General features: G+C 48.3%; 2 protein-coding genes across 6 annotated transcripts in view; both read right to left on the bottom strand.

The window, feature by feature from the left end:
- The window catches only part of LOXL2 (lysyl oxidase like 2), an 82,184-nt gene extending 60,486 nt beyond the window's left edge, over positions 1–21,698 (bottom strand). The window contains exons 1-2 of one of the 2 annotated variants that reach the window (XM_077191698.1): positions 21,567–21,698; positions 8,104–8,512 (exon numbers count right to left, since the gene is read on the bottom strand). In XM_077191698.1, the coding sequence (XP_077047813.1) occupies positions 8,104–8,458 (355 nt within the window). In that variant the 5' untranslated portion in view covers positions 8,459–8,512; positions 21,567–21,698. Of the gene's footprint in view, positions 1–7,581; positions 7,639–8,103; positions 8,513–21,566 lie in introns of those variants that run through there. The other variant, XM_077191699.1, reaches the window with a different exon arrangement.
- An 11,664-nt stretch (positions 21,699–33,362) lies between these two features.
- On the bottom strand, positions 33,363–71,129 carry ENTPD4 (ectonucleoside triphosphate diphosphohydrolase 4). Of its 4 annotated transcripts, none has more exons than XM_054650534.2 (13): positions 71,033–71,129; positions 69,870–69,975; positions 68,932–69,117; positions 65,238–65,443; positions 61,110–61,260; positions 57,971–58,074; positions 55,787–55,846; positions 52,497–52,621; positions 48,265–48,431; positions 44,506–44,818; positions 40,141–40,226; positions 37,092–37,253; positions 33,363–34,390 (listed from the first exon to the last, which is right to left on the bottom strand). In XM_054650534.2, exons 2-13 carry the CDS (start codon positions 69,941–69,943, stop codon positions 34,165–34,167), a joined length of 1,860 nt encoding a protein of 619 aa, XP_054506509.1. In that variant the 5' UTR covers positions 69,944–69,975; positions 71,033–71,129; the 3' UTR covers positions 33,363–34,164. The 4 variants fall into 4 exon arrangements, with proteins under 4 accessions (XP_054506509.1, XP_077047758.1, XP_054506512.1 ...); XM_077191643.1 differs by having other exon boundaries at positions 69,870–69,969; positions 71,033–71,083; XM_054650537.2 differs by lacking the exons at positions 69,870–69,975; positions 71,033–71,129 and having other exon boundaries at positions 68,840–68,954.
- Between the last annotated feature and the right edge of the window lie 325 nt (positions 71,130–71,454).

Here is a 71,454-nt window from a genome sequence, read left to right as displayed (position 1 = left end):
TGTGCTGCCTCAGGGATCAGTGATGAAAATTCTCAGTGCAAAAAATCAAGGTGAGTAAAGCAGCACCTCAAGCAGTGCAGTCTGTCCAGCCAGATTTCCCCTGGAAAAGGAGGAAAACACAGCTGAGATTCCAAAAGGAGGAATCTGGGCTGGATTCCCTGAACCTGGATTCCAGGGAATGTTCTCTGGAATGGGAAAAACCACAACTGAGATTCCAAGAGGAGGGATCTGGACTGGATTCCCTGAACCTGGACTCCAGGGAAGCAGCTGGGCCTTGCTCTGTGTTAAAAATTAGGGTGAATAAAGCAGCACCTCAAACAGTGCAGGTTGTCCAGCCAGATTTCTTCTGGAAAAGGAGGAAAACACAACTGAGATTCCAAAAGGAGGAATCTGGGCTGGATTCCCTGAACCTGGACTCCAGGGAAGCAGTTTGGTCTCACGCTCAGTTGAAAATCAAGGTGAATAAAGCAGCACCTCAAGGATTGATGGATTGGGAAAAGCTCTGGCCCATGGATTTTCCTGTCCTTTATCCACCTGGGAATAAAATTCCACCTCCAGCCTGTGCTGCCCTAGCACAGTGATCAGATCCATCACAGGGATCAGTGATGAAAATCCCCAGTGTGAAAAACCGAGGTGTGACAATCAAGGTGAGTAAAGCAGCACCTCAAGCAGTGCAGGCTGTCCAGCAAGATTTCCCCTGGAAAAGGAGGAAAACACAGCTGAGATTCCAAAAGGGGGAATCTGAGCTGGGTTCCCTGAACCTGGATTCCAGGGAATGTTCTCTGGAATGGGAAAAACCACAACTGAGATTCCAAGAGGAGGAATCTGGACTGGATTCCCTGAACCTGGACTCCAGGGAAGCAGCTGGGCCTTGCTCTGTGTTAAAAATTAGGGTGAATAAAGCAGCACCTCAAGCAGTGCAGGTTGTCCTGCAAGATTTCTTCTGGAAAAGGAGGAAAACACAGCTGAGATTCCAAGAGGAGGAATCTGGACTGGATTCCCTGAATCTGGATCCCAGGGAAGCAGCTGGGCCTCACGCTCAGTTGAAAATAAAGCGGCACCTCAAGGATTGATGGATTGGGGAAAGCTCTGGCCCATGGATTTTCCTGTCCTTTATCCACCTGGGAATAAAGCAGCACCTCAAGGATTGATGGATTGGGAAAAGCTCTGGCCCATGGATTTTCCTGTCTTTTATCTATTTAGGAATAAAAATCCACCTCCAGCCTGTGCTGCCTCAGGGATCAGTGATGAAAATTCTCAGTGCAAAAAATCAAGGTGAGTAAAGCAGCACCTCAAGCAGTGCAGGTTGTCCAGCCAGATTTCCCCTGGAAAAGGAGGAAAACACAGCTGAGATTCCAAAAGGAGGAATCTGGGCTGGATTCCCTGAACCTGGACTCCAGGGAAGTGCTTGGTTCTCACTCTGGCTGTGAAAATCAAGATGTGAAATCTCAGTGTGAAAATAAAGCAGCATCTCAAGGATTGATGGATTGGGAAAAGCTCTGGCCCATGGATTTTCCTGTCCTTTATCTATTTGGGAATGAAAATCCACCTCCAGCCTGTGCTGCCCCAGCACAGTGATCAGATCCATCACAGGGATCAGTGATGAAAATCCCCAGTGTGAAAAACCAAGGTGTGACAATCCAGGTGAATAAAGCAGCACCTCAAGCAGTGCAGGTTGTCCAGCCAGATTTCCCCTGGAAAAGGATGGAAACACAACTGAGATTCCAAAAGGAGGAATCTGAGCTGGGTTCCCTGAATCTGGACTCCAGGGAAGCAGCTGGGCCTTGCTCTGTGTTAAAAATTAGGGTGAATAAAGCAGCACCTCAAGCAGTGCAGGCTGTCCAGCAAGATTTCTTCTGGAAAAGGAGGAAAACACAGCTGAGATTCCAAAAAGGGGGAATTTAGGCTGGATTCCCTTCCAGGGATCCCAGGGAAGCAGCTGGGTCTCACACTCAGTTGAAAATCAAGGTGAGTAAAGCAGCACCTCAAGCAGTGCAGGTTATCCAGCCAGATTTTCCCTGGAAAAGGAGGAAAACACAACTGAGATTCCAAAAGGAGGAATCTGAGCTGGGTTCCCTGAATCTGGATTCCAGGGAATGTTCCCTGGAATGGGAAAAACCACAACTGAGATTCCAACAGGAGGGATCTGGACTGGATTCCCTGAATCTGGACTCCAGGGAAGCAGCTGGGTCTTGCTCTGTGTTAAAAATTAGGGTGAATAAAGCAGCACCTCAAGCAGTGCAGGTTGTCCTGCAAGATTTCTTCTGGAAAAAGAGGAAAACACAGCTGAGATTCCAAGAGGAGGAATCTGGACTGGGTTCCCTGAACCTGGATCCCAGGGAAGCAGCTGGGTCTCACGCCCAGTTGAAAATCAAGGTGAATAAAGCAGCATCTCAAGGATTGATGGATTGGGAAAAGTTCTGGCCCATGGATTTTCCTGTCCTTTATCCACCTGGGAATAAAGTGGCACCTCAAGCAGTGCAGGTTGTCCAGCAAGATTTCCCCTGGAAAAGGATGGAAACACAACTGAGATTCCAAGAGGAGGGATCTGGGTTGGATTCCCTGAACCTGGATTCCAGGGAATGTTCTCTGGAATGGGAAAAACCACAACTGAGATTCCAAGAGGAGCGATCTGGGCTGGATTCCCTGAACCTGGACTCCAGGGAAGCAGCTGGGCCTTGCTCTGTGTTAAAAATTAGGGTGAATAAAGCAGCACCTCAAGCAGTGCAGGTTGTCCAGCCAAATTTTCCCTGGAAAAGGATGGAAACACAACTGAGATTCCAAAAAGGGGGAATCTGGACTGGATTCCCTGAACCTGGATCCCAGGGAATCTTCCCTGGAAGGCAGGGATGTGCTGGGTCTCATTCTTGGTGTACAAATCAAGGTGAATAAAGCAGCACCTCAAGCAGTGCAGGTTGTCCAGCCAGATTTCCCCTGGTAAAGGAGGAAAACACAACTGGGATTCCAAAAGGAGGGATCTGGACTGGATTCCCTGAACCTGGACTCCAGGGAAGCAGCTGGGCCTTGCTCTGTGTTAAAAATTAGGGTGAATTAAGTGGCACCTCAAGCAGTGCAGGTTGTCCAGCAAGATTGTCCCTGAAAAAGGATGGAAACACAGCTGAGATTCCAAAAGGGGGAATCTGGGCTGGATTCCCTGAACCTGGATCCCAGGGAAGCAGTTTGGTCTCACGCTCAGTTGAAAATCAAGGTGAATAAAGCAGCCACCTCAAGGATTGATGGATTGGGAAAAGCTCTGGCCCATGGATTTTCCTGTCCTTTATCCACCTGGGAATAAAGTGGCACCTCAAGCAGTGCAGGTTGTCCAGCCAGATTTCTTCTGGAAAAGGAGGAAAACACAACTGAGATTCCAAAAAGGGGAATCTGGACTGGATTCCCTGAATCTGGATTCCAGGGAATGTTCCCTGGAAGGCAGGGAAGTGCTGGGTCTCATTCTTGGTGTGCAAATCAAGGTGAATAAAGCAGCACCTCAAGCAGTGCAGGTTGTCCAGCCAGATTTCTTCTGGAAAAGGATGGAAACACAACTGAGATTCCAAAAGGAGGAATCTGGGCTGGGTTCCCTGAACCTGGATTCCAGGGAATGTTCTCTGGAATGGGAAAAACCACAACTGAGATTCCAAGAGGAGGGATCTGGACTGGATTCCCTGAACCTGGACTCCAGGGAAGCAGCTGGGCCTTGCTCTGTGTTAAAAATTAGGGTGAATTAAGTGGCACCTCAAGCACTGCACGTTGTCCAGCCAGATTTCCCCTGGAAAAGGAGGAAACACAGCTGAGATTCCAAAAGGAGGAATCTGAGCTGGGTTCCCTGAATCTGGAAGCCAGGGAATCTTCCCTGGAAGGCAGGGAAGTGCTGGGTCTCATTCTTGGTGTGCAAATCAAGGTGAATAAAGCAGCACCTCAAGCAGTGCAGGTTGTCCAGCCAGATTTCCCCTGGAAAAGGAGGAAACACAGCTGAGATTCCAAAAGGAGGATCTGGACTGGGTTCCCTGAACCTGGATTCCAGGGAATGTTCTCTGGAATGGGAAAAACCACAATTGAGATTCCAAGAGGAGGAATCTGGGCTGGATTCCCTGAACCTGGACTCCAGGGAAGCAGCTGGGTCTCACGCTCAGGTGAAAATCAAGGTGAATAAAATGGCGCCTCAAGGATTGACGGATTGGGAAAAGCTCTGGCCCATGGATTTTCCTGTCCTTTATCCACCTGGGAATAAAAATCCACCTCCAGCCTGTGCTGCCCCAGCACAGTGATCAGATCCATCACAGGGATCAGGGATGAAAATCCCCAGTGTGAAAAACCGAGGTGTGACAATCAAGGTGAGTAAAGCAGCACCTCAAGGATTGATGAGTTTGATGCCATGATGATTTTTTTGCCTTTTCTTTTATGCTCCTTTTATGCATTCTCAGTGCTCTTAGCAAGCACATTTGTAATTCCTTCAGTCTGATAACCTCAAACCAAAACCCCAAACATCCTAAAAGCCTCTCAGCTAGAGGCAGACAAACCCTACCCTACCTTAAAAAACCAAAGTCCCCTCTAAAATACATCCTATAAACTAAGATTAAGCCCATCCAAGACAATAAAAATACGATAAAAATAAAATAAATTTTAAAAATGGAAATAAAATAATATCAGGGTACTCCTTCTAGTCTCTTAATAAGTCATTTTTGTTAAATATCTTAATTTGCAAAGTCTGTAAAATTCTGTCCATGATCTATTGTGAGTGTACATTTCAGTTTGCTCCTCCTTGGCAAAATGCTGCACCATAAGAATCCTCATTAAATACCAAAATAAAAAAGCATTATCCCTTAGCTGAATTAATTAAATTTTGACTTTTAAATGATTAATTTAATTAAATGTTAAGACTAAGGAATGTTGTCAAGTTGGGAAAACCTCTGACCCAACGGCATTTCCCATCCTTTATCCATATGGGAATATTAAATTAATAAATTTAATCAATATAAAATTAATAATATAATAAAATAAAATAAATTTAATTAATTAATATTATATTCAAATAACAATAAAATTATAATTTAATTATGTTAGAAATAATACATTAAATTAATGCATTTAAATTTATGTAAAATATTAAAATAATAAATTAATACAGAAATCAGGCCCCTCAGAACCAGAATGGGAAGAGCCCCCCAGCCCCTGGATTTGGGATTTCTGTGGGAATTCTCCCTCCCATGTGAGCCCGTGGCCAGCCTGGTTTGTTTTCCAATGTCACGGCCTCTTCCTCGCTTGGAAATCTCCTGCTCTGCTTCCAGAGCCAAAATCCACAACTTTGGGAGCACATTCCAGGTTTGCAATTTCCCTCAGGCCCCACTCGTTCTTTTATGGGACATTTATAGGTGTGAGCACTCAGAAACTGCTCAAATCCACCCAAACAGCACCTGTGGCCCTCCAGAGTGGAATTTTATCCCTGTGGGATCCACCAGGCTCCAGGGAGGGCAGGAAAAATCCTCAGCAGGACAAGATTCCATCCCAAATCCCAATAAATCCTGAGAAATCCCGTGGGGTGTCCGTTATTCCACAGATCTGTTGTTATTCCTGGATTATTCCTGAGTTTTCCCCTCTCAAACTTGGTGATTCCAGGAATTCCCAGCTGTCACATACAAACATTCTCCTTTCCAAGTAGTTGCCCAGCAGATATTTGGGATTCAGGTGGGCTTTTCCACATTTCCAGCAGGTGCAAGGTTCAGAGGGTGAGAAAGGACACGGCAAAGTGAAATCAGGGATTCTTGGGAGTTGGAGAGGCTCCCCCAATGCCCTGAAATCCCAATCCAAGGTCCTTCAGCTGCTCCAGGCCCTTCCCCATCCCTGTGTCCATCCTTTGGATGCTTTCCAATAATTTCTCACATTTTTTACCTCACAGAGCACAGCATGAGAAAGGAACATTCAAAACCACCACTTAAACTGAAATTAGGGATTATGGGAAACTGGAAAGGCCCTGAAATCCCAATCCAAGGTCCTTTAGCTTCTCCAGGCCTTTCTCCATCCCTGTGTCCATCCTTTGGATGCTTTCCAACACTTGAACACCTTTTTCACTTCATAAAGCAGAGCACAAGAAACCAACATCAATGAGCCTGATCATTGATGATCAATACCAAAATTCAGGGATTATTGGGAGCTGGGAACATTCCCCACAGTGCTCCAAGATCTCCTCACCTTCTCCTTTCCCATACTTGGAGCTGGGCAGCCAGGACACGGCCTGCACATAGCCCAGCTCCCGGCATGAGAGAGAAACACCCAAAACCCATAAATTAAACTGAAATCAGGGGCTGGAAAGGCCCTCCCAGTACCTTGGGATCCTAAACCAAGTGCCCTCTCAGCTGCTCCAGGCCGTTCCCCATCCCTGTGTCCATCCTTTGGATGCTTTCCGACAATTTAACACATTTTTTTACCTCACAGAGCAGAGGACAAGAAACCAACACTCAAAACCATTAATGAGACTGAAATCAGGAATTATTGGGAGGTGGAAAGACCCTCTCCCTTTTCCAAGATCTCCTCACCTTCTCCTTTCCCATACTTAGAGCTGGGCAGCCAGGACACGGCCTGCACGTAGCCCAGCTCCCGGCATGAGAGAGAAACACCCAAAACCCATAAATTAAACTGAAATCAGGGGCTGGAAAGGCCCTCCCAGTACCTTGGGATCCTAAACCAAGTGCCCTCTCAGCTGCTCCAGGCCCTTCCCCATCCCTGTGTCCATCCTTTGGATGCTTTCCAATAATTTCTCACATTTTTCACCTCACAGAGCACAGCATGAGAAAAGAACTTTCAAAACCACCAATTAAACTGAAATTAGGGATTATGGGGAACTGGAAAGGCCCTGAAATCCCAATCCAAGGTCCTTCAGCTGCTCCAGGCCGTTCCCCATCCCTGTGTCCATCCTTTGGATGCTTTCCAACACTTTAACACCTTTTTCACTTCATAAAGCAGAGCACAAGAAACCAACACTCAAAACCATCAATGAGCCTGATCATTGATGATAAATACCAAAATTCAGGGATTACTGGGAGTTGGAAACATTCCCCACAGTGCTCCAAGATCTCCTCACCTTCTCCTTTCCTGTACTTGGAGCTGGGCAGCCAGGACACGGCCTGCACGTAGCCCAGCTCCCAGCACGAGAGAGAAACACCCAAAACCCATAAATTAAATTGAAATTAGGGATTATTTGGAGCTGGAAACATTCCCCACAGTGCACCAAGACCTCCTCACCTTCTCCTTTCCTGTACTTGGAGCTGGGCAGCCAGGACACGGCCTGCACGTAGCCCAGCTCCCGGCATGAGAGAAAAACACCCAAAACCCATCAATGAGACTGAAATCAGGGATTATTGGGAGATGGAATGGCCCTCCCAATGCTCTGGGATCCCAATCCAAGGTCCTTCAGCTGCCCTTCCCCAAACCTGTGTCCATCCTTTGGATGCTTTCCAACACTTTAACACCTTTTTTACTTCACAGAGCAGAGCATGAGAAACCAACACCCAAAACCATCAATGAGATTGAAATCAGGGATTACTGGGAGCTGGGAACATTCCCCACAGTGCTCCAAGACCTCCTCACCTTCTCCTTTCCCGTACTTGGAGCTGGGCAGCCAGAACACGGCCTGCACGTAGCCCAGCTCCCAGCATGAGAGAGAAACACCCAAACCCATCAATGAGACTGAAATCAGGAATTACTGGGAGATGGAATGGCCCTCCCAATGCCCTGGGATCCCAATCCAAGGTCCTTCAGCTGCTCCAGGCCGTTCCCCATCCCTGTGTCCATCCTTTGGATGCTTTCCAACACTTTAACACCTTTTTTACTTCACAGAGCAGAGCATGAGAAACCAACACTCAAAACTATCAATGAGCCTGATAAATACCAAAATTCAGAGATTATTGGGAGGTGGAAAGACCCTTTCCCTGCTCCAAGATCTCCTCACCTTCTCCTTTCCCGTACTTGGAGCTGGGCAGCCAGGACACGGCCTGCACGTAGCCCAGCTCCCAGCACGAGAGAGAAACACCCAAACCCCATAAATTAAATTGAAATTAGGGATTATTGGGAACTGGAAACATTCCCCACAGTGCTCCAAGATCTCCTCACCTTCTCCTTTCCCGTACTTGGAGCTGGGCAGCCAGGACACGGCCTCCGTGTAGCCCAGCTCCCGGCACACCACGTGGGCGGCGTGGATGGAGAAGTCGTCGTCGCACACGGTGCCCCACTCCCCGCTGTAGAACACCTCCAGCCTGCCCTCGTTGTGCTTCCTCTTCTGCCCCGCCAGCCTCAGCTGGATCTTGGGCACGTTTGGGGCTCTCTGGGGCGGCTGGAACGCCGGCGGCGCTGGCTCGGGGTAGCCGGGCAGGTACGGCCAGGGCTCGTACTGGGCACAGCTCAGCCCCGCCAGCAGCAGCAGCAGCAGCAGGCAGTGGTTGGAGGGAAAAACTTGGGATCTTCCCATTTTCAGTGCTCACAGTGCTCAGAGGCAGAGCCAGGCAGTGCAGGCAGGGCTGTCCTGGAGGAAAAGCAGATTTTAGTTAATGTTTGTAATGATGCAAAATGGATATGATTTATATTATTGTAGTATTTATATTAATTCATTATTGTTTCTTTATTTCTGTGTGTTATTATTGATTTTATTGCTTATTATTCCTTTTTTATTTTAATTTATTCATTATTATATTAATCATTTAAATTATTAATAATTATTTGTATTATTAATACATTTAATTACATTTAATATGTATTTAATTATTATTAAATACATATTATTAAATATTATTATAGTATAAATAATTATTAATATTTCAATAATTCTTTATATTATAATTAATATAATAATAAATTCTATCAATAATTTAATTAAATTAATAATAGATTCTATTAGTAATTTAATTTTAAAATAATAAATTCTAATATTAATTATTATTTCTATTATTATCTTGGCAATTGGGATTACCTCCAATGCCACCTGTAAAAACCAAAGTCAGCTCAATTATTTCTTGTGGGGTGGACAAACAAACTGGAACCTCCCCCATTTATAAGTTTAGATCAACTTGCCACATCATTTCACCCCAAAAATACATTTTCCCCAGGTAAAATTCTCTATGTTGGGAGGTGTAGCAAATGATTTTCCTGTTTTCCTCCAGAAATCCAGCAGGAAAGCTCAGAACTGAACCCTTTTTTTCTCCCCATCGAGAACCCAAACCCATCAGGAGCAGTGGAAAACCAGGAGGGTGAGGAAATCTCGTGGCCAGCAGTGAGGGATTTATCCCACACTCGGGGTTCCCAGTGGGATAAAAGATTTATTTCTGTTCCTGCACGTCTGGTTCCGTCTGTAGAAACTCAAAACATCACCAGACACTTGGCAGAAGCCTTGGGTGACCTTGGAATAGTGGAAAATGTCTCCAGGTTTTGGTTGTAAGTCTGGATGGGGATTTATTGGCATCCAAGTGCTCCCCGAGCACAATTTAAGGTAGGAACAGACTTCCCGTGACTCATGAGAGGAATTTCATCCAGGAGTGGAATCCTGTGAAATCCTGTTCCTTTTCCTGCTCCCCACTGACGCCCAGGCACGTGGAGTGGTCAAGCAGGACACGTGGGGATGAGGATTCCATCATTCCCAAGTGAAGCAATGCCAGAGCTCAGTGGGAAAAACCTCCCCAGGCCTTTGGAGCTCCGTTGGTTCCCAGCAGCCACCGGAGGGGAGGGAGAAAGGGGGAGGATTTGGCTCCAAAGGAGATGTCTAGGAACTAAAATTCCCTGAAATTCCAGCTACATCTGGTCTATCCCTAAAAAAAATCCCAGAGAAATCACATCCTCACATAAAGATACAAAATTCATGAACTGCCTTTAAAGCTGAGGAGGACAGGGATCAGAATTCCAGGTCATTTCCAGGGCTGTGCCTCAGTTTCCCTGTGGGTTGAACAGGGATGGGGCGCAGGAGATTCCTGCTGGAATGAAAAGGATTTTGCCAAGGAAGGGAGAAATGAAACAGAAGCTCGGGGATTAGAGCCCAGGATTGGAGGGGAAACAGGAAAAGCCAGAGGAGGTTTTCCAACAGATCTCATAAAACAGGATGGGGCGGGAAAATGAGGGGGAAAAAATCTTGGAAAACAAACATTGGGTTTCCAGGAGCCAATTTTTTTGTAGGTCAGGAGGTGAGGCTGAGAGAGAGGAATAAAATCAGGTCCTGCCCCAGCCTGGGGAGTGCTGGAGGGGATGGGAGGAGGGAAATGCAGCTGCTGCTCCCTCTGGCAGCGAGGAGAGGGGATTTTCCAATGGGAGTGGGGCTGGCAGGGCAGGATCAGAGGGATCCTGGATCCAGGGGTTCCAGAGTGATCCAGGATCCCAGATCCAGGAGCTCCAGAGGGATCCAGGATCCCAGATCCAGGAACTCCAGAGGGATCCAGGATCCCAGATCCAGGAGCTCCAGAGGGATCCAGGATCCCAGATCCAGGAACTCCAGAGGGATCCAGGATCCCAGATCCAGGAACTCCAGAGGGATCCAGGATCCCAGATCCAGGAGCTCCAGAGGGATCCAGGATCCCAGATCCAGGAGGTCCAGAGGGATCCAGGATCCAGGAGCTCCAGAAGGATCCAGGATCCCAAATCCAGGAACTCCAGAGTGATCCTGGATCCAGGAGGTCCAGAAGGATCCAGGATCCCAGATCCAGGAGCTCCAGAGGGATCCAGGATCCCAGATCCAGGAGCTCCAGAGGGATTCAGGAGCTCCAGAGGCATCCAGAATTCTGGATCCAGGAGCTCCAGAGTGATCCTGGATCCAGGAGTTCCAGAGGGATCCAGGATCCCAGATCCAGGAGCTCCAGAGGCGTCCAGAATTCTGGATCCAGGAGCTCCAGAAGGATCCTGGATCCCAGATCCAGGAGCTCCAGAGGGATCCAGGATCCCAGATCCAGGAGCTCCAGAGGGATCCAGGATCCCAGATCCAGGAGGTCCAGAGGGATCCAGGATCCCAGATCCAGGAGCTCCAGAGGGATCCAGGAGCTCCAGAGGGATCCAGGATCCCAGATCCAGGAGCTCCAGAGGGATCCAGGAGCTCCAGAGGGATCCAGGATCCCAGCTCCAGGAGCTCCAGTACCTGACTGGTCCCAGCCGTCACCGCTGACCCCAAGCCCAGCAGCACCGGCTCTGAACAAACCTCTGGAGATGTTTGAGTGGGGACGGGGTGGGCTCAGCCCAGGGGACAAACAGGGGCTGGGAGGTGCTCCTGGAAGGAGAAGGAATTCCAGGGATCCCCTGTATCTTGGCAGGGAAGGATGGGTGGGAATTGTCATTCAAAGTCCTGGAGGAATTTCACCTCAGCAGAGCCTCGAGCTCTGCAGGAAAATCTGGGCAGCTTCGGGTTTCATTTTTAAACATCTGGTTTGATCTGCTCCATCCCTCAACAACATCTGTATTTATTGATCTGTTCCATCCACAAACATCTGGTTTGATCTGCTCCATCCCTCAACATCTGTCTTGATCTGTTCCATCCCTCAACAACATCCTATTGATCTGTGCCATCCCCAAACATGTGCACCGATCTGTTCCATCCCTCAACAACATCTGTACTGATCAGCTCCACCCCTAAACATCTGCCTGGATCTGCTCAGTCCTTAAATATCTGTATTTATCTCTTCCATCCCCAAGCATGTCTTGATTTGTTCCATCCCTCAGCAACAACTGTCTTGATCTGCTCCATCCCCAAACATCTGGTTTGATCTGCTCCACCCCTAAACAACATCTGTTTGATCTGCTCTGTCCCCAAACATCTGGCTTGATCAACTCCATCCTCAGTGGCTGCTGTTCCTTGCTTTTTAAAGCATTTTTAAAGCATTTTTAAAGCATTATTAAAGCATTATTAAAGCATTTTTAAACCCTCAGCAAACCCTCCTCAAAAACGAAATTGGGCTGCAGAAGTTCTCCCGAAAAATTCAGCTGAGGAGGCTGCTTTAGCCCCAAACTCCCAGCTGGGGCAAGAAAGAGTCATTATTTGGGTTTAGAAAGGGTCATGATTTGGGTTTAGAAAGGGTCATTATTTGGGTTTCTATAGGGTCATGATTTGGGTTTCTATAGGGTCGTTATTTGGGTTTAGAAAGGGTCATTATTTGGGTTTCTAGAGGGTCGTTAAAGCTTTCCCAGGGCTGTCCCACACACTGAGAACGCAGGGCTCTGTTTATAAATATTTGTATTTCTATTTCTGGGAGCATCTGGATGGTCCTGCAGCCACGTGAGGGAAATTTGGGAAGGAAAAGGCAGACAAAGAGTGGAGCAACCTCCCAGTCAAACCCTGCAGCTGTCAGAGATAAGGCAGCACTTCTGCATCTTGACCTGAACATGAACAAATCCCCCTCTGGGCCAGGTTTGGTTTATTTCTGAGCCTCCAGAACGCTCAATGTCAACTAAACCCGAATATTTGAGAGGAGAATGTCAACTAAACCCGAATATTTGAGAGGAGAATGTCAACTAAATGTCAACTAAACCCGAATATTTGAGAGGAGAAAAGGCTCAACAAAGAGCCCGGAGCCTGCCCTGTGCCAAGGCAAACAGGAGCCCGTGTCAGCCCCGCTTTCGGGGGTCCCTTGGGATCAGCCCCAAGCTCTGAACTCCCCTTCCAGCCCTTCCCCTGCTCAAACCCAACCTCTGCAGCCGTTTGACGGGGGACCGGAGCCAAAAGACACAACAAACTGGGGAGAGGTGCGGAGGAGGGCTGGGGATGGCTCCCGGCCTGCGGAGGTGTTAATGAGCCGAGCCCTGCCAGGTGCCAGAGCCTTTCCAAGAATCCCGGCCCTGAGAGACCTCGGGAGCAGCTGCGAGGGAGGGGAAGGTCACGGCACAGCTCCAGGGTGCTTTAATTGGGACCAAGATTAGCCTGGGAGACACTAATTGGGATTAGAGCAGATCCAGGAGGTGGAATTCTCACTCTTGGCAAAGCCTCGCTGAGCTGGGCTGCCCTGGAGCACAAAATGGGTTTGCTGCTGTTCCCCAGGGATTCAGGGATTTGGGATCATCCAAATCCTGCACAGGGAAAGGAGAAAGCTCTCACAGAGCTGGAGAAATCCTGGTGAGAGAGGATAAAGCACCACAGAGGGAATTCTGGCTGGGAAGAAAGGAATTCCAACGAGATTGTAGGAACACATTCCCCACTCATCCCTAGGAGAAATGGCTCAGGGCACTCAGGTGGAGCAGCCCCGTGTCCCCTCCTGGCTCCTGTGGGATCAGGAGGGGCTCCTCAAGGGGAAGGCACCGGGAAACCACTCAGAAATCCCATTCCACATGCAAAAATCCCGGGGGAATTCTGTGCAAGACTGGGACAGCAGCAGCGCCCTGAGCTCCCTCCAATCCCAAACACCAGGAGACAAAATTTCCACAGGCTCTGCCTCGCCCAAAATAACAAACCCTCAGCCCCTGTTCAGTGAGGGGCTCAAGAAAATTTCCTCAGATTAAGCCAGGAAGAGCAGAATCCAGAGGGATTCCACAGCCACAAATGGAGATTCCCACAGAAAACGGCAGCCTGGGTCCAAGGGGGAAACTTGAAGAACTCAGCAGAGCCAGGGAAAGCTCCCAGGGCCTCAGCACTGAAATGGGCTCTCAGCCTTTGTCTGTCCCGAGGGAACAGGATGGAAAACTGGGAATTCTGGCATGGCAGAGCTCAGGCTGTGGTTGCCCCATCCCTGGAAATGTCCAAGGCCAGGCTGGATGGGGCTTGGAGCACCCAGGGATGCTGGAAGGGGGTGGAAGGAGATGGGATTGAAGGGGTTTAAAGTCCCTTCCCACCCAAACCATTCCCTGGCTCTGATCCACAGCATCCAGGTCCTTTTTCACTAGGATTCGAGGCCAGGACTGGTTCAGAGGATTGAGAACAGAGAAAATTGCCCAGCAGCTCCTTCACTGCACAGAAATCCTGGATTTATTCTTTCCTGAAATCTCCCTGCTCAGCTCCGAGACAATTTAGGGCTCTGACATCCAGAACCCTCCCTGCCCTTCATGCAGCAGGGACGGCTCAGCCACAGCCTCACCCAAAACAACATTTAAAGGGCACGGGCAGCTCCAGCTGCACCCACACATTATGGGGGCACCAGAAACCACAAGAACACAACTGAACATGGAAAATATTCCAGCAAAACCACAGCTCTGCCGCTGGCAGCGCCGCTTGGACACCTTCTCCCCTCCAGTCTGGGGCAGCTGCACGTGCTGAACTGGCTGAGAATTAATCCAGGCTTAAGTTTGCAGGAGGTTTGGTCTGGGCTGGATTTTCCCTTCCCTTCGGGCTCAGCGCTCCCCTCACGGCCTCTAACGACCTCCAGATTTATTCCTGACGTCAGGGCAATATTTTGGTCTCCCCATTCAAAGGAATCCAAGTCAGAGCATTAAAAACCCATCGAGCAGAGCCAGTGGAGAAGGCAGGAAATGCTCCAGCTCTCCTGGTTCTCTGTGCCATATTCCAGGCTGGAAGCTGAGATCCATCCCCACAGGAATGTGTAATTTAAGGCTTCCAGGCATAATCCTGGTGGCTGCTGACTCAGCCCTTTCCAGAGCTCCAGTCCTGGGTCCTGAAGGGAACAGAGGCACAGGGATGGCGAGGAAAAAACATGGAATTGTTATGGAATCATGGGATGGTTTGGGTTGGAAGGGATTTAAATCCCATCCAGCGCCATGGGCAGGGTCACCTCCCACTGTGCCAGGGTGTCCATCCCTGGGCACTGCCAGGGATCCCGGGGCAGCCACAGCTGCTCTGGGAATTCCTTCCCAATGTCCCATCCATCCCTGCCCTCCGGCAGTTTAAAACCATTGCCCCTTGTCCTGGCACTCTGCCCATTTTAAATCCTTCTCCCTCCTTTCCCAGACCTCCCAAAGCTCCTGATCCTGAGCTTTTCCTTCTCCAGCACTTTCCCAGGTGCAGCAGAGCCCGCTCATCTCCCGAGCCAAATGCAGCCAGAATTCCCCTTTTGAATCCCTTCCAGTGACCCCAGCAAGGGATGAGCTCAGACAGACCCCAGAACCAGAGAACAAAGGGAAAGCCTGGAATGGGATGGGAGCCCTTTGTGCCCGAGAGGCAGCTCCACATCCCGGGAGCCGGGACAATTGTCCCGATTGTCCCCGGGGCTCTGAACCGTTGGTGCTCGGCCGCTTGGAACCGGGAATGCCGGGAATCCCGGGAATCCCTGCATCCCCAGTCCCAGCTCCATCGTGCCAGGTGTGTTCCTCTGGGAACAGGAATCCTGGGAATCCCTGCATCCCTAATTTCATTCTCCATCAGCCCAGGTGCATTCCTCCTGGGAACAGGAATCCCGGAAATCCTGGGAATCCCTGCATCCCCAGTTCCAGCTCCATTCCTCAGGCTGGGAACAGGAATCCCGGGAATCCCTGCATTCCCAATTTCACTCTCCATTGCCCCAGGTGCATTCCTTGGGCTGGGAAAAGGATTTCCCTTTAACAGGAATCCCAGGAATCCCTGCATTCCCAATTCCAGCTCCATCGCCCCAGGTGCACTCCTCAGTGTGAGAACAGGATTTCCCTTGGAACAGGAATCCTGGGAATCCCTGCATTCCCAGTTCCCTGTTCCATCACCTCGGGTGCATTCCTTGGGCTGGGAACAGGAATCCTGGGAATCCCGGGAATCCCTGCATTCCCAATTTCACTCTCCATTGCCCCAGGTGCATTCCTTGGGCTGGGAACAGGAATCCTGGGAATCCCTGCATTCCCAACTCCAGCTCCATTACCCCAGGTGCATTCCTTGGGATAGGAACAGGTATCCTGGGAATCCCTGCATTCCCCATTTCACTCTCCATTGCCCCAGGTGCATTCCTCGGGCTGGGAACAAGAATCCTCAGAATCCCTGCATTCCCAATTCCAGCTCCCTGCCCCAGGTGCATTCCGCAGGGTGGGATCAGGATTTCCCTGGGATCAGGATTTCCCTTGGAACAGGATTTCTCTGGGAATCCCTGCATTCCCAATTCCAGCTCCCTGCCCCAGGTGCATTCCTCAGGGTGGGAACAGGATTTCCCTTGGAACAGGATTTCTCTGGGAATCCCTGCATTCCCAATTCCAGCTCCCTGCCCCAGGTGCATTCCTTGGGATGGGATCAGGATTTCCCTTGGAACAGGATTTCTCTGGGAATCCCTGCATTCCCAATTCCAGCTCCCTGCCCCAGGTGCATTCCTTGGGATGGGATCAGGATTTCCTGGTGCCACAGGAGGAATTCTCCAGCCTCTTCTCCACTGGGAGCCTCTCCAGAACTGTTAAAGGGAATAAAATCCCTCCATTCCCAGGGTGAGAAACTGGATACCCTCTCCCACTGCTCCAAGGGAGCAGGGGCTCTCCAAGGGTTAAATCCCCATGGATTAAATCCCTTCTCGCTCCCACTCCTAAAAACCTGAGCCACAAAGGCCCCTGGAAGGGTCAGAGGCACCAACCACCGGCAGAAAATCCCAATCTGCAGCAGAGATCCCGAGCCAGGGGAGCAATCAGAGCAGAGATCTCCCAGCTGGAAAAGGAGCTCTGGAAAGCCCAGGGAGCCATGGAATGGTTCAGGTTGGAAAGGACCTTTCAGACCATCCAGTCCAGGCCAGCACCTTGTTCACCCCCAAACCACGTCCAGGTGTGCCTGGAGCTCCCAGGGATGGTGCCCCCACCTTGGCTCCCATTCCAGGGCATTTGGGAATGTTTGCCAGCCAAGGAGGGGAAACTGCAGCAGGCAGAGAGCAAAGAGGGATGGGAAAATCCCTGTGAAAATTCCCTGATCAAGGCCCTTTTCATCACTGTTTGATTAAATCTGAAAGTCCTGGAATGGTTTGGGTTGGAAAAGATCTGAAACCCACCCAGAGCCACCCCTGCCATGGCAGGGACAGCTCCCACTGCCCCAGGGGCTCCAGCCTGGCCTTGGGCACTGCCAGGGATCCAGGGCTCCCTGGGAATCCCATTCCAGCCAGGAATTCCCCATTCCCAATACCCCACCCATCCCTGCCCTCTGGCAGTGGGAGCCATTCCCTGGCTCCTGTCCCTCCAGGCCCTCCTGCCCAGCACATTCCCAGTGTCCAGGGCTGCTCCTGCAGCACCCACAGAGGGATGGGGAGATAAAATCAAAGAATCCCGGAATGGTTGGGGTTGGAAGGGACCTTAAAGCCCATCCCATCCCATCCCATCCCATCCCATCCCATCCCATCCCATCCCATCCCATCCCAACCCATCCCATCCCATCCCATCCCATCCCATCCCATCCCAACCCATCCCATCCCATCCCATCCCATGGGCAGGGACACTCCCACCATCCCAGGGGGCTCCAGCCTGGCCTTGGGCATTTCCAGGGATCCAGGGGCAGCCCCAGCTGCTCTGGGAATCCCATCCCAGCCCCTCCCACCCTCCCAGGGATGAATTTCTTCCCGAATTTTCCCCCTTTCAGCTGGAGCCCACCCCCTTTTCCCAGCACTGCAGTTCATGCACTGGGAATTCCTGGTTCCCATTTCCAGGAATTTCTTGGAGCAGCCAGGACAGGGCTGGCCCTGGATCCTGGGAGTGTCAAATCTCCATTCCTGCTCCTTCTCCCACACAGGCACAGGGAGGAGAGCAGGAGATCAGGGAGCTGCAGGTGGAACAGCTGGATCCAGCTGTGCCATGGACAGAGGGTGCTCCACACATCCCTCCCTTCCCAGGAGAGCTTTTTGTGCCTCCTGGGATGCACTGAGGGGCTAAAATTGAAATGGAATGGAATTGGAGGAGATCTGGGAAGAGGCCACGGCCTGGATTTGGGAGCTGCCCCTTCAGGAAAGGCACTGGCCACGGATCTGGGTGCTGTTCCCTGGAAAAATTCCCTGGAAAAATTCCCCTGTCCTTGCAAATTTTAGGGCATTTATCTTTATAAACATCAATATATCCTCATCAATATATCCTTATAAATATATCCTTATAAATATATCCTCATAAATACATCCTCATAAATACATCCTCATAAATACATCCTCATAAATACATCTTTATATAAATATGGAGATATTTATATAAATATGGAGATATATAAATAAATATGGAGATAAATATCTCTTTGTAGCAATACATTTCTCCTGATAGAGATACATTTCTCCTGGTACAGATGAGGAAAACTTTTCCTGCTACATTCCCAGATTTCTAAACCAGGATCTCTGTCATGCTCTAAGCTCTCCTGGTCTTTTGGTCTTTACTTTTTCATCTCCACGCAGCAGAAACCACTTAAACTCAACACCACAAATTCATCTGAAGGGAAAAATTGACCCCAGAGGAGGATCCTGAGTGAGCTGGAGGAGCAGAGCTCAGCCCAAATTTCCATGGAGAGGATTCCCAGGTGGATCTGGAACCCTCCAAGGAGGAGGGGATCACTCCTCGCCCTCTGGTTTAATTAATCTCCCTGCTGTTTTAATTAATCTCCCTAATCCAGCAGGGGACAGCCAGGCTCCAAACCAGGCTGTTGTTATTGCTGGGAAATCCCCCTTGGAATAACAAATTTCCATCCTGGATTAGGAGTGGAACTTTTCCTCCTGCCAGGGTGTTTGTGCAGATGGGAATGGGAAATGTGGGGCAGAGAGTGGCAAAAAAGGGCTCTGAGAGTGTCTAAAAAGGGCTCTGAGAGAGTCAAAAAAGGGCTCTGAGAGAGTCAAAAAAGGGCTCTGAGAGTGTCTAAAAAAGGGCCCTGGAAGTGTCAGAAAAGGGCCCTGAGAGGGTCCAAAAAGGGCTCAGAAAGTGGTAAAAAAGGGCCCAGAGAGGGTCAAAAAAGGGCTCTGAAAGAGCCCAATAAAGGGCCCTGAGGGTGTCCAAAAAAGGGCCCTGAAAGTGGCAAAAAAGGGCTCAGAAAGCATCCAAAAAGGGCCCTGAGAGCATCCAAAAAGGGCCCTGAAAGTGCCAAAAAGAGCCCTGAAGGTGTCAAAAAAAGGGCCCTGAAGGTGCCAAAAAAGGGTTCAGAAAGTGGCAAAAAAGGCCCAGAGAGCATCAAAAAAGGGCCCTGAAAGAGTCAAAAAAGGGCCCTGAAAGAATCAAAAAAGGGCCCAGAGAGTGGCAAAAGGGCCCTGAGGGTGGCAAAAAAGGGCTCAGAAAGTGGCAAAAAAGGGCTCAGAAAGTGGCAAAAAAGGGCCCAAAGGGCGTCCAAAAAGGGCTTGGAAGGTGTCAAGAGAAAAGGGCTCTGAAGGGGCCAAAAAAGGGCCCAGAAAGTGCCAAAAAAAGCCCTGAAAGCACCCAAAAAGGGCCCAGAGAGTGTCCAAAAAGGGCTCTGTCTGTCTGTCTGTCTGTCAGGCACTGACCCCCAGGAGAACTCTGCATTTGATCTGAGGCCGTGGGGAAATCTTCCAAAATGGGATTGTGGGTGTGGAGTTTGGATAGAAGTGTGTGACATGACAGGGGGGAAACTTGGAGTTCAAGGTTTTAGAATATAGTCATATATTATATATATGTAAATATAAATATAAATATAAATATAAATATAAATATAAATATAAATATAAATATAAATACAAATACAAATATAAATATAAATCAAGATAGAGGTTTTAGGGCAGAGGCTGGCCCTTCTTTACGAGTTTAAGTGGTATGGTGTAAATGGATAAAAAAGTCCACACTGCAGGCCACAAGTCAGTTATTAAATTAAAAATAAAAATAACTTCAGTGTCATTTCTTAATTAGACAATTTATGCATAACAAGCCTTGGAGAGACAGAGATGAGGCTCCATTTTTTAGTTTGTTAGAGTGAAGTGCTGTAAAACTCACAGTTGGTGAGGCTGTAATATAAAGCAGAACTAAATAAACAACTAAGGAAGTATAATATAAATAAGAACTAATAAACATCTAAGTAAATATAATACAAATAAGAACTAATAAACATCAAGTCCAAACAGGAATTAATGGCTCCTGCATTTAATCCCAACCCTGGCAAAATCTGGGGATGATCCCAGTGCCCCAAACTGGGAGCTCTGGTTTGAAACCACACCAGGAATGCTCTGGAAGTGCTCAGGAGGGGAAGGAACAAAAGGGAAAAATGAATGGAAATTCTATTAATTCATGAATAGAAATTAATTAATGAATATAAATTATATTAATTCATTATCATATTAATTAATATAATTTCCATCACAGAAAGGAAAGCAGAATGGAGCACAGGGACAGTAAAGACAATGAATTTGGGAGTCAAATTCTGGATATAAAAGCCCAGAGCTCATTCCCGGGTCCATTTTGGGGTCTCAGCCTGGGTGAGCACTGAGATTCCAGCAGAGCTCAGGGATTTCCCATTAAATCCCCCCGGGATCCTCGTCCAACTCTGCGACCCCCGGGGCTTTTCCCCCCAAAATTCTCATTTCTGCACCCCAAAGCTCTGCTGGCTCGGGCTGGGGAGGAATCCCGAGCCCAGCACCGCCTGATTTCAGGATTCCATTTCCTTTAACGCCTTTTTGGGGATGTTTCCCAGCCTCCTCCTGCCCCGGGATTATCGGAATTCCCTCCCGGAGCACCCAGCTCCACTCCAAGGTGATTCCTTGGAGCACTCGGACATCCCAGCAATTCACGCTTTTATTTCATTTCACATTATTGTAACTGCTCCCAGCTCCCCAGCCGAGGAAATTCCACCACCGTAGGTGGCTCAATGCAGACAGAGAAAACTGGGAAGGAGGAGCCCCAAATCCCTGATTTTCAGCCTTTATCCAGGAAAAATCGGAAGCACTGCGCTGTCACCTTTAGGAGCTGATTGTGGAGATGATGAATTCTTTTCCTGCTGCACTCCCAGATACCCAAACTTGGATCTTCCTCTCTGATATTCTAAATTATCTGGGCTTAGAGATCTCCTACCCACAGCTGTTTAATTAACAACAAAAAACTCGTGGGGAAGGAAATATTAATCCCAATTATTGGTGAGCTCAGCCCGGCTCGGGTTGAACTTCCCACGTTTCTCCAGGTGGATCTCCCCAAGTAATCCTAAAAATCACCAGGATAAAGCAATTTTCAAGGAGGAGGATCCCCAGCAGTGACAGCAGGAAAAACAAAATCCTTAATTAAGGACATATTTAGCACCTTCTGCCAAACATCTGCCCCTGAGCTTTCCCTCTGAAAAACCGGGAATTATCCAGAGAGGAGAACCCCAAATCCCCCCCGATTTACCCAACGCTGACGGCACCAACCGGGGTTTTCTGCTCGAAATTCCGGATATTTTACCAAAATCCCAGCTCGGACATTGCCCAACTTTCAACTGGTCTTTGATTCCAGTCGGGAATGGCTGGGAGCAAAAAAGGGATGAAATCTCCAGCTCGGCCAGGGCTTCTTTAAAAAGTGACACCGAAACTCTCGGCATCGCAGCCCGGCCAAACGCGGGGTGAAGAATCCCCCCAAAGCTCGGAATTGGGAGAATTGGCTGAGGAGAATTAGCTCAGAACGAGGAGAAACATCAATTCCCCCCCTCCAGTCTTTTACCACGATGGGAGAGGGAGAAAAACACATTCGGAAAGAAGGAGGGAAATGAAACTTTCAGCCGCGAAGAAAGAAAGGTTTGGAAATGTTGAAATTAATGAATTTTTTGGTGGTAATAAAAGCCCGAACGCGGCTCGCAGCCCCGAATTTACCTCGATCAGCGGTGCCTGTGCCGGGGGGCGGCTCAGCCCAGCCTCATCCAGGTTTTCCTGCCGGGCTGAGGCTGTGAAAATCCTGCTGCAGGCAGGGAATGTGCGGCCAGGAGCTGCTGCTTCCTGCCCAATTTCACTGGATTCGCTCGCAAACCCCTCCCCGAGCCGTGAGCTCAGCGCTCCTCCCGGCAGGGCCCGGCCGGGGGGGCGGCCAAACACACAAAATAAATTAAATAAATGGAAAAGGATGAGGAACGGGGGTTTGCAATGCGGGTGTATCCCCGTGGAATAAATCCTGGGAGTCATCCCGGCCCCTGGGGTGGAATGTGGGTGTTTAAGGACCCTGAGATGATTCGGTCCCTGCGATTCCAGGGGGTTCTGGAGCAGAATCCTGGAATTCCGAATTCCCAGCGCTGGCATCTCCCGGGGCTCAGCCACCCTTAACCCTTTCCCAGCTGCTCCACATTCCCTGAGATTTGGGATCCCTGGGACGAGGGATCCCTCGGATATGGGATCCTTGGGATTTGTGATTCTGGGATGTGGGGTCTTTGAGATTTGTGATCTCTGGGATTTGGGATCCCTGGGATGTGGGATCCCTGGGATTTGTGATTTTGGGACGTGGAGTCTTTGGAATGAGGGATCTCTGGGCTATGGGATCTCTGAGGTGATTCAATCCCTGCAGTTCCAGGGGGTTCTGGAGCAGAATCCTGGAATTCCTAGCTCTGGAATCTCCTGGGGTTCAGCCACCCTTAACCCTTTCCCAGCTGCTCCACATTCCCTGGAATGAGGGATCTGTGGGATGAGACATCTCTGGGATTTGGGATCCCTGGGACATGGGATCCTTGGGATTTGGGATCCCTGGAATGAGGGATCTTTGGAATGAGGGATCCCTGGGCTATGGGATCTCTGAGGTGATTCAATCCCTGAGATTCCAGGGGGTTCTGGCACAAAATCCTGAAATTCCCAGCGCTGGCATCTCCTGGGGTTCACCCACCCTTAACTCTGCAGCATCCCCTTGTCCAGCTGCTCCACATTCCCTGAAATTCCTGGATTTCCACACCTTCAGCCTTTTTCCAGATGCTCCAAATTCCCTGGAATGAGGGATCCCTGGGATTTGGGATCACTGGGATATGGGATCCTTGGCATCTGTGATTCTGGGATATGGGATCCCTGGGATGTGGGATCTTTGGAATGAGGGATCCTTGGGATTTGGGATCACTGGGATGTGGGATCTTTGGAATGAGGGATCTCTGGGATTTGGGATCTCTGGGATGTGGGATCTTTGAAATGAGGGATCCCTGGGCTATGGGATCTCTGAGGTGATTCAGTCTCTGCGATTCCAGGGGGTTCTGGTGCAGAATCCTGGGATTCCCAGCACTGGCATCTCCCGGGGTTCACCCACCTTTAACCTTTCAGCGTTCAGCTTTTCCAGCTGCTCCACATTCCCTGGAATTCCCAGTGTTCTCATCTCCCTGGATTCCTGCACCTTTAATCAGCATCCCACTTTTCCAGCTCCCGAATGTTCCTTCACCTCAAAGCAGAGCAGGGAATTTTCGTTATTAACCCAGCTGGTCCTGCAGTTATTCCCACTCCTGGGAGTCCCAAGGATTAAAAACAATTCCTCAGGGAAAAATCACAAATCCTAGATTGGAGAATTCCCAGATGGGAACAGTTCTTTTCCCAAAAATCAGAGCTGCATCAATCCCACATCTGTCTGAACCCTGCTCTGGATGTCGTGGTTTTAAAGTCATTCAGGGCTTTGATTTATCCCAGAAATTCTCTTTATTCCCTTTGCTTCAGGTGTGAAAATAACAGGAAGGTGAGTGGGTTTTAAATCCAGGAAAATAATCTGGAATTCTGTCTCCTGAGCCAGTTTTGGACAGCAGTGTCAGCATTTCCCAAATTCCAAAATATTCCCCGGCATTTTCTCCCCAGCTTTGGCCCGGGGTGTTTCAATCTCTCTTCTGTGGGATTTTCCATCAGATCAGCAGGAAGGACACAGAAAGGGAAGAATTCCCAAAGGAAACTTCTGAAGGGATATTCCCCTTTATCCAGGGTATTCCTGTTTTAGAGGATTTTCCAGCAAGCCCAGGGATGGGAACTGGGATGGAATTCAGGGATGGGATAATGGAATTGGATGGAATTTGGATGGAATTCAGGGATGGGAATTCCCGGGGGGGGAAAGGGATCTGGGGATGGGATCTGGGGATGGGATCCTGGGATGGGATTCAGAGATGGGATTCAGGGATGGGATCCTGGGATGGGATTCAGGAATGGGATCTGGGGGTGGAATCTGGGGATGGGATCCAGGGGTGGGATCCTGGGATGTGTTCAGGGATGGGATCCTGGGATGGGATTGAGGGATGGGATCTGAGGATGGGATCCAGGAATGGGATCTGGGGATGGGATCCAGTGTGGGATCCTAGCACAGGGCTGCTGTCCATGGGTTTTCCTCTGGGATCCTCCTGCCCAGCAATTCCAACTGAGTTCTATTCATCAGGATTAAAAATTCCAGCTTTAATGCCCAATTCCAGACACGTTCCCATCAGGGGAGTTCTCCCTTTTCCCAGATTTCCATCCCTCCCATGATTTATCCACTCCAGGTAATTCCAGCTTCAGGGCCCAACTCCATCCTCTGGAAAAGCTGAGTTTGATCCAATTCCAGCAGCTCCAGAAGCAATTCCCAAGGGAATTGGGGAGGGAAATTGCACTGGATTGGGCACCAGCATTAAAGGAAATCAATGGGATTTGGGGAAAAAATTCCTCCCTGGGAGGGTGAGGAGGGGCTGGGATGGAATTCCCAGAGGAGCTGGGGCAGCTCCATCCCTGGAAGTGCCCAGGTCACTTCCAGAGAGCAGGGATCCCTGGGATGTGGGATGTCTGGGATGTGGGATGTCTGGGATGTGGGATCTGTGGGATCTGTGATGCCTGGAATTTGGGATCTCTGGGATGTGGGATCTCTGGGATGTGGGATTCCCGGGATGTGGGATGTCTGGGATGTGGGATGTCTGGGATGTGGGATTCCCGGGATGTGGGATTCCCGGGATGTGGGATTCCTGGGATGTGGGATCCTTGGGATGTGGGATCTTTGGAATGAGGGATCTCTGGGATTTGGGATCCCTGGGATGTGGGATGTCTGGGATGTGGGATTCCTGGGATGTGGGATGTCTGGGATGTGGGATCTGTGGGATCTGTGATGCCTGGAATTTGGGATCTCTGGGATGTGGGATCTCTGGGAATTGGGATCCTTGGGATATGGGATATTTGGAATGAGGGATCTCTGGGGTGGGGGATTTCTGGCATGTGGGATCCCTGGGATATGGAAATCCAGCCTATGGGATCTCTGGGATGGGGGATCCTTGGGATTTGGGATCTTTGGAATGAGGGATCTCTGGGATATGGGATCTCTGGGATGTGGGATCTTTGGAATGAGGGATCTCTGGGATGTGGGATCTGTGGGATCTGTGATGCCTGGAATTTGGGATCTCTGGGAAGTGGGATCCTTGAGATTTGGGATCCCTGGGATTTGGGGTCCCTGGGATGAGGGATCTCTGGGATGGGGGATTTCTGGGAATTGGGATCCTTGAGATTTGGGATCCCTGGGATGAGGGATCTCTGGGATGGGGGATTTCTAGCATGTGGGATCCCTGGGATATGGAAATCCAGCCTATGGGATCTCTGGGATATGGGATCCCTGGGATGTGGGATCTTTGGAATTTGGGATCTATGGGATGTGAGATCTCTGGGATTTGGGATCCTTGGGATATGGGATCTTTGGAATGAGGGATCTCTGGGATGCGGGATCTCTGGGATTTGGAACAACCTGGGATAGGGGAAGGGGTGTGATGGGATGAGATCTCAGCTCCTTTCCCTGCTTCAGGAATTCTCAGGGATAAGGATGAACCCTGGGAATCAGATCCTGACCCTCAGCCGAGCCACCTCCCCCAGCCTGGGCCATCTCCTGTGCCAGGAGAAGCTGCAGGAGCAGTTCCAGGCTGGAATGAGGGATGTGGAGAGAGGAACAGGATGAGGATGTGCCAGGGCCTGCACGGTCAGGCCAGGCCAGGGCTGGATGTTTTATCCATGAGAAATTCCAGTGATGGAAGGGAGAGCTTGGGATGAAGCATCCGGCAGGAACCCAGCAGAGCTCCTGGAGAATCCCCTGGATTCAGGGAATTCGCTGCTCCCTCTGTCCCGCAGCTGGGAAAAGCACCCGGGGAGGGGGAAAAGGGATTTGGAAACAGCCTGGAATCCCACAGGGATTGTGTGATTCTGCAGTGGAGCTGGGAACTGGGACAGCGCCCCATGGATCCCCATTTCAGCACCCACTGACTTTGCCCGTGGGTTTTTCAGCCCAAACCCCTGCACAAATCCCAGTTCCAGCTGAATCCCCTCGCTGCGGGGTTTGTCCTGCCCTGGGGACACACCGGGCTGGGACCGAGCAGCCCCAGTCACGCTCCCTGCCCCCAGGAACAGGAACGGGCCGCTGCCTGCTCTAATTTCCCCCATTTGCTGTAATTTCCCTCATTTGCAGTTCCTTGGGAAGCCTCATTGCCTCCCATCCCGCTGCTGTTCGCGCCCTGCAGGCTCCGTGGGGCGGCTCGACCTCTCCAGCTCCGGCAGCAGCTCCCTAAAAGCTTTTCCCTGCAGAGATGATCCCGGAGATCCCAAAACCTGCAGGGATTTCAGGGCCGTTTTCAGGGACCCAGTGAGAAATTCCTGCAATGGGTGACTGAAGAGCCAGATCCCAATGGCTCAGAAACCCCCAAATTGTGGAGAAATTAATCAAGATCTCCCCCCAAAAAGCAATTTCTGTGTTTAAAGCTCCCTAAAAGCTTTTTTCTGCAGAGAAGATATTGGAGATCCCCAAAACCTACAAGAATTTTAGGGCCATGTGGCCGTTTTCAGGGATCCAATGGGAAGCTCCTGCTTGAAGATCCCAGTGGCTGAGAAACCCCAAAATTGTGGAGAAATGAACCCATATCTCCCCCCAAAAAGCTATTTCTGTGTTTAAAGCTCCCTAAAAGCTTTTCCCTGCAGAGATGATCCTGGAGATCCCCAAAACCTGCAGGGATTTTAGGGCCATGTGGCCGTTATCAAGGACCCAGTGGGAAGTTCCTGCAATGGGTGATTGAAGATCCCAGTGGCTCAGAAACCCCAAAATTCTGGAGAAATGAATCCATATCTCCCCCCAAAAAGCTATTTCTGTATTTAAACCTCCCTAAAAGCTTTTTTCTGCAGAGAAGATATTGGAGATCCCCAAAACCTGCAGGGATTTTAGGGCCACATGGGCGATTTCACACCCAAGGGACCCAGTGGGAAGTTCCTGCAATGGAACTGCAAATAACAAATCCTAGGTTGGAGAATTCCCAGGTGGGAACAGTTCTTTCCCCAGAAATCAGAGCTGGATCAGTCCCACACCATTCTGGCCAGGGGGTTGTGGTTTTAAAGTCATTCAAGGCTTTGATTTATCCCATCCAGGGAAATGATTGAGGAGCCAGATCCCGGTGGCTCAGAAACCCCAAAATTGTGGAGAAATGAATCAGTTTCTCCCTCCAAAAAGCAATTTCTGTGTTTAAACCTCCATAAAAACCTTTCCCTGCAGAGATGATCTTGGAGATCTCAAAAACCTGCAGGGATTTCAGGGCCTTGTGGCCGTTTTCAGGGATCCAGTGAGAAATTCCTGCAATGGGTGATTGAAGAGCCAGATCCCAATGGCTCAGAAACCCCAAAATTGTGGAGAAATTAATCAAGATCTCCCCCCAAAAAGCAATTTCTGTGTTTAAAGCTCCCTAAAACCTTTCCCCTGCAGAGATGATCCTGGAGATCCCCAAAACATGCAGGAATTTTAGGGCCATGTGGCCATTTTCAGGGATCCAATGGGAAGCTCCTGCTTGAAGATCCCAGTGGCTGAGAAACCCCAAAATTGTGGAGAAATTAATCAATATCTTCCCCCAAAAAGCAATTTCTGTATTTAAACCTCCCTAAAAGCTTTTCCCTGCAGAGATGATCCTGGAGATCCCCAAAACCTGCAGGGATTTTAGGGCCATGTGGCCGTTATCAAGGACCCAGTGGGAAGTTCCTGCAATGGGTGACTGAAGATCCCAGTGGCTCAGAAACCCCAAAATTGTGGAGAAATGAACCCATATCTCCCCCAAAAAGCAATTTCTGTGTTTAAACCTCCCTAAAAGCTTTTCCCTGCAGAGATGATCCTGGAGATCCCAAAACCTGCAGGGATTTTAGGGCCACGTGGGCAATTTCACACCCAAGGGAGCCAGTGGGAAGTTCCTGCAATGGAACTGCAAATAACAAATCCTAGATTGGAGAATTCCCAGGTGTTCTGAACAGTTCTTTCCCCAGAAATCAGAGCTGGATCAGTCCCACACCATTCTGGCCAGGGGGTTGTGGTTTTAAAGTCATTCAGGGCTTTGATTTATCCCATCCAGGGAAAGGATTGAGGAGCCAGATCCCGGTGGCTCAGAAACCCCAAAATTGTGGAGAAATGAATCCATATCTCCCCCCAAAAAGCAATTTCTGTGTTTAAAGCTCCCTAAAACCTTTCCCCTGCAGAGATGATCCCGGAGATCCCAAAACCTGCAGGGATTTCGGGGCCTTGTGGCCGTTTTCAGGGACCCAGTGAGAAATTCCTGCAATGGGTGACTGAAGAGCCAGATCCCAATGGCTCAGAAACCCCCAAATTGTGGAGAAATGAATCAGTTTCTCCCTCCAAAAAGCTATTTCTGTGTTTAAACCTCCATAAAAACCTTTCCCTGCAGAGATGATCTTGGAGATCTCAAAAACCTGCAGGGATATCAGGGCCTTGTGGCCGTTTTCAGGGATCCAGTGAGAAATTCCTGCAATGGGTGATTGAAGAGCCAGATCCCAATGGCTCAGAAACCCCAAAATTCTGAAGAAATTAATCCATATCTCCTCCCAAAAAGCAATTTCTGTATTTAAAGCTCCCTAAAAGCTTTCCCCTGCAGAGATGATCCTGGAGATCCCAAAAACCTGCAGGGATTTTAGGGCCACGTGGCCGTTATCAAGGACCCAGTGGGAAGTTCCTGCAATGGGTGATTGAAGATCCCAGTGGTTGAGAAACCCCAAAATTCTGAAGAAATGAATCCATATCTCCCCCCAAAAGCTATTTCCAGTTTTAAACCCCGTGGGAATTTCTCCAGCTTGGAATCATGGAATGGTTTGGGTGGGAAAGGACATGAAATCATCTCATCCCACCCTTCCACTATCCCAGGTCATTCCAGCCTGGCCTGGGGCAGCCCCACACTGTCCAAACCCCTGGGAGGTTTCAAAGCCAAGGTGGGAAAAACCCAAATTCCAGAGGAATCCTCTTGGGGATGGCTCCAGGCATTCCCAGAGAAAGCAAATCTTCCTTTATTTCCCTTCTTCCTTTTTGGATGAATTAATTCCTTTATTTCCACTCTTTCAGGAAAAGGGTGGATCAGTGCTGGGGTCTCCATGGAATGGGAGCGCCTGGATTTCCTGGAATCGCAGCACAAGGCACTGAACCTGTCTGGGATTCCTCAGGGATGTGCAGGGAGGGGAGGAATCAGGGGCTGGAGGGTGAATTCCCCCCAGGAAGCTCCTGACAAAACGCGGGAGGGACAAAGGATCCCCCCACACCCATTCCCTGACGGATTCCCACCCCAGGAGATGGGGATGGGACAGGGAAAATGAAGATTTTTCCCCCAAAAACCACGAAGAGAGGGAATTTCTGGGAAGGAAAAGGAGGAGAAGCGCAGCTGGGGCCGGGGGCAGCGCTGGGAATGCGGCGCCAGCGCATCCCGGGAAAGGCTGGGAGTGAGCATTGGGCGCTTCTGCCCCTTCCTGAGGCACCGAGGCCGGGAATTCCCGGCCCTTCCCGGCAGGGGGAGAAGGGCCCTGCCCCAAGGGAGCCCCGGAGGGAACCGGGAACGGGAGCCGGGAACGGGAGCTGGGAATGGGATCCGGGGGATGGGATCCGGGAATGGGATCCGGGAATGGGATCCGGGAATGGGATCTGGGGGTGGGAGCCGGAACGGGAGCCGGGAACGGGAGCCAGGAATGGGATCCGGGAATGGGATCCGGGAATGGGATCTGGGGGTGGGATCCAGGAATGGGATCTGAGGGTGGGAGCCGGGAATGGGATCCAGGAATGGGATCTGGGGGTGGGAACTGGGAGTGGGATCTGGGGATGGGATCTGGGAATGGGATCTGAGGGTGGGATCCGGGAATGGGATCCAGGAATGGGATCCCGGAATGGGATCTGGGGGTGGGATCTGGGGGTGGGATCTGGGGATGGGACCCGGGAACGGGATCCAGGGATGGGATCTGGGGATGAGATCTGGGAATGGGATCTGGGGGTGGGACCCAGGGGATGGGAGCCAGGGATCAGATCTGGGGATGGGAGCCTGGGATCAGATCCAGGGATAGGATTCAGGGATCAGATCCAGGGATAGGATTCAGGGATCAGATCCAGGGATGGGATTCAGGGATCAGATCCAGGGACAGGATCCAGGGAAGTCACCTCAGGAGCCCCCCAATCCCTCAGGCCCTGGGAAAGGCTGATCCAAGGAAAAGGGAGAAGAGGCAGGAACTGAACGGGGTCGGGCTGGGGAAGGGGAGGATGCTCAGGAACACTCCCGGGAAATCCCAAATCCCAAATCCCTCCTCAGCCTTTAGGGAAAACCTGGGAGTGCTGATTCCCTGTGCCAGGCAGGAAACGCGTCCCAACAGGGACAGGGACACAGGGAAGGGACAGGGACATGGGGAAGGGACACAGGGACAGAGGGAAAGAACACAGGGACAGGGACAGTGACAGGGACACAGGACACAGGGACACAAGGAAAGGACACAGGGACAGAGGGAGGGGACAGGGACACGGGGAAGGGACAGGGACACAGGGAGGGGATCCAGGGACACGGGGACAGGGACATGGGAAAGAGACCCAGGGCAGGGACAGAGGGAAAGGGACACAGGGATGGGACAGGGACACGGGGAGGGGACAGAGGGACAGGGACATAGAGACCCAGAGACACAGGGAAGGGACAGGGACACAGGGAGGGACACGGGGAGGGACACGGGGAGGGGCACGGGGAGGGGCACGGGGAGGGGCACGGGGAGTCCTCCAGGCCCATGCCAGCTCTCAGGAGCTTCACGCGTTATTTGATACCAACAATGGGGCCTTGGGAACAACAATGGAATTTCGGGAACAACAATGGGACTTTGGGGACAACAATGGGACAATGTTTGGGGACAGTACCGGGACTTTGGGGACAACAATGGCCCTGGGGAGGGACGAGGTGCCCCGGCCCCGGCGCTCACCGGTCCCGGCGGTGCCGCCCCCTCCCTCTCCCCCTCCCTCTGGGGCCATTTTAGGGCGTTCCTCACACGGGAACCCCAAAGGAAGGAGGGGAGGGGGGGTTTAAAGGGCCGGGGAGTTTTGGGATCGTTCCCTGCCCTGCTCCCCTCCCTCGCCTGTCCCTAAAGCACCTGCAGAAGGAAAATGGATTTTGTCAGGGCAGGAAACCCCAAATCCCAGCGTGGGTTGGGAATTCCAGGCTGAGGATCCCAAAGGAATCCCCCCCGCCTCAGCGCTGGGATGGAAAATCCCTTTGGGTTTTCTCCTGGTGGAGCCACAGGAATATCTGGGGGGATCATCTGGGGTTAATTTGGGATTAATTTGGGGCTTATTTCCCCCTCAGGAGACGGCACCGGGTTCTGCCTCCTCTGGCTGAGCCTACCCTGCAAATCCTTGGGATCCCTGGGATGTGTGATTTCTGGGACTTGGGATCCATGGGATTTAGAATCCCTGGGATGTGGGATCTGTGGGATCTCTGCAATGTGGGATCCATGAGATTTGGGATCTCTAGGATGTGGGATCTGTGGGATTTAGGATCTCTGAAATGTGGGATCTCTAGAATGTGGAATCAGTGGGATTTGGGATCCCTGGGATTTGGCATCCCTGGGATCTGGGATATGTGGGATTTTGGATCCCTGGGATGTGGGATCTCTGGGATGGGCAATCTCTGGGATTTGGGATCCCTGGGATGTGGGATCCATGGGATTTGGGGTCTCTGGGATCCCTGATATGGGATCTCTGGGATTGGGGATCCGTGGGATTTGGGATCTCTGGGATTTGGGATCCATGGGATTTGGGATCTCTGAAATGCGGGATCTCTAGAATGTGGAATCCCTGGGATTTGGCATCCCTGGGATCTGGGATATGTGGGATTTTGGATCCCTGGGATCTCTGGGATGGGCGATCCCTGGGATTTGGGATCCCTGGGATTTGGGAGGGATGAGGGAGGAAGACAAACAAAGCCAAAGAAGCCCCAGAATCCCAAATCTTGGGTCCCTCCCAGCAGAATTCCAAGAGGGACGAGCTGGATGGAAAACCCTTCCCAGGGGACATTCCCAAAAAACCAAACCCTGGGATTTCAGTGGGAAATGAGGAAAATCTCCTCATGAGGCCAATTAATGGCAATTATGGTCACACCCCTGTGTGACACCGAGGGGACACCAAGAAATCCCTGGCACAGCAGGAATGGCCTGGCCAGGGATGGGGATTAAATCTGGATTTTAAATCTGGATTTTGGGTCCCTTCCCACCCAAACCAGCCTGGAATTCTCTGCTCCTCCCTCCAATGAAAGGAAATTTATTTTATGAACAATTGCCCCTTCAACTTTTTAAAAGCTCATTTATTTTTTCCTTAATTTTTTTCCTAATATTTTCATGATTTTAATTTTTCCTGATTTTTCCCTGATTTAATTTTTTCCCAATTTTCCCCATGATTTTAATTTTCCCTGATTTTTCCCTCAATTTTATTTTTCCCTGATTTCATTTTTTCCCTGATATTTTCCTGATTTTTCCACTGACTTTATTTTTTTCTGTTTTTTTCCCAGATTTTTTTCCTGGTTTTTTTTTTCCAGTTTTTCCCCTGATTTAAACTTTTTCCCATTTTTTTTCTGATTTTATTTTTTCCTGACTTTATTTCTTCCTGATTCCCCCCCCCCTTTTTTTCTGATTTTTTTCCCTGATTTTATTTTTTCCATTTTCCCCCTGATTTCATTTTCTTTTCTGATTTTCTTCCCCTATTTTTTCCCCAATTTTCCCCCTCTGATTTTTATTTTTTCCTGCTGTTATTACACTTTAATGCCTTTTTTTGCCTTTTTTCCCCCCTTGCTGCATTCGAGACTCTGCCATTTCTCCCTGGGTATTTCCAAGCCCCACAGGATTTTTTTTAAAATTTAATCCTGAAATTGGAGATTTGGGCCAAGGAGAAGAGGAAATTCCAGCTCTGGCAGGGTCAATTTTGGGATCATTTTTATCAGCCCTGATTTTCTAATCCCAATTCCAGCCCTGGATTTTCTCATCCCTCACCCAAAACCAAATTTGGATTTAAACTCTGCCAAAACTCGGATTTTGTCAGCTTCAAAAATATCCTTTACCAAAGGAAGGTGTTTGGAATTGTGAAGGTCCAGTGAAAGATTCTGCTCCAAAATTCTGCCCCAAATCCAGGGAATTCTGACTCCAGCCCGGGGAGGAGCAGAAATTCAGCACCCAAATTGAGGTGGAATTCAGCCTAAATTCTCTGTACAAAGGTAAAAAACCACCAAAACCAGACCATAAAACAATTCAAATTATCCAGACTTTTAGATTAATTATGATAAAAAATGTATCCAGTTCTCCAATAATGAAACAATCCAATTTTCCTGCCTTTTCCCACCTTTTGGAAGTTTTCCAGCTGGAGAATTAACAAATAAAATTAACAAATAAATTAACAAATAAAACACCCAAAGGTTCATAGAAATCCCACTTTTAATCATGGACAAATTGACTTTCAAGTAAAATCAACAGTTTTAAATAAAATATAAATTACCAGAGGACTTGGAAAGACCCTGTGCACGTTCTCCTCTGCTTTTCCAGTTCTCTTCACATTCCTGGAGTTTCTGGGAGGTCTCTCCACAATTATGGAACAGAAAATTGGGATTAAAAGCAGCGACTGGTGCCACTGGGAGGGTGAAAAAGGAGGAAATCCTTTTCCCTTTTCCAAGGAAAAAAAGGAGGGAGCAGAAGAGATGGAAGCAGTTTTTTATGGAAGCACAGCATTGGATGTGAGGGATTTTCCTTCTCCATCCCACGAGTGATTCCAGAAGGGAAAATCACAGAAAATGCCCTAAAAGGGTTGGGTTTTTGTTGTTTTTTTCCTGCTTTTGGAACTTGTTGTTATTTGAGACTCCAAAGTGAGAGCAGGGAGGGCAGTGCTGGAATCCAGCAAGGAAAATCCAAACTCATTCCAATCCCATTTTCCCATTTCCAATTGGGAAAACCCAAGCTCATTCTGGGATTTCAGCCTCTCCCAAAGGTGGGAACTCAACTCATCCTCTCCTGCACGCCCCCAAGTGCAACATTCCCAACAAAATCATTTTATTTTTGGCATTTTTCCCTCACCACCCCATTCCCCCGGAATTCCCAAGCCCGCCCGGAATTCCCAACTCCGCTTCTCCAAAAGGGGCAAAAAAAACCAAAAAGGGGGAGGAACCCTGAGGCAAAAATGGCTTTTTTCTGTGTGTGTGTGTGGATGGAGGGCCCAGCCTGGAGCCTACCCCGGGGTTTTCTGCGGGGGGAGCCCCTCGGGCAGCCAGAGGGGAGCGGGGCCGGCGCCGGGCGGCAGCGGCCGGCGGTGGATGCGGCGCAGGCGGAGCAGGTAGAGCAGGATGGAGAGCAGCACCACCAGGAAGCAGGCCAGGAACAGGAAGTGGTTGTACACAAAGGAGAAACTCCTCCAGTGGGAGTGAGTGCCACGGAAATTCTCCTGCTGGATGTCCCTGGGAAAGAGCAGAGGGACAACGGGAACGTCTTAGAGGAGGAGTTCCACTGCCAGCTTGGTGGGAATCAGAGCTCATTGGGAGGAATAAGCTCTAAAAAGTACAAGGTGAGGAGCTGAAAACCACAAATTCCCTCCCAAAACTTTTCCCAGATTTTTGAGAGATGTCCCTGGGAAAGAGCAGAGGGACAACGGGAACGTCTTAGAGGAGGAGTTCCACTGCCAGCTTGGTTGGAATCAGAGCTCATTGGGAGGAATAAGCTCTAAAAAGCACAGGTTGAGGCTCTAAAAAGCAAAAATTGAGGCTCTAAAAAGCACGGATTCTCATCCCCAAAATTCCCCTCCCAAAGGCTTTTCCCAGATTTTTGAGAGATGTCCCTGGGAAAGAGCAGAGGGACAATGGGAACGTCTTAGAGGCAAAATTCCACTGCCAGCTTGGTGAGAATCAGAGCTCATTGGGAGGAATAAGCTCCAAAAAGCACAGGTTGAGGCGCTAAAAAGCACAAATTCCCATCCCCAAAATGTTCTCCCAAAGGCTTTTCCCAGATTTTTGAAAGGATGTCCCTGGAAAAAAGCAGAATAACAACGGCCATGTCTTAGAGGCAAAGTTCTGCTTCCAACCAGGTGGGAATCAGAGCTCATTGGGTGGAATAAGAAAAAAAGCACAAGCTGAGGTTCTACAAAGCACAAGTTGAGGCTCTAAAAATCACAAATTCCCATCCCCAAATTCCTCTCCCAAAGGCTTCTCCCAGATTTTTGAGAGGATGTCCCTGGAAAAGAGCAGAAATGCTCTGGAGGCAAAATTCCACTTCCAGCTGGGCTCAGGGCAGGAACCAGAGCCCATTTTGAGGGACAGGATCTAAAAATCACAAGTTGAGGCTCTAAAAACCACAAGTTGAGGCTCTAAAAACCACAAGTTGAGGCTCTAAAAAGCACGGATTCCCATTCCCAAAATCCTCTCCCAAAGGCTTTTCCCAGATTTTTGAGAGGATGTTCTTGGAAAAGAACAGAGGGACAATGGGCACACTTTGGAGGCAAAGATCTGCTTCCAACCTGGTGGGAATCAGAGCTCATTGGGAGGAATAAGCTCTAAAAACGTAAGTTTAGGCTCTAAAAGCCACAAATTCCCTCCCAAAATTTCCCTCCAAAGGCTTTTCCCAGATTTTTGAGAGGATATCCCTGGAAAAGAGCAGAATAACAATGGCCATGTCTTAGAGGCAAAGTTCTGCTTCCAACCAGGTGGGAATCAGAGCTCATTGGGTGAAATAAGCTCCAAAAAGCACAAGTTGAGGCTCTAAAAATCACAAATTCCCATCCCCAAAATCCTTTCCCAAAGGCTTCTCCCAGATTTTTGAGAGGATGTCCTTGGAAAAGAGCAGAAATGCTCTGGAGGCAAAATTCCACTTCCAGCTGGGCTCTGGGCAGGAACCAGAGCCCATTTTGAGGGACATGATCTAAAAATCACAAGTTGAGGCTCTAAAAACCACAAGTTGAGGCTCTAAAAAGCACAGATTCCCATTCCCAAAATTCCCCTCCCAAAGGCTTTTCCCAGATTTTTGAGAGGATGTCCCTGGAAAAGACCAGAGGGACAATGGGCACATCTTAGAGGAGAAATTCCACTTCCAACCAGGTGGGAATCAGAGCTCATTGGGTGGAATAAGAAAAAAAACACAAGTTGAGGTTCTAAAAATCACAAGTTGAGGCTCTAAAAATCACAAATTCCCATCCCCAAAATCCTCTCCCAAAGGCTTCTCCCAGATTTTTGAGAGGATGTCCCTGGAAAAGAGCAGAAATGCTCTGGAGAAAAAATTCCACTTCCAGCTGGACTCATGGCAGGAATCAGAGCCCATTCTGAGGAACGTGATCTAAAAAGCACAAGTTGAGGCTGTAAAACCCACAAGCTGAGGCTCTAAAAATCACAAATTGCCATCCCTAAAATTCCCCTCCCAAAGGCTTTTCCCAGATTTTTGAGAGGATACCCCTGGAAAAGAGCAGAGGGACAACAGGCACACTTTGGAGGCAAAGATCTGCTTCCAACCTGGTGGGAATCAGAGCTCATTGGGAGGAATAATCTCTAACAAACACAAGTTGAGCCTCTAAAAAGCACAAATTCGCATCCCCAAAATCCTCTGCCAAAGGCTTTTCCCAGATTTTTGAGAGGATGGCCCTGGAAAAGAGCAGAATAACAACGGCCATGTCTTAGAGGCAAAGTTCTGCTTCCAACCTGGTTGGAATCAGAGCTCATTGGGTGGAATAATCTCTAAAAAACACAAGTTGAGGCGCTAAAAACCACAAATTCCCATCCCCAAAATGTTCTCCCAAAGGCTTTTCCCAGATTTTTGAGAGGATGTCCCTGGAAAAGACCAGAGGGACAACGGGCACGTCTTAGAGGCAAAATTCCACTGTGAGCTTGGTGAGAATCAGAGCTCATTGGGAGGAATAAGAAAAAAAACACAAGCTGAGGTTCTACAAAGCACAAGTTGAGGCTCTAAAAATCACAAATTCCCATCCTCAAAATCCTCTCCCAAAGGCTTCTCCCAGATTTTTGAGAGGATGTCCCTGGAAAAGAGCAGAAATGCTCTGGAGGCAAAATTCCACTTCCAGCTGGGCTCAGGGCAGGAATCTGAGCCCGTTTTGGGGACTAAAAAGCCCAATGTGAGGGATCCCCACCCGTTCCCAAGGTGCTCCCGCTCTCGGGGTACCTGAGGGGCAGGAAGCGGGTCCGGTAGAGGATGGCCCCCAGCGTCCACTGCACCTCCTTGTCGTAGACCTGCAGCGCCGTCTTCAGGCTCCCGTAGCTCTCCGGGAAGGAAAAGCCCCGGTGGAAAACCTCAAACATCCAGGCAGACTTAAAGCACTGGAACCTGGGGAGAGCAGGGGGGTCAGCCAGGAAATGGGGGGTCAGGGACAGTGGGGTCAGCCAGGAAAAATGGGATCAGGGACAGTGGGGTTAGCCAGGAAAAATGGGATCAGTCAAGGACAGTGAGATCAGCCCGGAAAAATGGGATCAGGGACAGTGGGGTCAGCCAGGAAATGTGGGGTCAGCCAGGAAAAATGGGATCAGCCAGGAAAAATGGGATCAGGGGCAGTGGGGTCAGCCAGGAAATGTGGGGTCAGCCAGGAAAAATGGGATCAGGGACAGTGGGGTCAGCCAGGAAAAATGGGATTAGCCAGGAAATGTGGGGTCAGGGACAGTGGGGTCAGCCAGGAAAAATGGGATCAGCCCAGAAAGATGGGATCAGGGAGAGTGGGGTCAGACAGGAAATGTGGGGTCAGTCAAGGACAGTGGGATCAGCCAGGAAAAATGGGATCAGCCCAGAAAAATGGGATCTGGGACAGCAGGGTCAGCCAGGAAATGTGGGGTGAGCCAGGAAATGTGGGATCAAGGACAGTGGGATCAGCCAGGAAAAATAGGATCAGGGACAAGAGGATCAGGACAGTGGGATCAGCCAGGAAAAATGGGATCAGGGACAGTGGGGTCAGCCAGGAAAAATGGGATCAGCCAGGAAAAATGGGATCAGGGACAGTGGGGTCAGCCAGGAAATGTGGGGTGAGCCAGGAAATGTGGGATCAGGGAGAGTGGGGTCAGCCAGGAAAAGTGGGGTCAGTCAAGGACAGTGGGATCAGCCAGGAAAAATGGGATCAGCCAGGAAAAATAGGATCAGGGACAAGAGGATCAGGACAGTGGGATCAGTCAAAGACAGTAGGGTCAGCCAGGAAAAATGGGATCAGGGACAATAAGATCAGGCAGGAAAAGTGGGATCAGTCAAGGATAGTGGGATCAGGCAGGAACAGTGAGATCAGGAGCAGTGGGATCAGCCAGGAAAAATGGGATCAGGACAGTGGGATCAGTCAAAGACAGTAGGGCCAGCCAGGAAAAATGGGATCAGCCCAGAAAGATGGGATCAGGGAGAGTGGGGTCAGCCAGGAAAAGTGGGGTCAGGGACAACAGGATCAGGAAGGAGAAGTGGGACCAGCCAGGAACAGTGGGATCAGTCAAGGACAGCAGGATCAGGAACAGTGGGATCAGTCAGGGACAGCGGGATCAGGAACAGTGGGATCAGTCAGGAACACCGGGATCAGGAAGAGTGGGATCAGTCAAGGACAGCGGGATCAGGAACAGTGGGATCAGTCAGGAACACCGGGATCAGTGAAGGAGGAAGGGATAAGCTCAGCTCAGCATTACAGCAATTGCAGGGCAGAATTAAACATGGAATTCTCAACTTTTGCAAGTTTTTTTCCCACTTTCCATGAAATGGAAGGGCCTTGGCAGTTCCGTGTGGGATCAGTCAGGAACAGTGGGATCAGTCAGGAACAGTGGGATCAGGAATAGTGGGATCAGTTAAGGACATTGGGATCAGTCAGGAACAGTGGGATCAGTCAGGAACAGTGGGATCAGTGAAGGACATTGGGATCAGTCAGGAACAGTGGGATCAGTGAAGGACATTGGGATCAGTGAAGGACATTGGGATCAGTCAGGAACACCGGGATCAGTGAAGGACATTGGGATCAGTTAAGGACATTGGGATCAGTGAAGGACATTGGGATCAGTCAGGAACAGTGGGATCAGTGAAGGACATTGGGATCAGTGAAGGACATTGGGATCAGTCAGGAACACCGGGATCAGTGAAGGACATTGGGATCAGTGAAGGACATTGGGATCAGTCAGGAACAGTGGGATCAGGAACAGTGGGATCAGTGAAGGACATTGGGATCAGTGAAGGACATTGGGATCAGTCAGACAGAACGGGTTAAACTCAGCTCAGCATTCCAGCAACCGCGGGGCACGATTAAATCTGGAACTCTCAGCTTTTCCAAGGGAATTTTTCACAATTCTCAGACCTTTCCCAAGTTTTTTTCCCCACTCCCAGTGATCCAGCAAACGGACAGGGCCTGGCAGGAGCACCTTCCTGGCCAAAGCCGAGCCCCAAGCTGAGCCCAAAGCCGAGCCCAAGGCCAAGCCCAAGCCGAGCCCAAAGCCGAGCCCAAAGCCGAGCCCAAGGCCAGCCCAAAGCCGAGCCCAAGGCCAGCCCAAAGCCGAGCCCAAAGCCGAGCTCAAAGCCGAGCCCAAAGCCGAGCCCCAAGCCGAGCCCAAGGCCAGCCCAAGGCCGGCCCAAGCCCAGCCCAAGCCCAGCCCAAAGCCGAGCCCAAAGCCAAGCCCCAAGGCCAGCCCAAAGCCAAGCCCAAAGCCGAGCCCAAAGCCGAGCCCAAAGCCGAGCCCAAGGCCAGCCCAAGGCCAGCCCAAAGCCGAGCCCAAGCCCAGCCCAAAGCCCAGCCCAAAGCCCAGCCCAAGGCCAGCCCAAAGCCCAGCCCAATCCCAGCCCAAGGCCAGCCCAAGCCCAGCCCAAGGCCAGCCCAAAGCCCAGCCCAAAGCCCAGCTCAAGCCCAGCCCAAAGCCCAGCCCAAGCCCGGCCCAAGGCCAGCCCAATCCCATCCCAAGCCCAGCACAAGCCCAGCCCAAAGCCCAGCCCAAGCCCAGCCCAAGCCAAGCCCAAGGCCAGCCCAAGCCCAGCCCAAAGCCGAGCCCAAGGCCAGCCCAAAGCCCAGCCCAAGCCCGGCCCGAAGCCCAGCCCAAAGCCCAGCCCAAGGCCAGCCCAAGCCCAGCCCAAAGCCCAGCCCAAGCCCAGCCCAAGCCCAGCCCAAAGCCGAGCCCAAGGCCAGCCCAAAGCCCAGCCCAAGCCCGGCCCGAAGCCCAGCCCAAGCCCAGCCCAAGCCCATCCCAAGCCCAGCCCAAAGCCCAGCCCCGCTCACTTGAGCCGGTGCAGATCCGCGTGGGGGGCGTAGAGGCCGCGCTCGAAGCGCTCCCGCAGCACCGACCACCGCGTGGCACAATAATCCTGCAGAAAAACGGGAAAAAGGGAATGATCCCAGCCCTCCTCCCGCCTGGAGAGGGAAAATCCCACCTGAAAAAATCATCTGAAACACCAAACATCAAAAAGGAACAGCAGCTTGCACCGCCGGTAAGGAAAATCCCAAATTTTGGGGGAAAATTTTGATGCACATTTGGAATTTGGGGTGGAATTAATGTTAAACTCTTGGAATTCGGAATGGAATTAATGTTCAACTCTCTGGGAATAACCAGGATCCCAAATTTTATAGGAACATTATGACCTGCATTAGGAATTTGGGGTGGAATTAACGTTAAACTCTTGGAATTTGAGGCGGAATTAATGCTCAACTCTCTGGGAATACCCAGTAAAGAAAATCCCAAATTCCATGGGAATATTTTAATCCACATTTGGAATTCAGGGTGGAATTAATGTTAAACTCTCTGGGAATATTCAGTAAGGAAAATCCCAAATTTTGGGGGAAAATTTTGATGCACATTTGGAATTTGGGGTGGAATTAATGTTAAACTCTCTGGGAATATCCAGTAAGGAAAATCCCAAATTTCATGGGAATATTTTGATCCAAACTTGGAATTTGGGGTGGAATTAAAGTTCAACTCTTGGAATTTGGGATGGAATTAATGTTAAACTCTTGGAATTCGGAATGGAATTAATGTTAAACTCTCTGGGAATAACCAGGATCCCAAATTTTATGGGAATATTATGACCTGCATTTGGATTTGGGGTAGAATTAATGTTAAACTCTTGGAATTCGGAATGGAATTAATGTTAAACTCTCTGGGAATAACCAGGATCCCAAATTTTATAGGAACATTATGACCTGCATTAGGAATTTGGGGTGGAATTAACGTTAAACTCTTGGAATTTGAGGCAGAATTAATGCTCAACTCTCTGGGAATACCCAGTAAAGAAAATCCCAAATTTCATGGGAATATTTTATCCACATTTGGAATTTGGGGTGGAATTAATGTTAAACTCTCTGGGAACATTCAGTAAGGAAAATCCCAAATTTTGGGGGAAAATTTTGATGCACATTTGGAATTTGGGGTGGAATTAATGTTAAACTCTTGGAATTTGGGGTGGAATTAATGTTAAACTCTCTGGGAATAACCAGGATCCCAAATTTTATAGGAACATTATGACCTGCATTTGGAATTTGGGGTGGAATTAACGTTAAACTCTTGGAATTTGAGGCGGAATTAATGTTCAACTCTCTGGGAATATCCAGTAAAGAAAATCCCAAATTTCATGGGAATATTTTATCCACATTTGGAATTCAGGGTGGAATTAATGTTAAACTCTCTGGGAATATTCAGTAAAGAAAATCCCAAATTTCATGGGAATATTTTGATCCAAACTTGGAATTTGGGGTGGAATTAAAGTTCAGCTCTTGGAATTTGGGATGGAATTAATGTCAAACTCTTGGAATTTAGAGTGGAATTAATGTTAAATCTCAGGAAATGTCAAGGATCCCAAATTTCCTGGGAATGGAATTAATGTTAAACATTTGAAATTTGGAATGGAATTAATGTTAAACTCTTTGGGAATATCCAGAATCCCATATTTTATGGGAATATTTTGATCTACATTTGGAATCTGGGATGGAATTAATGTTAAACTCTTGGAATTTAGAGTGGAATTAATGTTAAACTCTCAGGGAATATCCAGGATCCCAAATTTCATGGGAATATTTTAATCCACATTTGGAATTTGGGGTGGAATCAATGTTCAACTCTTTGGGAATATCCAGCAAGGCAAATCCCAAATTTTGTGGGAACATTTGAGCCACATCTGAAATCTGGGGTGGAATTAATGCTCAACTTTTGAAATTTGGGATGGAATTAATGTTAAACTCTTGGAATTTGAGGTGGAATTAATCTTAAAATCTCTGGGAATATCCAGTAAGGAAAATCCCAAATTTCATGGGAATATTTTGACCCACATTTGGAATTCTGGGTGGAATTAACATTCAACTCTCAGGGAATGTCCAGGATCCCAAATTTCATGGGAATATTTTGCTTCACATTTGGAATTTCAGGTGGAATTAATGTTCAACTCTCTGGGAATATCCAGTCAGGCAAATCCCAAATTTTGTGAGAACATTTTGATCCACACAAAGAGTTTTGCTGCAGGACTTTGGGAATAAAATCCTTGTGGATGTTCTAAATTAGGAATGGATCCCTTTTCTTTCACCTGTGCAGCTTTGGTGATTTTAGGGATTTGGGATCTGTTAAAGCAATGTTTTTCTGCAAGACCTAGGGAATAAAATCCTTATGGAGAGATGCTCAAAATTAGGAATTTATCTCAATTTTTCACCTGTGCAGCTTCAGTGAATTTATGAATTTGGGATTTCTTAAAGCAAAATGCTGCTGCAGATCTTTGGGAATAAAATCCTTGAGGATGTTCTAAATTAGGAATTGATCCCTTTTTTCACCTGTGCAGCTTCAGTGAATTTATGAATTTAGGATGCAATCTTAAGGCAATCTCTTTTGTTTCAGGACTTTGGGAATAAAATCCTAATGGAGAGAAATTTTAAATTAGGAACTGATCCCCATTTTTTCACCTGTGCAGCTTCAGTGAATTTACAAATGTGGGATCTCTTAAAGCAATGTTTTGCTGCAGGACTTTGGGAACAAAATCCTTGTGGATGTTCTAAATTATGAATGGATCCCTTTTCTTTCACCTGTGCAGCTTCAGTGAATTTATGAATTTAGGATCTCTTAAGGCAATGTTTTGCTGCAGGAATTTGGGAATAAAATCCTAATGGAGAGAAATTTTAAATTAGGAATTGATGCCCATTTTTTCACCTGTGCAGCTTTAGTGAATTTATGAATTTAGGATCTCTTAAGGCAATGTTTTGCTGCATGACTTTGGGAATAAAATCCTCATGGAGTGATGTTACAAAGGAGGGAATTGATCTCCTTTCTTTCACCTGTGAAACTCAGTGAATTTATGAATGTGGGATCTCTTAAGGCAATGTTCTTCTGCATGACTTGGGGAATAAAATCCTTATGGAGAGATGCTCAAAATTAGGAATTTATCTCAATTTTTCACCTGTGCAGCTTCAGTGAATGTATGAATTTAGGATCTCTTAAGGCCATGTTCTTCTGCAGGACTTGGGGAATAAAATCCTTATGGAGAGAAATTTTAAATTAGGAATTGATGCCCATTTTTTCACCTGTGCAGCTTCAGTGAGTGTGGGATCTCTTAAGGCAATGTTTTGCTGCATGACTTGGGGAATAAAATCCTTATAGAGAGATGTTACAAAGGAAGGAATTGATCCCTTTTCTTTCACCTGTGCAGCTTCAGTGAATTTATGAATTTAGGATCTCTTAAGGCAATGTTTTGCTGCAGGAGTTAGGGAATAAAATCCTTATAGAGAGATGTTACAAATGAGAGAAATGATTTCCTTTCTTTCACCTGTGCAGCTTCAGTGAATTTATGAATTTGGGATCTCTTAAGGCAATGTTTTGCTGCAGGAGTTAGGGAATAAAATCCTTATGGAGAGATGCTCAAAATTAGGAATTTATCTCATTTTTTCACTTGTGCAGCTTTGGTGAATTTATGAATGTGGGATGTCTTAAGGCCATGTTCTTCTGCAGGACTTTGGGAATAAAATCCTAATGGAGAGAAATTTTAAATTAGGAATGGATCCCTTTTCTTTCACCTGTGCAGCTTCAGTGAATTTAGGATCTCTTAAGGCAATGTTTTTCTGCAGGAGTTTGGGAATAAAATCCTAACGGAGAGAAATTTTAAATTAGGAATTGATGCCCATTTTTTCACCTGTGAAACTTTAGTGAATTTACGAATGTGGGATCTCTTAAAGCAATGTTTTGCTGCAGGACTTGGGGAATAAAATCCTTATGCAGAATTGTTCTAAGTTACGAACTGATCCCCATTTTTTCACTTGTGCAGCTTCAGTGAATTGATGAATGTGGGATCTCTTCAGGCCATGTTTTGCTGCAGGACTTTGGGAATAAAATCCTAATGGAGAGAAATTTTAAATTAGAAATGGATCCCTTTTCTTTCACCTGTGCAGCTTCAGTGAATTTAGGATCTCTTAAGGCAATGTTTTGCTGCAAGACTTGGGGAATAAAATCCTTATGCAGAGTTGTTCTAAGTTACGAACTGATCCCCATTTTTTCACTTGTGCAGCTTCAGTGAATTTATGAATTTGGGGTCTCTCCAGGCCATGTTCTTGTGCAGGATTTGGGGACTCAAGCCCTGATGGGCGCTGCTGTGGCCGGGGCCGGTCCCGCCTGCCCACCTGAGCAGCCCTGGTGAACCTGGCTGCGCTGTAGTCGCCGCCCATGCGCAGCACGTCCTCGGTGCAGTAGTAGAACTCGGAGAAGCCGTAGAATTCGCTGCTCTGCAGGCGCAGGGGCGGCTGCACGACGCCGTTCAGGGAGCTCCCGGTGCCGTTGGTTCGGTTCAGCAGCGGCCGCAGCCGCTCCCGGCACAGCTGGAAGTCGCCGGTGCCGCGCAGCTGCAGGCGCAGCCCCCGGTGCCGCAGCTCGTCCTGCGCGTCCCGCGGCAGGCACGGGTCCGGGACCGGGGCCTGGGGGCTCAGCCCGGCCTGCCTGGGATAGGCAGACAGATCAGCCAGGCCTGGCTCAGCAAGGCCTGCCTGAGACAGGGACAGAGACCGGCAAAGCCTGGCTCAGCAAGGCCTGGCTGGGACAAGGGACAGAGACCGGCAAAGCCTGGCTCAGCAAGGCCTGCTTGGGACAAGGACAGAGACCGGCAAAGCCTGGCTCAGCAAAGCCTGCCTGAGACAGGGACAGAGACCGGCAAAGCCTGGCTCAGCAAGGCCTGGCTGGGACAAGGGACAGAGACCGGCAAAGCCTGGCTTAGCAAGGCCTGGCTGGGACAGGGACAGGGACCGGCAAAGCCTGGCTTAGCAAGGCCTGGCTGGGGCTGGGACAGGGACAGGGACTGGCAAAGCCTGGCTTAGCAAGGCCCGGCCTGCCTGGGACAGGGACCAGCAAAGCTTGGCTTAGCAAGGCCTGCCTGGGACAGGGACAGAGACCGGCAAAGCCTGGCTCAGCTCAGCCCGGCCTGCCTGGGACAGGGAGAGAGATGAGCAAGGCCCGGCCTGTCTGCCCAGCAGCCTGGGGACAGACTGACAGCGGGGGGGACAGACTGACAGCGGGGGGGACAGACTGACAGCCTGGGGACAGACTGACAGCCTGGGGGGACAGACTGACAGCCAGGGGACAGACTGACAGCTTGGGGACAGACTGACAGCCGAGGGACAGACTGACAGCCTGGGGACAGACTGACAGCCATGGGGACAGACTGACAGCCTGGGGACAGACTGACAGCAGGGGGGACAGACTGACAGCTTGGGGACAGACTGACAGCTGGGGACAGACTGACAGCCGAGGGACAGACTGACAGCCTGGGGGACAGACTGACAGCCTGGGGACAGACTGACAGCCTGGGGGGACAGACTGACAGCTGGGGGGACAGACTGACAGCCTGGGGACAGACTGACAGCCTGGGGACAGACTGACAGCCATGGGGACAGACTGACAGCTGGGGGACAGACTGACAGCCTGGGGGACAGACTGACAGCCTGGGGGGACAGACTGACAGCCGGGGGACAGACTGACAGCCATGGGGACAGACTGACAGCTGGGGACAGACTGACAGCCTGGGGGGACAGACTGACAGCCATGGGGACAGACTGAGCCCAGCTGACCTTGGGCACTCCCAGGCACCCAGGGGCAGCCGCAGCCGCTCTGGGAATTCCATCCCAGCCCTCACCACCCTCATACCGGGAATTCCTTCCTGAAATCCAACCCAAACTTCCACCTTTTCAGCTGACTCCAACTCCTGAATCTCAGGAATCTCTCTCCACCTCCCAGATTTTCCCTTCCCACACAACATCCAGGATCATTCCCACCTTTCCAGGACCACCTTCCCTTGTCCCAGGCTGCTCCAATCTGACCTTGGGCACTCCAAGGGATGGAGCAGCCACAGCTGCTCTGGGAATTCCATCCCAGCCCCTCACCACCTCCATATTGGGAATTCCTTCCCGAAATCCAATCTAATCTTCAGGTTGACCCCATTACTCCAATTCCTGAGGGGAATCCCTCCCTCTCCACTTCCCAGATTTTCTCTTCCCACACCAGACATGCCATGATCTCTCCAGAACATCCAGGATCATTCCCACTTTTCCAGGACCACCTTCCCTTGTCCCAGGCTGCTCCAAGTGACCTTGGGCACTCCAAGGGATGGAGCAGCCACAGCTGCTCTGGGAATTCCATCCCAGCCCCTCTGGGAATTCCATCTCAGCCTTTCACCACTCTCATATTGGGAACTCCTTCCACAAATCCAACCTAATCTTCAGTTTGACCCCATACTCCAATTCCTGAGGGGAATCCCTTTCCATTTCCCAGATTTTCCCTTCCCACACTGGAAGTGCTGTGATCTCTGCACACAACATCCAGGATCATTCCCACCTCCCACTCCCCAGGCTGCTCCAAGCTGACCTTGGACACTTCCACGGATGGAGCAGCCACAGCTGCTCTGGGAATTCCATTCCATCCCCTTCACCACCTCATACCGGGAATTCCTTCCTGAAATCCAACCCAAACTTCCACTTCTTCAGCTGACTCCAACTCCTGAATCTCAGGAATCTCTCTCCACCTCCCAGATTTTCCCTTCCCACACAACATCCAGGATCATTCCCACTTTTCCAGGACCACCTCCCACTCCCCAGGCTGCTCCAGACTGACCTTGGACACTTCCACGGATGGAGCAGCCACAGCTGCTCTGGGAATTCCATCTCAGCCTTTCACCACTCTCATACTGGGAACTCCTTCCATAAATCCAACTCATATTGGGAACTCCTTCCACAAATCCAACCTAATCTTCAGTTTGACCCCATTACTCCAATTCCTGAGGAGGAATCCCTCCCTCTCCATTTCCCAGACTGGAAGGAATCCCTCCCTCCCTTCCCACACCAGACATGCCATGATCTCTCTAGAACATCCAGGATCATTCCCACCTTTCCAGGACCACCTTCCCCTGTCCCAGGCTGCTCCAAGCTGGCCCTCCCAGGGATGGAGCAGCCACAGCTGCTCTGGGAATTCCATCCTATCCCTCACCACTCTCATATTAGGAATTCCTTCCACAAATCCAACCTAATCTTCAATTTGACCCCCATTACTCCAATTCCTGAGGGAAATCCCTCTCCACTTCCCAGATTTTCGCTTCCCACACCAGACATGCCATGATCTCCCCACAACACCCAGGATCATTCCCACCTTTCCAGGACCACCTCCCACCCCCCCAGGCTGCTCCAAGCTGACCTTGGACACTTCCAGGGATCCAGGGGCAGCCGGGAACTCCATCCCAGCCTTTCACCACTCCCATACTGAGAATTCCTTCCATAAATCCAATCTATGCCCATTGCACACTGGAAGTTCCATGATCTCTCCACACAATATCCAGGATCATTGCCACCTCTCCAGGAGCCCCTTCCCCTGTCCCAGGCTGCTCCAAGCTGACCTTGGGCACTCCAAGGGATGGAGCAGCCACAGCTGCTCTGGGAATTCCATCTCAGCCTTTCACCACTCCCATACTGGGAACTCCTTCCATAAATCCAACTCATATTGGGAATTCCTTCCACAAATCCAACCTAATCTTCAGTTTAACCCCATACTCCAATTCCTGAGGAGGAATCCCTCCCTCTCCATTTCCCAGATTTTCCCTTCCCACACCAGCCATGCCGTGATCTCCCCACAACATCCAGGATCATTCCCACCTCCCACCCCCCCAGGCTGCTCCAAGCTGGCCCTCCCAGGGATGGAGCAGCCACAGCTGCTCTGGGAATTCCATCCCACCCCCTTCACCACGCTCATACCGGGAATTCCTTTCACAAATCCAACCTAAATTTCCACTTCTTCAGCTGACTCCAACTCCTGAGGAGGAATCCCTCTCCGGTCCCCAGATGTTTCCCTTCCCACAGCACACCCAGGATGATTCCCACCCTTGCAGGAGCCCGGGGATGCAGTACCTGTTCCTGAGCAGGCTGCTGGAGATCAGGCTCTCCTCGTAGCGCCGGCGCGCGGCGTTGCCGCCGAAGCCCAGGAAGGTGGCCACGTACACGCGGTACACGTGCTCCGTCTGGTGCGCGTCGCAGCCCAGGTTCACCTCGGCCAGCAGCCCCTTGGCCACCTCCTCCTGCACAGCAAATCAGCAATCACTGCCATGCTCCTGAGCACAAAGTGAATTTTGGTTTGGGATGTCCTGGACACCTTTACTTTCACCCATCTCTTTCATGCTTTGGGGTCTGTGCTTGCTGCACTCTGGGTAAGGGATATCCCCACAGCATTGTGGAAGTGCTCTGGTTGGAAAAGATCTTGAAGATCATAAAAATCATCAATCCAACAGCACAATCAGGAATCATTGGGATGGTCCTGATCCAAAAATGAATTTTTGGGATGTCTTGGACACCTTAAAGTTCACCCAACTCTTTCATGTTTTCCTCTCCTGTCTGTGCTTGCTGCACTCTGGGTAAGGGATATCCCCACAGCATCATGGAGGTGTTCTGGTTGGAAAAGATCTTGAAGATCTTGGAGATCATCAATCCAACAGCAGAATCAGGAATCACTGGGATGGTCCTGACCCAAAAATGAATTTTTTTGATGTCTTGGACAGCTTTAATTTCACCCCTCACCCAACTCTGTGCTTCCTGTACCCAGGATAAAGGATATTCCCACATGGAGGTGATCTGCCTGGAAAAGATCCTGAAGATCATCAATCATCAATCCAACAGCAGAATCAGGAATCACTGGGATGGTCCTGCTCCAAAAATGAGTTTTTTGTGATGTCTTGGGCACCTTTAAGTTCACTCCCACCCATCTCTTTAATGCTTTCCTGTCTGTGCATCCTGCCTGATCCAGCAAAATCAGGAATCGCTGGGATGATCCTGACCCAAAAATGAATATTTGGGATGTCCTGGACACCTTAAAGGACACCTTAAAGTTCACCCATCTCTTTCATGCTTTCCTCTCCTGTCTGTGCTTGCTGCCCTCTGGGTAAGGGATATCCCCACAGCATCATGGAGAGGTTCTGGTTGGAAAAGATCTTGGAGATCTTGGAGATCATCAATCCAACAGCAGAATCAGGAATCACTGGGATGATACCAATCTGAAAATGAATTTTTGGGATGTCCTGGACACCTTTAATTTCACCCATCTCTTCCATGCTTTGCTGTGTGTGCTTGCTGCACTCTGGGTAAGGGATATCCCCACAGCATTGTGGAGGTGTTCTGGTTGGAAAAGATCTTGGAGATCATAAAAATCACCAATCCAACAGCACAATCAGGAATCATTGGGATGGTCCTGACCCAAAAATGAATTTTTGGGATGTCTTGGACACCTTCAAGTTCACCCATCTCTTTCAAGCTTTGCTGTCTGTGCTTGCTGCACTCTGGGTAAAGAATATCCCCACAGCATCATGGAGGTGTTCTGGTTGGAAAAGATCTTGAAGATCATAAAAATCACCAATCCAACAGCACAATCAGGAATCACTGGGATGGTCCTGATCCAAAAATGAATTTTTTTGATGCCTTGGACACCTTTAATTTCACCCCTCACCCAACTCTGTGCTTCCTGTACTCTGGATAAAGGATATTCCCACATGGAGGTGATCTGCCTGGAAAAGATCCTGAAGATCATCAATCATCAATCCCACAGCACAATCAGGAATCACTGGGATGGTCCTGCTCCAAAAATGAATTTTTGTGATGTCTTGGACACCTTTAAGTTCACTCCCACCCATCTCTTTAATGCTTTCCTGTCTGTGCATCCTGCCTGATCCAGCAAAATCAGAAATCGCTGGGATGATCCTGACCCAAAAATGAATATTTGGGATGTCCTGGACACCTTAAAGGACACCTTAAAGTTCACCCATCTCTTTCATGCTTTGCTGTCTGTGCTTGCTGCACTCTGGGTAAGGGATATCCCCACAGCATCATGGAGGGGTTCTGGTTGGAAAAGATCTTGAAGATCTTGGAGATCATCAATCCAACAGCAGAATCAGGAATCACTGGGATGGATCTGATCCTAAAATGAATTTTTTGGGATGTCTTAGACATCTCCAGTTTCACCCATCTCTTCCATATCATGGAAGTGTTCTTGAAGATCATCAATCCAAGAATCCTGAAGAGCCACACCCGTGGTTTTTGGATATTCCCAGGAACGAGAACTCCACACTGCCCTGGGCAGCTTCCCCAGTGCTTTCCAGCCCTTTATAATCCAGATATTTCTGGAGTTTTCCTCAGGGATGATCATCTCCCACATTATTTGGAAAATCCAAGATTATTTCAGAGGGAGAGCAAAATTGAGGAATTTTCCTTGGGAATTATCATCTCTCCCAGATTTTTTTGTTAAAAAGACCAGGATTACTTCATAGGGAGAGCAAAAAAAAAAGATTTTTTCTTGGGAATTATAATCTTTCCCATTTTATTTGTAAAATCCAAGATTATTTCATAGGGAGAGTAAAATTGAGAAGTTTTCCTTGGGAATGATCATCTCTCCCTTTTTATTTGGAAAATCCAAGATTATTTCATAGGGAGAACAGAACAGAAGAGTTTTCCTTGGGTTTCCTTGGGAATGATCACTTCCAACATCATTTTGAAAAAGATCACTTCACAGGGACAGCAAAATCTTGGAATTTCAGATCCCTGGCCCTGCAAAGCCCAGGAATTGCTTCTGTGGAGCCTGGAATTTTCTTCTCCCATGGAAAAATGTGGATTGTGGCTGCTGAATTCAGTGCTCCCCTCCCATTCCTGATTCCCAGGACAGATTCCACGACCAAAATTCCCATTTTATGTCCATTTATGCTCAGATAAATCCACCCCACAGGCAGGAATGTTCATCCCTGTTTTCCCAGCTGATCTTTGACTGGATCTGCTCTGGAACTGAATGTCCAGATTTTAATAATTCCAAATCATTTCTTACACCCTCTGTTAATTAAAACAGAGGAATTAGGGAATTAATTAGGGAAACATCATTCCACAGGATTTAAAAACTCAATTTATCCATTATTAGAACAGAGCCAAACATGGGGATTTGATGCTGTTTTTTCTTTAGATAATTCTCAATTAATTTCATGGGAAGTTCAGCTTGAAAAATTCAGGAATTGCTCCAGAACTCAGTGGAATTACAGCAATTTATCAGTTTGGGACAAAGCAGTTCTGTGACATTTATAACTGCTAATTCAATTTCTCCCCAAAATTAAAGGAAAAAGTCATTTTTATGGAAGGCTTTTTATAGGAACCACCAGGAATTTTTGGGTTTTTAGCCCCAGGATGCAAATTTTGGGAGTGTAAGGGATTTAAAATTGTCCAGAAAGATTAAAAATTAAAGATTAATGCAGGATTTGAGTGATGGGAATGAAAAAACCAAATTCTTTTGGGAATGGGATGGGATGGGATGGGGATGGGATGGGATCCATGGGATGGGGATGGGGATGGGGATGGGGATGGGGATGGGGATGGGGATGGGGATGGGGATGGGGATGGGATGGGATGGGATGAGATGGGATGGGGATGGGGATGGGGATGGGATGGGATGGGGATGGGGATGGGGATGGGGATGGGGATGGGATGGGATGGGATGGGATCCATGGGATGGGATGGGATGGGATGGGGATGGGATGGGATGGGATGGGATGGGATGGGATGGGATGGGATGGGGATGGGGATGGGGATGGGGATGGGGATGGGGATGGGGATGGGATGGGATGGGGATGGATGGGATCCATGGGATGGGGATGGGGATGGGGATGGATGGGATCCATGGGATGGGGATGGGGATGGGATGGGATGGGATGGGATGGGATGGGGATGGGGATGGGGATGGGATGGGATGGGATGGGATGGGATGGGATGGGATGGGGATGGGGATGGGGATGGGGATGGGGATGGGGATGGGGATGGGGATGGGGATGGGGATGGGGATGGGGATGGGGATGGGGATGGGGATGGGGATGGGGATGGGATGGGATGGGATGGGGATGGATGGGATGGGATGGGATGGGGATGGGGATGGGGATGGGATGAGGTGGGGTGGGATGGGATGGGATGGGGATGGATGGGATGGGATGGGATGGGATAGGATGGGGATGGGATGGGATGGGGGATTCCAAAGGATGGGAAAGAAAGGAAAAGGTGTTAAATTAGCCCAGAGGGAAGGGGGAATTCCTGGATATTGCCCGGGAGGGAGGCAAGGCAAGGCTTACACTCTGGGGCACCTCGTAGGCGATCTGAGTGGAGACCCCGCCCATGTCCAGGATCCCCACGGTTCGCTTGCGGAAAATGGGATCGTGGTGCTCGCTGCCAGGGACCTCCACCACGGCCTCATCCTCTGGAAAAATGGGAAAAATCCATGGGAAATAGGTTAAAACCCCTGTGCTCACTGCCAGGGCCTCCACCACGGCCTCATCCTCTGGAAAAATGGGAAAAATCAATGGGAAAGAGGTTAAAACCCCTGTGCTCGCTGCCAGGGACCTCCACCACGGCCTCATCCTCTGGAAAAATGGGAAAAATCAATGGGAAAGAGGTGAAAACCCCTGTGCTCGCTGCCTGGGACCTGCACGTCCACCATAGCCTCATCCTCTGGGAAATACAGAGGGAAAAATCAATGGGATTCAGGGAAAAGTCCCTGGGTTTGGTGCCTGGGACCTGCACCTCCACCATGGCCTCATCCTCTGGGAAAAAATGGGAAAAATCCATGGGAAACTGGGAAAATCCCTGTGCTCACTGCCCAGGACCTGCACTTCCACCATGGCCTCATCCTCTGGGAAAATCGACGGGAAAGAGGGGAAAAATCAGTGGGATACAGGGAAAAATCCCTGTGCTTGCTGCCTGGGGCCTGCACCATGGCCTCATCCTCTGGAAAAATCAATGGGATACAGGAAAAAATCAGTGGATACAGGGAAAAATCCCTGTGCTTGCTGCCTGGGACCTGCACCACGGCCTCATCCTCTGGAAAAATGGGAAAAATCCATGGGAAATAGGTTAAAACCCCTGTGCTTGCTGCCCAGAACCTGCACATCCACCATGGCCTCATCCTCTGGGAAATACAGAGGGAAAAATCCATGGGATTCAGGGAAAAATCCCTGGGCTTGGTGCCTGGGACCTGCAGCTCCACCATGGCCTCATCATCTGGGAAAAATGGAAAAAATGGGAAAAGTCAATGGGATCCAGGGAAAAATCAATGGGACATAGGGAAAATCCCTGTGCTCACTGCCCAGGACCTGCACCTCCACCATGGCCTCATCATCTGGAAAAATGGGAAAAATCCATGGGAAATAGGTTAAAATCCCTGTGCTCGCTGCCTGGGGCCTGCACCATGGCCTCATCCTCTGGAAAAATCAATGGGATACAGGAAAAAATCAGTGGATACAGGGAAAAATCCCTGTGCTCACTGCCTGGGACCTGCACTTCCACCATGGCCTCATCCCCTGGGAAAAATGGAAAAAATGGGAAAAGTCAATGGGATCCAGGGAAAAATCAATGGGGAACTGGGAAAATCCCTGTGCTCACTGCCCAAAACCTGCACCTCCACTACTGCCTCATCCTCTGGGAAATACAGAGGGAAAGAGGGGAAAAATCAGTGGGATACAGGGAAAAATCCCTGTGCTTGCTGCCTGGGACCTCCACCACGGCCTCATCCTCTGGAAAAATGGGAAAAATCCATGGGAAATAGGTTAAAACCCCTGTGCTCGCTGCCCAGAACCTGCACGTCCACCATGGCCTCATCCTCTGGGAAATACAGAGGGAAAAATCAGTGGGATTCAGGGAAAAGTCCCTGGGCTTGGTGCCTGGGACCTGCACCTCCACCATGGCCTCATCCTCTGGGAAAAAATGGGAAAAGTCAATGGGAAAGAGGGAAAAATCAATGGAAAACAGGGAAAAATCAATGGGAAACTGGGAAAATCCCTGTGCTCACTGCCCAGGCCCTGCACTTCCACCATGGCCTCATCCTCTGGGAAAATCGATGGGAAAGAGGGGAAAAATCAGTGGGAAACAGGGAAAACTCCTGGGGATCCAGCCAGGGAGAGCCCCAAGGAGCTGCTGCTTGTGGCTGTTAAAGCTCCAGGAGGGAGTGGAGCCAACCCAAGCCAAGCCCTGCAGCAGCTGCCAACATCTGGCTGGAATTGCATCCCTGGAAGTGCAACTCCCATGGCTGGAACTGCATCCCAACATCTGGAAGTGCAACTCCCATGGCTGGAACTGCATCCCAACATCTGGAAATGCAACTCTCATGGCTGACATGGCATCCCAACATCTGGAAATGCAATTCCCATGGGTGGAAGTGCATCCCAACATCTGGAAATGCAACTCCTATGGCTGACATGGCACCCCAACATCTGGAAATGAAATTCCCATGGGTGGAATTGCATCCCAACATCTGGAAATGCAACTCCCATGGCTGACATGGCATCCCAACATCTGGAAATTCAATTCCCATGGGTGGAATTGCATCCCAACATCTGGAAATGCAACTCCCATGGCTGGAATTGCATCCCAACATCTGGAAGTGCAACTCCCATGGCTGGAATTGCATCCCCACATCTGGAAGTGCAACTCCCATGGTTGGAACTGCATCCCAACATCTGGAAATGCAATTCCCATGGCTGGAACTGCATCCCCACATCTGGAAGCGCAACTCCCATGGCTGGAATTGCATCCCAACATCTGGAAGTGCAACTCCCATGGTTGGAACTGCATCCCCACATCTGGAAATGCAACTCCTATGGCTGGAATTGCTTCCCAACATCTGGCTGGAATTGCATCCCAGCATCTGGAAGTGCAATTCCCATGGGTGGAACTGCTTCCCAACATCTGGAAGTGCAACTCCCATGGCTGGAATTGTATTCCAACATCTGGCTGGAATTGCTTCCCAACATCTGGAAATTCAATTCCCATGGCTGGAACTGCATCCCAACATCTGGCTGGAACTGCATCCCAACATCTGGAAATTCAATTCCCATGGCTGGAACTGCATCCCAACATCTGGAAATTCAATTCCCATGGCTGGAACTGGTTCCCAACATCTGGAAGTGCAACTCCCATGGCTGACATGGCATCCCCACATCTGGAAATTCAATTCCCATGGCTGGAATTGCTTCCCAACATCTGGCTGGATTGCTTGCCAACATCTGGAAATGCAACTCCCATGGCTGGAATTGTATTCCAACATCTGGCTGGAGTTGCTTCCCAACATCTGGAAGTGCAACTCCCATGGCTAGAACTGCATCCCAACATCTGGAAGTGCAACTCCCATGGCTGGAACTGCATCCCCACACCTGGAAATTCAATTTCCATGGGTGGAACTGCATCCCAACATCTGGAAGTGCAACTCCCATGGCTGACATGGCATCCCAAATCTGGCTGGAATTGCTTCCCAACATCTGGAAGTGCAACTCCCATGGCTGACATGGCATCCCCACATCTGGCTGGAACTGCATCCCCACATCTGGCTGGCAAACCATCCCCTGGAGCCCCAGCCCCCTCCGATCCTCACCATCGTCCGTGTGCTCAAATCTTCCAAGGACAAAGTTGATCCCAATCCATGCATAGACTCCTGCAGGAGGAAACAAAACAGCTCTGGAATTCCAGGAATAGCAGGAATTGCTGGATTATGAACTTGAAAGCAGATGGAAACATTTTCATTCCCTTTTTTCGGCTCTGTTATTGCTCATTTTTATTTTATAAATTTGTAGAAGTTGAATATTCCTGGGAAATCTTTCATGGTTGAGAATCATTCCTGGGAAATCGTTAATTCCATCAGGAATTCCTGATGATTTTCTCCTCTCCCAGGTCAATGCCATGACAAAATTCCTGGCTGAATGAATTAAAGACACTTTGATGTGTAAAATTCAGGAAAGAATTGAAGGAAATGAAATTTTAAAGGGATTTTAAGGCTCTGGTGATCACACCAAAATATCCCTGCTTCCCAAATCATCTCATCCTGCAAAGTTCCTTCCATCAGGAATGTTGGGATTTATCCTTGCCCACCCTCTAGAGGAAATGGCTTCAGTGCCATTAAATTCTCAGGGATAATCAGCAAAGATTTGGCCAATCAGGATTTGGAAAACCAATAAAAATACCCCAAATCATCCCTTGGAAATCCTAAATATTTTCTAGATCCAATTCCATTAATTTTTCAGGGAAAATCAGCAAAGATTTGGCCAATCAGGATTTGAAAAAGCAACAAAACCACCCCAAGTATTCCCTTGGAAATCCCAAATATTTTCCAGCAATAAAAATATCCCAAAGCATCCCTTGGAAAGCCTAAATATTTTCCAGATTCAGTCCCATTAGAAGAAATCCTAAATATTTTCCAGATTGAATTCCAGTAATTTTCAGGAAATCTTTGGCCCATCAGGAGCTCCAGAGGAACAAAGGAACATTCCAGAAGAACAAAGGAATATTCCAGAGGAACAAAGGAATATTCCTCTCTTGAGGAATAAAGGCTCTCAAACAAAGCAGGATTTGAAAAACCAAAAACCAATAAAAACACCCCAAATCATCCCTTGGAAATCCCAAATATTTTCCAGATTCAATTCCATTAGAGGAAATCCCAAATATTTTCCAGACTGAATTCCAGCAGATTTTCAGGGATAATCAGTAAAGATTTGGCCCATCAGGAGTTCCAGAAGAACAAAGGAACATTCCAGAAGAACAAAGGAATATTCCAGAGGAACAAAGGAATATTCTAGAAGAACAAAGGAATATTCCTCTCTTGAGGAATAAAGGCTCTCAAACAAAGCAGGATTCGAAAAAAAAACCAATAAAAATACCCCAAATAATCCCATGGAATTCCTAAATACTTTCCAGATCCAATTCCATTCCATTTTCAGGGATAATCAGCAGAGATTTGGCCCATCAGGGCCTCATCCCCACACTCCAGAGCTCCTGAGGAACAAAGGCTCTCAAGCAAAGCAGGATTTGAAAAAGCAACCAAAATTCCCTAAATCATCTCTTGGAAATGTCAAGTATTTTCCAGATTCAATTCCATTAGAGGAAATCCTAAATATTTTCCAGACTGAATTCCAGCAGATTTTCAGGGATAATCAGTAAAGATTTGGCCCATCAGGAGTTCCAGAAGAACAAAGGAACATTCCAGAAGAACAAAGGAATATTCTAGAGGAACAAAGGAATATTCCTCTCTTGAGGAATAAAGGCTCTCAAACAAAGCAGGATTTGAAAAAAAAACCAATAAAAATACCCCAAATAATCCCATGGAATTCCTAAATACTTTCCAGATCCAATTTCATTACATTTTCAGGGATAATCAGCAAAGATTTGGCCCATCAGGAGGCCAGAGGAACAAAGGAATATTCCAGAAGAACAAAGGAATATTCCAGAAGAACAAAGGAACATTGCAGAGGAACAAAGGAATATTCCTCTCCTGAAGAATAAAGGCTCTCAAGAAAAGCAGGATTTGAAAAACCAAAAACCAATAAAAATAGCCCAAATAATCCCTTGGATTTCCTAAATATTTTCTAGATTCAATTCCATTAAATTTTCAGGGATAATCAGAAAATATTTGGCCCATCAGAAGCTGCAGATCTCACACTCCAGATCTCCTGAGGAACAAAGGCTCTCAAGCCAAGCAGGATTTGAAAAACCAATTTAAAAATAGCCCAAATCATCCCTTGGCAATCCCAGGTATTTCCCAGACACTTTCCCAAGGCCCACCTACCTTCCTGCTTGCCAGAAATCACCTCAGCATGGGAGTCAGAGAAGAGGAAATCGAAGTGCACGGGGATGTCGGTGAGCAGATCCTCCAGGATGGCTTTCTGCTGGCTGCAAAATTCCCCAAAAAAGCCTTAAACCAGTCCCAAAAATCCTGGAGCTGTTCCACCTGGAAATCTCCTTTATCCAGCCACTCATGGAGCACAGAGGTAGGAGAGGAAATCATGGAGGAATTCCATGTTTCTCCCAGTACCTGGCTTGATTTTTGTTACCACCTTTTCCTGTTGCTGTCCCATGGAAAATCCTCTCCCTCCTGCCCCATTTGTGACTTAAACTCCTGCAAACCAACCCCAAAACACCCTGGAGTTGTTCCACACTCACAGCATGGAAATGTCCTTTATCCAGACCCTTTGGAGTGCAGGAAACAAAGTCAGGAGAGGAAATCATGGAGAAATTCCATGTTTCTCCCAGTACCTGGCTTGATTTTCGTTACCACCTTTTCCTCTTCCTGTCCCATGGACAAACCTCTCCCTCCTGCCCCATTTCAGATTTGAGCTGTAGAAATATCCCAGCAAACCAATCCCAAAGAAACCTGAAGTTTTTCCACCCTCACAACATGGAAATATCCTTTATCCAGCCCCTTTGCAGTGCAGGAAGCAGAGACAGGAGAGGAAATCATGGAGAAATTCCATGTTTCTCCCAGTACCTGGTTTGATCATTGTTACCACCTTTTCCTGCTGCTGTCCCATGGAAAATCCTCTCCCTCCTGCCCCATTCCAGACTTCACCTCCCTGCAAACCAATCCCAAAGAAACCTGGAGCTGTTCCATGCTGGAAATCTCCTTTATCCAGCCACTCATGGAGCACAGAGTTAGGAGAGGAAATCATGGAGGAATTCCCACGTGGAGCTGACTTTTCCCAGTGCCTGGACTGATTCTCATCCTGGCCCATGAATCCTCTCCCTCCTGCCCCATTCCAGACTTAAACTCACTGTAAACCAAATCCCAAAACACCCTAGAGTTCTTCCACACTCATAACATGGAAATATCCTTTATCCAGACCCTTTGCAGTGCAGGAAGCACAGTCAGGAGAGGAAATCATGGAGAAATTCCATGTTTCTCCCAGTACCTGGCTTGATTTTCATCACAAGGAGTTTCCTGCCTCTTTCCCATGGAAAATCCTTTCCCTCCTGCCCCATTTGTGACTTAAACTCCTGCAAACTAATCCCAAAACACCCTGGAGTTGTTCCACACTCACAACAGGGAAATGTCCTTTATCCAGACCCTTTGGAGTGCAGGAAGCAAAGTTAGGAGGGGAAATCATGGAGGAATTCCATGTTTCTCCCAGTACCTGGCTTGATTTTCGTTACCACCTTTTCCTGTTCCTGTCCCATGGACAAACCTCTCCCTCCTGCCCCATTTCAGATTTGAGCTCTACAAATATCCCTGCAAACCAACCCCAAAGAAACCTGGAGTTGTTCCACATTCAGAACATGGAAATATCCTTTATCCAGCCATGTTGCAGTGCAGGAAGCAGAGTTAGGAGAGGAAATCATGGAAAACTTCCATGTTTTTCCCAGTACCTGGCTTGATTTTCATCATAAAGAGTTTCCTGCTGCTGTCCCATGGAAAATCCTCTCTCTCCTACCCCATTCCAGATTTGAGCTCCAGAAAACTCCCTACAAACCAATCCCAAAGATACCTTGAACTCTTCCACCCTCACACCATGGAAATATCCTTTATCCAGCCATGTTGCAGTGCAGGAAGCAGAGTCAGGAGAGGAAATCATGGAGGAATTCCATGTTTCTCCCAGTACCTGGCTTGATTTTCATCACCACCTTTTCCTGTTGCTGTCCCATGGAAAATCCTCTCCCTCCTGCCCCATTCCAGACTTAAACTCCTGCAAACCAATCCCAAAAACCCTGGAGCTGTTCCACACTCACAACATGGAAATATCCTTTATGCAGCCCCTTTGCAGTGCAGGAAGCAGAGTCAGGAGAGGAAATCATGGAGGAATTCCATGTTTCTCCCAGTACCTGGCTTGATTTTTGTTACCACCTTTTCCTGCTGCTGTCCCATGGAAAATCCTCTCCCTCCTGCCCCATTTGTGATTTAAACTCCTGCAAACCAATCCCAAAACACCCTGGAGTTGTTCCACACTCACAATATGGAAATATCCTTTATCCAGACACTTTGGAGTGCAGGAAGCAAAGTCAGGAGAGGAAATCATGGAGGAATTCCATGTTTTTCCCAGTACCTGGCTTGATTTTCATCACAATGAGTTTCCTGTTGCTGTCCCATGGAAAATCCTCTCCCTCCTGCCCCATTCCAAATTTCACCTCCCTGCAAACCAATCCCAAAGAAACCTGGAGCTGTTCCATGCTGGAAATCTCCTTTATCCAGCCACTCATGGAGCACAGAGTTAGGAGAGGAAATCATGGAGGAATTCCCAGGTGGAGCTGACTTTTCCCAGTACCTGGCTTGATTTTCATCACCACCTTTTCCTGTTGCTGTCCCATGGAAAATCCTCTCCCTCCTGCCCCATTTGTGACTTAAACTCCTGCAAACCAATCCCAAAACACCCTAAAGTTCTTCCACACTCACAATATGGAAATATCCTTTATCCAGACCCTTTGGAGTGCAGGAAGCAAAGTCAGGAGAGGAAATCATGGAGGAATTCCCTGTTTCTCCCAGTACCTGGCTTGATTTTCGTTACCACCTTTTCCTCTTCCTGTCCCATGGACAAACCTCTCCCTCCTGCCCCATTTCAGATTTGAGCTGTAGAAATATCCCAGCAAACCAATCCCAAAGAAACCTGAAGTTTTTCCACCCTCACAACATGGAAATATCCCTTATCCAGCCCCTTTGCAGTGCAGGAAGCAGAGACAGGAGAGGAAATCATGGAGAAATTCCATGTTTCTCCCAGTACCTGGTTTGATTTTCATCACCACCTTTTCCTGTTGCTGTCCCATGGAAAATCTTCTCCCTCCTGCCCCATTTGTGACTTAAACTCCTGCAAACCAATCCCAAAACACCCTGGAGTTGTTCCACACTCACAACATGGAAATGTCCTTTCTGCAGCCGCTCTGCAGTGCAGGAAGCAGAGCTGGGATTCAGCTGGAACTCCCAACCACCAAGCAGGACTCACCTCTCGGGCAGGATCCTCATGCCTGCAGTGCACAGGATGTACAGAGGGGTCTCCTTGTGCTTGGAGCGGGGCACGTGCTGGGCAGCGAAGCTCAGCAGGGGCGAGATGTAATCGCTGACCTTGTCCGGAGAGCCGGCAAACTCGGCAATGCCTGCGGAAACACAACGGGGAGAGGAGCAGCTGCAGCTGCAGCATTGCCTGGGCAAGGCTGAGCAGAGCTTGGGGGGGGCCCTGATGAAGGCAGGAATGATGAATCTGAATCCACGTTCTCAGAAGGCTGATTCAGTATTATATTTATCATATTCTATTCGATTCTATCATACGACATGATATGACATGATATGACATGATATGACATGATATGACATGATATCATATTATACTATATTATACAATATTATATTATACTACATTACATTATATCATATGACATGATATGACATTATATTACATTATATTACATTATATTATATCATATCATATGACATGATATGACATGATATGACATGATATTACATTATATCATATACTATTATATCATATTACATTACATTATATTGCATTATATTACCTTACATTACATTCTATTACATTCTATTACATTATATTACATTATATTATATTATATTATATCATATCATATGACATGATATGACATGATATGACATTATATTACATTATATCATATAATATTATATCATATCATATTACATTACATTATATCATATCATATCATATTATATTATATCCCATTATATTATATCCCACTATGTATTATATCATATATCATATCATATTATATTATTAGAATATAATAATATATACTAAATTATTATATTATTAGAATATAATAAACTATGCTAAAGAATATTATACTATTCATATATGATATAGCATATATAGTGTACTATTATATAAAATATAATAAATATATTATATAAATAGTATACATTCATACTATATACAGAAAGGATACTTACAGAATGCTAAAAATATAAGAAATAATATATATTATATTATATTATATTATATTATATTATATTATATTATATTATATTATATTATATTATATCATATCATTAGAATGCTATACTAAACTATACTAAAGAATAGTATACTATTCATATATGATATAGTATATATAGCATACAATTATATAGAATATGATAAATATATTATATAAATAGTATACTATTCATACTATATACAGAAAGGATACTTACAGAATGCTAAAAATATAATAAGAAATATTATATTATATTATATTATATTATATTATATTATATTATATTATATTATATTATATTATATTATATTATATCCCATTATATCCCATTATATCCCATTATATCCCATTATATCCCATTATATCATATCATATATATCATATCATATTATATTATTAGAAGGCTATACTAAACTATACTAAAGAATAGTATACTATTCATATATGATATAGCATATATAGTGTACTATTATATAAAATATAATAAATATATTATATAAATAGTATACTATTCATACTGTGTACAGAAAAGATACTTACAGAATGCTAAAAATATAATAAGAAATAATACATTACATTATATTATATCCCATTATATTATATCATATAATATATATCATATCATATTATATTATTAGAAGGCTATACTAAACTATACTAAAGAATATTATACTATTCATATATGATATAGCATATATAGTGTACTATTATATAAAATATAATAAATATATTATATAAATAGTATACTATTCATACTATGTACAGAAAGGATACTTACAGAATGCTAAAAATATAATAAGAAATAATATATATTATTTTATATTATATTATATTATATTATATTATATTATATTATATTATATTATATTATATTATTGCATATTATATTATATTATATTATTGCATATTATATTATTGCATATTATATTATTGCATATTATATTATTGCATATTATATTATTGCATATTATTGCATATTATATTATATTATTGCATATCATATCATATCATTAGAATGCTATACTAAACTATACTAAAGAATAGTATACTATTCATATACGATATAGTATATATAGCATACTATTATATAGAATATGATAAATATATTATATAAATAGTATACTATTCATACTATGTACAGAAAGGATACTTACAGAATGCTAAAAATATAATAATATATTATATTATATTATATTATATTATATTATATTATATTATATTATATTATATTATATTATATCATATCATATCATATTATATTATTAGAAGGCTATACTAAACTATACTAGAGAATAGTATTCTATTCATATATGATATAGTATATATAGCATACTGTTATATAAAATATAATAAAATATATTATATAAATAGTATACTATTCATACTATATACAGAAAGGATACTTACAGAATGCTAAAAATATAAGAAATATTATATTATATTATATTCCATTATATTATATCCCATTATATTATATTATATTATATCCCATTATATTATATCCCATTATATTATATCATATAATATATATCATATCATATTATATCATTAGAATGCTATACTAAACTATACTAAAGAATAGTATACTATTCATATATGATATAGCATATATAGTGTACTATTATATAAAATATAATAAATATATTATATAAATAGTATACTATTCATACTATGTACAGAAAAGATACTTACAGAATGCTAAAAATATAATAAGAAATAATATAGTATAATATAATAGAGAATGTTACACTAACCTATACTAAAGAATAGTATACTATTAATATATTATATTATATATATAGTATACTATTATATTTTTATATATATATAACACATATTTTTTATATATATATATATATGTATGTATATGTATGTGTGTATATATATATATATATATATATATATATATATATAATTATACATAGTATACTCTTCAGACTATATCTGAACGCCACCTTTTCTTGTCCCATGGACAAACCTCTCCCTTCTGCCCCATTTCAGATTTGAGCTGTAGAAATATCCCTGCAAACCAATCCCAAAGAAACTTGAAATTCTTTCACACTCACAGCATGGAAATATCCTTTATGCAGCCACTTTGGAGTGCAGGAAGCACAGTCAAGAGAGGAAATCATGGAGAAATTCCATATTTCTCCCAGTATCTGGTTTGATTTTCTTTACAATGAGTTTCCTGCTGCTGTACCATGGAAAATCCTCTCTCTCCTGCCCCATTCCAGATTTGAGCTCCAGAAATCTCCCTACAAACCAATCCCAAAGATACCTTGAACTCTTCCACCCTCACAGCATGGAAATATCCTTTATCCAGCCATGTTGCAGTGCAGGAAGCAGAGTCAGGAGAGGAAATCATGGCGGAATTCCATGTTTCTCTCAATACCTGGCTTGATTTTCATCACAAGGAGTTTCCAGCTGCTGCCCCATGGAAAATCCTCTCCCTCCTGCCCCATTCCAGACTTCACCTCCCTGCAAACCAATCCCAAAGAAACCTGGAGCTGTTCCATGCTGGAAATCTCCTTTATCCAGCCACTCATGGAGTACAGAGTTAGGAGAGGAAATCATGGCGGAATTCCATGTTTCTCCCAGTACCTGGTTTGATTTTCATCACCACAGGTTTCCTGGAGCTGTCCCTCATTTGCTGCATGTCCAGCAGGCCGGGGGACAGCACCTGCCTTATCCATGGAAAATCCTCTCCTTCCTGCCTATTTCAAACTTTAAGCTCCACAAAACCCCCTGCAAACCAATCCCAAAGAAACCTGGAGTTGTTCCACACTCACAACAGGGAAATATCCTTTATCCCTTTATCCAGCCCCTTTGGAGTGCAGGAAGCAGAGTTAGGAGAGGAAATCATGGAGGAATTCCCACATGGAGCTGACTTTTCCCAGTACCTGGATTGATTTTCATCACCATGGGTTTCCAGCTGCTGTCCCATGGACAAACCTCTCCCTCCTGCCCCATTCCAGACTTAAACTCCTGCAAACCAATCCCAAAGAAACCTGGAGCTGTTCCACACTCAAAACATGGAAATATCCCTTATCCAGCTACTTTGTAGCGCAGGAATCCAAGTTAGGAGAGAAAACCATGGAGAAATGCCAGGTTTGTGGCCATACCTGGTTTGATTTTCATCACCACGGGTTTCCTGGAGCTGTCCCTCATCTGCTGGATGTCCAGCAGGTCCTTGGGGTTGCCGTTGTGCCGGGGCCAGCAGTACACGAAGACGCGGGAGCCGCTGCTGCCGCAGTCCACCACGATGCCGTAGCTCAGGTTGGGGTTCCCGGTGTCCGTGGCCTCCGTGTCCCTCACCCTGGCCAGGTACCTGGGAAAATGGGGATTGCTGCAGGGAATTGCTGCAGGGAATTGCTGCAGGGAATTGCCCTTCCTATGTGTCAGAACCCAGGACATTGCTCTGGCTGCCCTGGCTGATTCCTGTCGCAGACATCTTTCATGAAAAATCCTTTCTTGGGATTTTTCCCTGTGAGAAGCTGCAGTTTCAGCAACCAAAGGTAACGATGGTTATCTGCTGCTGTGGAATGCAACACAGACCTGTGACTGGTGTCCTGTGGGTGTTTGGATTTCCTGGCCACTCATGTCTCATGCTCTGAGACACAGATCTTTGTTTTTCATTCTTTTCTATTCTTAGCTTAGCCAGCTTCTGAAGAAACCTTTTCCTTTCTATTTCTTTTTAGTATAGTCTTAATGTAACTGTCCTAGGGTGACGTTATGATGCTTGTATCCCCATTCATGTGTTCTGTTAATGCTGGATATTGTGTTCTGTACCTTTAAGACTGGCTCTGAAGAGGGAAAGTTTTGTTTTGGTTTTCTTATCAGCCTGGCGGGACACAGAGACTGCAGCTTTTGCCTTTTCTGATTTTGCTTTTTGCTTTGCTCTCTCACTCTTGCTTGCTTCGCTTCTGCTTGCTTTTGCTCTTTAGCTAGTTTAGCTAAACTGTCCAATTTCTTCCTGGACTGTTTCTCCTTTCCTTTTTCTGATCATTTTGAACCTGCTCCAGACTGGGACCTGGGAAACACCGAGAGTTTGCACCTTGTGGCCTGCAGCAGCTGGCCCAGCTCTGGAGGGACTGAGAAGAGAGTGAGCACCCCCCCAAGAGAGACTTTCTGAATTTGTCATCTTTTTCAGAGCGGTGTCACCTGGTATTGCTCATTTTGTGTGCTGGGGGTGCTGTGCTTGTTAAATAAACAGGTTCTTTCCACTCCTCTCTGAGGAATCCTTCCTGAACCAGCTGGGGGAAGGGGCTGTGTGGGTTTGCTTACTGGAGGGGCCCTAATTTGGAAATTCCCCTCCAAATTTGCCCTAAACCACGACAGTAACATATATCATAAAATAATAAATCAAGCCTTCTGATCATGGAGTCAACATTCTCGTCTCTTCTTCATCCTGAAAACCCCTGTGACCATGGTCACAGATTCCAGACCCTGGCAGGGGCTCAGAGACCTTGGCACAGAGTCACAAACACCTGTGCCTCTGATTTTAGCCCATGGAAACAATTCCCAACTTTGTGTGAGGATTTACAAGCCACAAGAGTTTGAGTAGAATGACAGTGAATTTATCACAGGGTGAAAAAGTGGAATTTTGGGGATTTAGAATGGGGGTTCAAGAGGCAAGATGGAGGAAACTGGGCGTGTCCTGTCCTTCTCCTTCTTCTCCTTCATCCTCTGCTGTGATGGTGCCACTTTTGGATTGGTTTAGGGTAGAGACAGACTGTCTAACACAGGTGATAGGTATTGGAAAATTAAAATAAATAAAGTACACACAGTTTTTAGTATAAAAAGCCCCAAGGGGACCACCCCAAGGGCAGGAACTGTGCCACAACCCAACCTGCTGGACAGATCTCAGCAGGTCAGAGGAAGAATGGAATAGATAAGAGAAAATAAACAACCCTGAGAATGAGAGCCAAGCCCCTGTGGAAGCTCCTGTCCCAGGTCCAGCTGGACTTGCTGTGGATCAGGAGCAGAGCAGCGTTTCTCCTTTCCTCAAAAGCTCCATTTCATTCTTTTCCATGGAATTCTTTCCCTTTTTTCCAGGGAATTCTTTCCCTCTTTTCCCATGGAATCCCCTCTCTTTCACCTCTGCAATCTCCCATCCTGGGCTCGGCCACACTCGCTGCAGATCAGGAGCCAGGACACCTGTGACTGTTCCCCCTTTCCTCCAGGCTCCACTCCCTCTTTTCCCATTGAATTCTTTCCTCCATTCCCCCAGGCTCCACTTCCTGTTTTCCATTGAAATCTTTCCCTCTTTTCCAGGGAATTCTTTCCCTCTTTTCCCATGGAATTCCCCCCCTCTCACCTGTGGAATCTCCCATCCTGGGCTCGGCCACACTCACTGCAGATCAGGAGCCAGGACACCTGTGACTGCTCCCCCTTTCCTCCAGGCTCCACTCCCTCTTTTCCCATGGAATTCCCTCCCCTCACCTGTGGAATCTCCCATCCCACCCTCAGCTGTACTTGCTGAGTACAGGAATCAGGACCAGGGAGCAGAGCAGCATTTCCCCTTTCCCCCAAAGCTCCATTTCCCTGTTTTCATGGATTCCCTCCCCTCTCACCTCTGGAATCTCCCATTCCAGGCTCAGTACTTCCAGCAGATCAGGAGCAGAGAGACCTGTTAGTGTTTAGTGTTTCCCCTTTCCCCCAGGCTCCATTCCCTGTTTTCATGGATTCCCTCCCCTCTCACCTCTGGAATTTCCCTTCCCAGGCACGGTGCTTGCCACAGATCAGGAGCCAGGACACCTGAGACTGTTCCCCCTTTCCCCCAGGCTCCATTCCCTGTTTCCCATGGAATTCCCTCCCCTCACCTGTGGAATCCCCCACCCCAGGCTTGGTACTTCCTGTGGATCAGGAGCAGAGAAGCCTTTCCCCATTCCCTGTTTCCCATGGAATTCTGTGCCCTCTCACCTCTGGAATTTCCCGTGTCCTGGGCGCGGTGCTGGCCACGGATCAGGAGCAGGGAGCAGAGCAGCATTTCCCCTTTTCCTGTTTGCCATGGAAACATTCCCTGCTTCCCATGGAATTCTCTCCCTCTCACCTCTGGAATCTCCTGGTGCCTGCCGCGGATCAGGAGCAGAGCAGCATTTCCCCTTTCCCCCAGCTCCATTCCCTCCATTCCCATGGAATTCTCTCCCTCTCACCTGTGGAATTTCCCGTCCCAGGTGCGGATCAGGAGCAGAGCAGCATTTCCCCTTTCCCCCAGGCTCCATTCCCTCCATTCCCATGGAATTCTCCCCCCCTCACCACTGGAATTTCCTGTCTCAGGTGCGGATCAAGAGCAGAGCAGCATTTCCCCATTCCCATGGATTCCCTCCTCTCTCACCTGTGGAATTTCCCATCCCAGGTGCGGATCAGGAGCAGAGCAGCATTTCCCCTTTCCCCCAGCTCCATTCCCTCCATTCCCATGGAATTCTCTCCCCCTCACCTCTGGAATTTCCTGTCTCAGGTACAGATCAGGAGCAGAGCAGCATTTCCCCTTTCCCCCAGGCTCCATCCCCTCCATTCCCATGGATTCCCTCCGCTCTCACCTCTGGAATTTCCTGTCCCAGGTGCGAATCAGGAGCAGAGCAGCATTTCCCCTTTCCCCCAGGCTCCATTCCCTCCATTCCCATGGAATTCTCTCCCCCTCACCTGTGGAATTTCCTGGCTCAGGTGCGGATCAAGAGCAGAGCAGCATTTCCCCATTCCCATGGAATTCTCCCCCCCTCACCTCTGGAATTTCCCATCGAGGTGCCTGCCCCGGACCAGCAGCAGGGAGCAGAGCAGCATTTCCCCATTCCCATGGAATTCTCCGCCCCTCACCTCTGGAATTTCCCGTCGCGGTGCCTGCCCCGGACCAGCAGCAGGGAGCAGAGCAGCAGCGCCGCCGCCGCCGCGGCCGCCCCCAGCAGCAGCAGCTGCCGCAGGGACGCGTTCAGGATGCGGGGACACCCCACGGGGGAGAGGCTGAAGTGCCACGAGGCCGGGAGCAGGCAGGAGATGCTGATCCTGCAATGCCAAGGGAGAAACGAGCGGATTGAGGGATGGATTTGGGGCTAAACGCACCTGGAAAATTCCTGCCTGGAGGGTGTGGATGGGCTGGGATGGAATTCCCACTCCTGCCCCATCCCTGGGAGTGGCCTGGGCTGAGGAGGATGGAAAGATCCCATGGGATTTGCTGGGTTTGGGGCTACAGCTCCTTTTTATCTCCTGGCTTTCTTTCAAAGTCTCAGGAAAATTAGAGCCAGGAAGGAGGGAAAAGCCTGGCTTGGGATTCAGGGAATGGAAATCTGGGGATGATCCTGGAGAAATCTGGGAGGACCTCAGGGCAGTTCCCCAGGGCCTGAAGGGGCTCCAGGGAGAGGGACCTGAGACAAAGGATGGAGGGATGGGACACAGGGAATGGCTCCCACTGCCAGAGGGCAGAGATGGATGGGATATTGGGAAGGAATTCCTGGCTGGGAGGGTGGGGAGGGGCTGGGATGGAATTCCCAGAGCAGCTGGGGCTGCCCCTGGATCCCTGGCAGTGCCCAAGGCCAGGCTGGAGCCCCCTGGGACATGGGAGGTGTCCCTGCCATGGCAGGGGTGGGATGATCCTGAAGGCCCCTTCCAACCCAACCCAACCCAACCCACTGCAGGGTTTTGCTGTGGATTGAGAGGACTCAGGACACCATTCCCATGCTGGAATTCCTGATTAGGTTCCCTGTTCCTTCCCTCCAAAGCCTTTCCAGTTTATCCCACAGTTCCTCTGGGATCCTTACCTGCCCATTTTGGGATGGGGCAGCAGCAGGAGCTGTGGAGCCTCAGCCGGTGACCTCGGAGGGACCAGGAACATCCGAGCTCCCCTGGGCCATCCCTGCTCTGCTCCTGAGGGAAAACCAAGGCAGCTAATTCCCTGCAGAGCCTGGGGAGATCCCTGAGGGAGCTGATTCCCTGAGGGAGCTGATTCCTTGTTCAGCTCAGGGAGATCCTTGAGGAAACACCCTGGGATGGGATCCTTCCCTTCCCTTTCCCAGGTAAGGAATGCAGGAATCCAAAGGAAAACAGGGATCCAGAGGGGATGGAAGCACTGAATCCCCTCGGGCACGGTGGGGAGGGTCTGGGGTGGGATTCCCAGAGGAATTCCCAGAGGAATCCCTGGATCCTGGCAGTGCCCCAGGCCGGGCAGGCAGGGCTGGAGCAGCCCGGGACAGCGGGAGGTGCCGGGCTTGGGGCTGGATGGGATTTCAGGTCCTATTTCAGGTCCTTCCCACCCAAAGCATCCCGGGATCCCGGGACCCCTGCCAGGATCAAACACCAGCAAAACTCCAAAAGAGCCAAGGAAATGAGGGAATTCCAGCCCAGGGACGCAGCCGGGGCTGTCCCTCCTTCCCCGGCCCGAGGGGAGATCCCGACCCAGGCGCCACCAGGGAGCGGAGCCGGGGCCGGGCGGCCGGAGGGGACAGCGAACAGCGGGATGGGGAATAACGGGATGGGGAATAACGGGGTGAGGGAACGGGGTGAGGGAACAACGGGACGGAGGAATAACGGGATGAGGGAAAGGGATGAGGGAAACGGGATGGAGGCAAGGACGAGGACGGGACGGGGAAGGGACTCGGAGCGGAAGGAGCTGGTGCAGCTCCCCTCGGCCGCCACCATCCCGCAGGGCTCGGCTCGGCTCCCCCCGAACCCCGCGGCGATCCCGCTCCTATTCCCATTCCCGGTCCCGATCCCGGTCCCATTCCCGTTACTGGTCCCATTCTCATTCCCATTCCCGGTCGTGTTCCCGGTCCCATTCCCGTCCCGGTCCCGGTCCTGTTCCCGATCCCGATCCCGATCCCGTTCCCGATCCCATTCCCATTCCCGTTCCCGTTCCCGATCCCGTTCCCATTCCCGGTCCCATTCCCAGTGTTTCGCCCCCTCTCTCTCTCCCCCGCAACTTCACCTCCCGGGCCGCCCCATGGCAACCGGCCCCACGCCACTTCCGGGTGCGCCGCCGGACGTGACGTAGAGCGCGCTGACGTCACGGCGGGGCCGAGAAGGGATTCCCCGGGGGCGTGGCTTTGGGGGCGTGGCCATTGAGGAGGGGGCGTGGCCAGGAGGAGCCGGGTGCGCTCCGGTAAAACCGGCCAAAAATCGCTATAAAAACACCGTTAACGGCAGAAATAGGAATTTGTGGCTACAAATATGCCAAAATTGAGAAGTATATAAAGTTCGTAGCTATAACTGTGTCAATATTTTGAAATATATAAAATGTATAGCTAAAAATGTGTCAATATTTTGAAATATATTAAATTCATAGCTATAACTGTGTCAATATTTTGAAATATATAAACTTCATAGCTATAACTGGGTCAATATTTTGAA

The sequence above is a fragment of the Agelaius phoeniceus genome, chromosome 30 (genome assembly GCF_051311805.1).
Source record: "Agelaius phoeniceus isolate bAgePho1 chromosome 30, bAgePho1.hap1, whole genome shotgun sequence".
In the NCBI taxonomy this organism is placed as follows: domain Eukaryota; kingdom Metazoa; phylum Chordata; class Aves; order Passeriformes; family Icteridae; genus Agelaius; species Agelaius phoeniceus.
The sequence above is the reverse complement of the archived record's forward strand: the minus strand, read 5'-3'. Positions and strand labels throughout refer to the sequence as shown.

Coding starts and splice junctions, on each gene's coding strand:
- ENTPD4 (XM_054650534.2), bottom strand. CDS start 69,943: ATGTTCCTGGTCCCTCCGAGGTCACCGGCTGAGGCTCCACAGCTCCTG. Junction 44,819..48,264: donor AGCAGCCTGCTCAGGAACAG/GTACTGCATCCC, acceptor TGCCTATCCCAG/GCAGGCCGGGCTGAGCCCCC. Junction 40,227..44,505: donor GGTTCACCAGGGCTGCTCAG/GTGGGCAGGCGG, acceptor GTTTTTCTGCAG/GATTATTGTGCCACGCGGTG.